Raw genomic sequence first — 72,089 nt, forward strand, 5'->3', positions numbered from 1 at the left:
GACACAGATTTAATGGTTAGTAACCAGAGGACACAGATTTAATGGTCAGTAACCAGAGGACACAGATTTAATGGTCAGTAACCAGAGGACACAGATTTAATGGTCAGTAACCAGAAGACACAGATTTAATGGTCAGTAACCAGAGGACACAGATTTAATGGTCAGTAACCAGAGGACACAGATTTAATGGTCAGTAACCAGAAGACACAGATTTAATGGTCAGTAACCAGAGGACACAGATTTAATGGTCAGCAACCAGAGGACACAGATTTAATGGTCAGTAACCAGAGGACACAGATTTGATGGTCAGTAACCAGAGGACACAGATTTAATGGTCAGTAACCAGAGGACACAGATTTAATGGTCAGTAACCAGAGGACACAGATTTAATGGTCAGTAACCAGAGGACACAGATTTAATGGTCGGTAACCAGAGGACACAGATTTGATGGTCAGTAACTAGAGGACACAGATTTAATGGTCAGCAACCAGAGGACACAGTTTTAATGGTCAGTAACCAGAGGACACAGATTTAATGGTCAGTAACCAGAGGACGCAGATTTAATGGTCAGCAACCAGAGGACACAGTTTTAATGGTTAGTAACCAGAGGACACAGATTTAATGGTCAGTAACCAGAGGACACAGATTTAATGGTCAGTAACCAAAGGACACAGATTTAATGGTCAGTAACCAGAGGACACAGATTTAATGGTTAGTAACCAGAGGACACAGATTTGATGGTCAGTAACCAGAGGACACAGATTTAATGGTCAGTAACCAGAGGACACAGATTTAATGGTCAGTAACCAGAGGACACAGATTTAATGGTCAGTAACCAGAGGACACAGATTTAATGGTCGGTAACCAGAGGACACAGATTTAATGGTCAGTAACCAGAGGACACAGATTTAATGGTCAGTAACCAGAGGACACAGATTTAATGGTCAGTAACCAGAGGATACAGATTTAATGGTCAGTAACCAGAGGACACAGATTTAATGGTCAGTAACCAGAGGATACAGATTTAATGGCCAGTAACCAGAGGACACAGATTTAATGTTCAGTAACCAGAGGACACAGATTTAATGGTCGGTAACCAGAGGGCACAGATTTAATGGTCGGTAACCAGAGGACACAGATTTAATGGTCAGTAACCAGAGGACACAGATTTGATGGTCAGTAACCAGAGGACACAGATTTAATGGTCGGTAACCAGAGGACACAGATTTGATGGTCAGTAACCAGAGGACACAGATTTAATGGTCAGTAACCAGAGGACACAGATTTGATGGTCAGTAACCAGAGGACACAGATTTAATGGTCAGTAACCAGAGGACACAGATTTAATGGTCGGTAACCAGAGGACACAGATTTAATGGTCAGTAACCAGAGGACACAGATTTGATGGTCAGTAACCAGAGGACACAGATTTAATGGTCAGTAACCAGAGGACACAGATTTAATGGTCAGTAACCAGAGGACACAGATTTAATGGTCAGTAACCAGAGGACACAGATTTAATGGTCAGTAACCAGAGGACACAGATTTAATGGTCAGTAACCAGAGGACACAGATTTAATGGTCAGTAACCAGATGACTCAGATTTAATGGTCAGTAACCAGAGGACACAGATTTAATGGTCAGTAACCAGAGGACACAGATTTAATGGTCAGTAACCAGAGGACACAGATTTAAGGTGACTGGCAAAAGACCCAGAGGCGACATGAGGAGAATTTGTTTATGCAGCGAGTTGTTGCGTTCTGGAATGCGCTGCCTGAAAGGGCGGTGGAAGCAGATTCAATAGTAACTTTCAAAAGGGAATTGGATAAATACTTGAAGGGGAAAAATTTTGCTAGAGCAATGGGGAAAGAGCAGTGGTGTGGGATTAATTTGATATTACTACCAAAGAGCCAGCTCAGGCATGATGGGCTGAATGGCCTCCTTCTGTGGTGTAACATTCTATGATTTTTATTATTTATATAACGCTTTTTACAGCCTCAGGACATCCCAAAGTGCTTTGCAGCCAAGAAAGTACTTTTGAAGTGCAGTCACTGTTGTAATGTAGGAAACGCAGGCAGCCAATTTGCGCACAGCAAGGTTCCGCAAGCAGCAATGAGTTAAATGACCAGATACCTGTTTTAGTGATGTTGGTCAGGGGGATAAATATTGGCCAGGACACTGGAGAGAACTCCTCTGCTCTTCTTCAAATAGTGACCATGGGATTGTTTAACATCCAACCAAGAGGGCAGATGGGTCCTCGGTTTAAAATCTCTTCCGAAAGACAGCACCTCCAACAGTGCAGCTCTCCCTCAGTGCTATCGTTGGAGTGTCAGCCTAGATTTTGTGCTCAAGTCTCTAGAGTGGGAATTGAAACCACAACTTCCATGAACTCAGAAGCGAGGGTGCTACCCACTGAGCCACAGCTGACACCTTGCCTTTACCGTACACCTTCACTGCCAGTGGGCACAGGTTGCAAAGTCCAGCCCCCCCAACATCATTTGTGTTGCGCCTGATGTTCTGTTGGACGATGCGCTTGGGGTCAACTCAACCCATTGTTGGAAAATTGGGGCTTATTAGCCTATAGACATGTGAAGCTTGCCTTCTTATCAGCAGTTACTGCATGTCATCTAATTCATTATTGGAAGCACTTTGAGACGTTTTGAAGCGATAAAGCGCTCCATAATGGCAAGTGTAACTTTTATCTTCAGTAAGTGACCTTAGCTGTGGGAAGGATTTTTTAATTAACCACAAGTTTACTTCAAGTAGCTGACTGTCATAGAGTCATAGAGTTATACAGCACAGAAAGAGGCCCTTCGGCCCATCGTGTCCGCGCCAGCCATCAAGCCCTAACTATTCTAATCCCATTTTCCAGCACTTGGTCCGTAGCCTTGTATGCTATGGCGTTTCAAGTGCTCATCTAAATGCTTCTTGAATGTTGTGAGGGTTCCTGCCTCTACCACCCTTTCGGGCAGTGAGTTCCAGATTCCAACCACCCGCTGGGTAAAAAAGTTTTTCCTCAAATCCCCTGTAAACCTCTTGCCCCTTACCTTGAAACTATGCCCCCTGGTTATTGGCCCCTCTACTAAGGGGCAAAGTTCCTTTCTATCTACCCTATCTATGCCCCTTTTAATTTTGTACACCTCAATCAGGTCCCCCCTCAGCCTTCTCTGCTCTAAGGAAAACAACCCCAGTCTGTCCAGTCTCTCTTCATAGCTGAAACGCTCCAGCCCAGGTAACATCCTGGTGAATCTCCTCTGCACCCTCTCTAATGCAATCACATCCTTCCTATAGTATGGCGACCAGAATTGCACACAGTATTCCAGCTGTGGCCTAACTAGCGTTTTGTACAGCTCCATCATAACCTCCCTGTTCTTATATTCTATGCCTCGGCTAATGAAGGCAAGTATCCCATATGCCGTCTTAACCACCTTATCTACCTGTCCTGCTGCCTTCAGGGATCTATGTACATGCACACCAAGGTCCCTCTGATCCTCTGTCCTTCCTAGGGTCCTATCATTCATTGTGTATTCCCTTGCCTTGTTAGTCCTCCTAAAATGCATCACCTCACACTTTTCAGGGTTAAATTCCATTTGCCACTGTTCTGCCCATCTGACCAACCCGTTTATATCGTCCTGTAGCCTGAGGCTTCCCCTCTCGCTATTTATCACTCCACCAATTTCCGTGTCCTCTGCGATCATACCTCCTACATTCATATCTAAATCATTAATGTACACAACAACCAGCAAGGGACCCAGCACCGATCCCTGTGGTACACCACTGGACACAGGCTTCCAGTCACAAAAACAACCTTCGACCATCACCCTCTGTCTCCTGCCACTAAGCCAATTTTGGATCCAATGTACCAAATTGCCCTGGATCCCATGGGCTCTTACCTTCTTGACCAGTCTTCCATGCGGGACTTTGTCAAAAGCCTTACTGAAGTCCATGTAGACTACATCAACTGCATTACCCTCATCCACACACCTAGTCAGCCCCTCGAAAAATTCAATCAAATTGGTTAGACATGATCTCCCCCTGACAAAGCCATGCTGACTATCCTTGATTAATCCTTGCCCCTCCAAGTGGAGACTAATTCTGTCACTCAGAATTTTTTCCAATAATTTCCCTATCACTGATGTTAGGCTCACTGGCCTGTAATTCCCTGGTTTATCCCTACTACCCTTCTTGAATAATGGTACTATGTTAGCTGTCCTCCAGTCCTCTGGCACCTCCCCTGTGGCCAGAGAGGTTCTGAAAATTTGTGTCAGAGCCCCTGCAATCTCCTCCCTTGCCTCACACAGCAGCCTAGGATACATCTCGTCTGGGCCTGGAGCTTTATCCACTTTTAAGCCCGTTAAAACCACTAGTACCTCCTCCCCCTCAATGCTAATTTGTTCAGGTATGTCACAATCCCCCTGCCTGATTTCTATGCCTACATCGTCTTTCTCCATAGTGAACACAGATGCAAAATATTCATTTAAAACCTCACCTACATCTTCCGGCTCTACATACAGATTGCCACTTTGGTCCCTAATGGGCCCTACTCTTTCCCTGGTTATCCTCTTGCCCTTAATATACTTATAAAACACCTTGGGACTTTCCTTTATTTTGCCTGCCAGTGTTTTTTCATGCCCCCTCTTCGCTCTCCTAATTTCTTTTTTAAGTACCCCTCTGCACTTTCTATACTCCTCTAGGGCTTCCACTGTTTTTAGTCCTTTGTATCTGCCAAAGGTCTCCCTTTTTTTCCTAACCCATTCTTGTATATCCCTTGACATCCAGGGTTCCCTGGGTTTGTTGGTCCCACCCTTGACCTTTACGGGAACATGTTGGTGCTGTACTCTCTCTATTTCCTTTCTGAATGAATCCCACTGCTCTAATGTGGATTTTCCTACAAGTAGCTGGTCCCAGTCCACTTTGGCCAGATCCTGCCTTATCATATTAAAATCGGCCTTCCCCCAATTTAGAACCTTTATTTCCAGTCCATCTTTGTCCTTTTCCATTACTATCTTAAATCTCACCGAATTTTGGTCACTGTCACCAAAATGCACTCCTATTGATACTTCTACCACTTGCCCGGCTACATTCCCTAGAATTAGGTTCAGTATCGCCCCCTCTCTTATAGGACTTTCTACATGCTGGCTCAAAGTGCTTTCCTGGATGCACTTTAAGAATTCCGCACCCTCTAAGCCTTTCACACTCTGACTATCCCAATTTATATTGGGGAAGTTGAAATCCCCTACTATTATTACCCTATTATTTCTACACTTCTCTGAGATTTGCCCACATATCTGTTCCTCTATCTTCCCCTGACTGTTTGGGGGCCTATAGTACACTCCCAGCAAAGTGCTTGCCCCCTTTTTGTTTTTAAGTTCTACCCATATGGCCTCATTAGAGGAACCTGCTAAGATATTATCCCTCCTTACAGCAGTAATTGACTCCTTGATTAATATTGCGACACCCCCGCCTCTTTTACACCCCCCTCTGTCTCGCCTGAAGATTCTATGCCTTGGAATATTGAGCTGCCAGTCTTGCCCCTCCCTCAACCATGTCTCTGTGATAACAACAATATCATACTCCCATGTGTTCATCAACACCTTCAATTTACCTGCCTTACTCGTAAGACTCCTTGCATTAAAATGAATGCCATCCAGCCTTGCCATACTCCCTTGTGCCGTTACATACTTGCTCTGCCTTCCAGACTGACTTGTTTTTTCCTCTATATTTGGCTGTGCATCACCCCCTACTATAGCTCTACTCCGTATCCCACCCCCCTGCCAAGTTAGTTTAAACCCTCCCCAACAGCACTAGCAAACCTCCCCACAAGGATGTTGGTCCCGTTCCAGTTCAGGTGCAACCCGTCCGACTTGTACAGGTCCCACCTTCCCCAGAAACTGACCCAGTGATCCAGGAAACTAAAGCCCTCCCTCCTGCACCAACTCTTTAGCAACGCATTCATCTGCTCTATCCTCCTATTCCTATACTCACTAGCACATGGCACCGGGAGTAATCCAGAGATTACAACCTTTGAGGTCCTGCTTTTTAATCTGCTACCTAGCTCCCTAAATTCTTGTTGCAAGACCTCATCCCTCTTTCTACCTATGTCGTTGGTACCAATGTGAACCACGACCTCTGACTGTTCGCCCTCCCCCTTCAGAATGCCCTGCAGCCGTTTAGTGACATCCTTGACCCTGGCACCAGGGAGGCAACATACCATCCTGAAGTCACATCTGGTGGACTACTGATGTATATAATAATAAAGCCATGTGCAGTACAGTTCTTAGCGGAAGCCACGTTGTGCTGCTGTGTATATATGCTGTATCTCAAGGTATCAGAGAATTGGCGATAAGGATGCGATTGCGGATTCCCTAACTGAAATTTTTGTTGGAGGATAATCCTGCCAACCGACGGAGGGACTGTTAGAGGCTCTTCGTTTTGCAGAAAAACTTAAAAATCCCGGGCGGTAAAATTCGAGCACACGTGGCTGAACTGCCGACGTTGCCAAGAATCCAGATGGCTGCGCCTATGGGAATAATAGGGCGCTTGGGTGAGACTTTCGGAGCGTATGTGGAATGGCTAGAAATGTTTTTCACCGCAAACAGTATTGTCGAAGTCCCCGATGATGTAAACCGTAACCGGGTGGTTTTAGAAAGGAAACGGGCTATTATTTTGACTGAAGCAGGCCCCGAGGTGTATGAAACCCTGAAAAATTTGCTTGTTCCCGCTAAGCTGAAGGACACACCACTGAAGGAGATCCTAACCAAGTTAGAACAACACTACAGACCTGAGCCCCTGGAAATCACTGAAAGTTATCATTTTGGAACACGCGATCAATTAAATGACGAGGGTATCAGTGAGTACATTGTAACTGTCATTTCGGAATCTTTCAGGACCGAACGTTGCGTGACTGCTTTGTTTGTGGGTTGAAAAATGAACGTTTCAGAAGTAAATTGTTGACAACCACTAACTTAACTTTTGACTTAGCTTGTCAGACAGCTATGTCGATGGATATGGCTGACCGATACTCCCGAGAGTTCTGTGCCATTTCCAGTCGTCAGACAACCGAGGTGAATCGGCTGCAGGCTAAAAGTAAAAGGCAGTTGGGCCCCAAGGCCTCAGCAATTGGCCAAGGTAACAGTGCATTGAAGTCGTGCTATCGGTGCCTGGGACAACACATCGCTCAAAGCTGTCCATATGTGAAGGCAGAGTGTTTCTACTGCAAGAAAACTGGGCATCTTGCGAAGGTGTGCCGACGGAAGAGTAAACTGACTGGCAATGCTAGAAGTAGAAATCGCCAGACACTACATCCCGTTGAAGAGAAGCAGCAGGATGAGGAGTTCCTGGAGATTCACGTCATCAGGAGCATGAAGGTATCCAACAGCGATTCGCGAGGTATCGTCATCCAAGTAGATGTCGCAGGAACCAGGATACCCATGGCGCATCCATGGGTGTAGTACTGGAATAACTATATCACAACAAGTTGCGTGATTATCGACTTGAGAAATTGAAGGTAAAAAGAAAGACTTGCATTTATACAATGCTTTTCACAACCACCGGACATCTCAAAGTGCTTTACAGCCGATGAAGTACTTTTGAAGTGTAGTCACTGTTGTAATGTAGGAAACGCGGCAGCCAATTGGCGCACAGCAAGCTCCCACAAACAGCAATGTGATAATGACCAGATAATCTGTTTTAGTGATGTTGATTGAGGAATAAATATTAGCCAGGACACCGAGGATAACTCCCCAGCTCTTCTTCGAAATAGTGTCATGAGATCTTTTACGTCCACCTGAGAGAGCAGACGGGGCCTCGGTTTAACATCTCAACCAAAAGACGGCACCTCCGACAGTGCAGCACTCCCTCAGCACAGCACTGGAGCATCAGCCTAGCTTTATGTGCTCAAAGTTCCTGGAGTGGGACTTGAACCCATAACCTTCTGACTCAGAGGCAAATGTGCTACCCACTGAGCCACAGCTGACACTTAGAACAGGTAGAGCTGCGAGGCTACTCAGGAGAGCAAATCCCTGGAGTAGGAAGTGTCACCGTACCAGTGAAATACAAGGATCAGTGTCAGAGCTTGCCTCTCATAGTAGTGGCAGGAGACAAGCCTGCCTTGATAGGTAGAAATTGGTTAGGATCACTGAAGCTGGATTGGAGTGAGATTTTTCGTGTGGAAGCGAAATTTGCATCAAAAGATGATGTTATCAAGCAGTATCCGAAGGTGTTCAGCGAAATGGGCAGTCTGGTCCAAGACTTCAAGGCGTGCAGAAGGACGCAAGACCAGTTTACTGCAAGCCATGTCCTGTACCATACACACTCAAGGAGAAAGTTCAAAAGTCTAGAAACTGAGAACATTATCTCTAAGGTAGATCTGAGTAATTGGGCTACACCTATTGTTGTTGTACCTAAGTCAGATGGCAAGGTAAGGTTGTGTGGTGATTATTCTTCCTCCTTCTTAGGCAGTCCCTCGGAACCGAGGATGACTTGCTTCCACTTTAAAAATGAGTTTGCAGGTGACTGATGAGTCCAATGCGGGACCTACAGTCTCTGTCACAGGTGGGGCAGACGGTGGTTGAAGGGGCGGGTGGGTGGGGTGCTTGGGTTGACATGTGCTCCTTGTGCTGCCTGCGCTTGGTTTCCGCTTGCTCCCGGCGAAGAGACTCGAGGTGTTCGGCGCCTTCCCGGATGCTTCTCCTCCACCTTGTGCGGTCTTGGGCCAGGGATTCCCAGATGTCGATGGGGATGTTACACTTTTTCAAGGCAGCTTTGATGGTGTCCTTGAAGTGTTTCCTCTGCCCACCTGGGGCTCTCTTGCCGTGCTGGAGCTCCGAGTAGAGCGCTTGTTTTGGGAGTCTTGTATCGGGCATGCGGACAATGTGACCCGTCCATCAGAGCTGATTGAGTGTGGTCAAAGCTTCAATGCTGGGGATGTTGGCCTGAACAAGAACACTGACATTGGTGCGCCTATCCTGCCAATGGATTTGCAGGATCTTGCGGAGGCAGCGTTGGTGGTACCTCTCCAGTGCTTTGAGGTGCCTGCTGTACATGGTCCATGTCTCTGAGGCATACAGCAGGGCGGGTATCTCTGCTGCTCTAGACCATGAGCTTAGTGCCAGGTTTGAGGTCCTGGTCTTCAAACACACTCTTCCTCAGGCGACCAAAGGCTGCACTGGCACACTGAAGGCGGTGTTGGACTTCATCGTCGACGTCTGCCCTTGTTGACAGTAGGCTCCCGAGGTATGGAAAGTGGTCCACGTTGTCCAAGGCCTTGTCGTGGATTTTGATAATCGGGGGGCAGTACTGTGTGGCGGGGGCAGGTTGGTAGAGGACCTTTGTCTTACGGATGTTTAGTGTAAGGCCCATGCTCTCGTACGCTTTGGTGAAGGTGTTGACGATGGTTTGGAGTTCGATCTCCGAGTGAGTGCAGACGCAAGTGTCGTCTGCTTACTGTAATTTGATGACGGAGGATGGGACGACCTTGGATCTGGACTGGAGGCGACGGAGGTTGAACAGTTTCCTGTTTGTTCTGTAAATTAGTTCCACTCCAGTGGGGAGCTTCCCGAGGGTGAGATGGAGCATTGCAGCAAGGAAGATCAAGAAGAGCGTTGGTGCGATGACACAGCCTTGTTTGACCCTGGTTCGTACGTGAATTGGGTCTGTGGTGGAACCGTTGGTCAGGATCACGGCTTGCATGTCGTCGTGAAGCAGGCATGTGGTGATTATAAAGTAACCATAAACCAGGTTCTAGAGTGTCATCTACCCAATACGTTGCCAAATGTGGAAGATTTGTTCACAACGCTGACAGGTAGCCAGATCTTTTTGAAGTTAGATCTAACAAACGCCTACCTACAACTTAAGTTAGATGAAGAGTCCAAGTCATGCTTGACTATAACTACTCACGAGGCCTATATCAGTTCAATAGGCTACCACTTGGAGTGTCTTCTGCCCCCGACATATTCCAGGCTTGAAGGGGTAGTGTGTTATTTGGATGACATACTCATTTCAGCACCAAACAGTCAAATCCATGATGAGGTGTTGAATGAAATGCTCAAACAGCTAGAGAAGCACAGAGTACGAGTGACAGCTCACAAGTGTGAGTTGTTTCAAAACTCAGTGGAGTACTTAGGGCACAGAGTAGACAAAGATGGTTTACATCCAACCAAGGGAAAGCTGGATGAAATCAGAAATGCACCCACTCCCAAGAATGTCTCTGAACTTCGATCATTTTTGGGTCTTTTGAATTATTACGGAAAGTTCCTCCCAGACTTGGCTACATTGTTACATCCACTGAATGAGCTGTTGAGAAAACAGATCCCTTGGAAGTGGTCAAAAGAATGTGACACAGCATTCAAAGAGTGTGAAAGCCAGTTATAGAGAGTACCATGTTAGTTCAGTATGGTGTATCTAAGGTGATCAAGCTAGCGTGTGATGCCTCTCCGTACGGAGTTAGGGCAGTGATCTCTCATGTACTAGACAGTGGGGAGGAGAGACCAATTGCTTTTGCGTCACGCACGCTCAGTGCCAGTGAGCGGAATTATGTGCAGATCGAAAGGGAAGCTTTGTCATTGATTTTTGGGGTCAAGAAGTTTCATAAATACTTGTTTGGTCATAAGTTTACCATAGTTACTGACCATAAGCCCCTGACAGCAATCCTCCATCCAAAGTCCTCAGTTCCAACCTTAGCTTCAGCCCGAATGCAGAGATGGGCTTTGATTTTTGTCAGCATATGCAGACGATCAGCTGATCACAGTAATGCTGATGCTATGTCCAGGTTGCCATCCCCATCACAAGTTACACCCAATAAGGAAGAAGTGTTCTATTTCTCATACATTGATGAGCTGCCAGTCACAGCTGAAGAGATTGATAGGGCAACCAAACGTGATCAAATTATGTCAAAGGTGTATGATTACATAGCAAATGGTTGGGCAAACCAGGTATCAGAGGAAGATATCCATCCATACTTCGTTCGTAGGAATGAATTGTCAGTGGCTAAAGATTGGATCATGTGGGGAGCAAGAGTGGTTATCCAAAATAGGTTCAGGTCTAAATTGTTAGGAGATCTTCATGACCAGCACCTGGAAATGTGCTTGACCAAGAGCTTTGCACACAGTTACTTATGTGGCCAGGTTTAGATAAAGAGATAGAGTACATAGTCAGTCAGTGTACAACATGTCAATCGGTGAGCAAGAAACCACCATCAGTACCATTAGAGCCATGGAAATGGCCTCCCAGAGTGTGGCAAAGGTTACATGGAGATTTTGCTGAGCTTGAAGGACAGTAATTGTTCATAGTGATAGATAGTCACTCGAAGTGGGTAGAGGTGTTTCCAATGCGGATAATAACAACAGCCAAAACACTAGACAATTTGCGAAGATTGTTTTCTTCTTACGGCCTTCCAGAAGAAATTGTGTCTGATAATGGGCTGCAATTGTGTTCAGAAGAGTTCACACAGTTCATGAGCAAAAACGGTGTGAAACATATCAAAGTTCCACCGCACCACCCTGCTTCAAATGGTGCAGCAGCGTGCACAATACAAATTGTCAAACGTGCCCTCATCGAGCAAATGTTGGATCCAAATCCAAAGAAAGTTAGTTGTCGTTGGACCACAAACTGGCAAATTTTCTGATTACCTATCGGAATACTCGGAACCAGCAGAGTTGTTTCTCAAATGAAAGCCATGAACCAGGTTCTCGTTGTTAAAGCCAAACTTGGCACAGTCTGTGTTAGATCCGAGTATCTTAATGTGGTGTCCTTCAATAATCAGACAAAGACTGCAGGGAACGATCAACAGGTATTTACTGAATGAGGTTCAAACTGCAACTGACTGTACAGAGCACTACTCAGGGTTTATATACAGGTGTGGTCACTGCCGGTACTACAGTATACAGGAGCTGTAAAAAGTAGTTCTCCCCCTTAAAGGTACATACACTACAATTCCTCCCCTTTTAGATTAACAGTACCATAACACTAATTTAACAATTAAATATCAAACTAATTACAATTAACACTTTTAACATGCAACATTAACTGGAAATAGTCTATTTATAAATTCAGTCTTTGGGGAGGCTTCCTGATTCTTTCTGGATAACGCCTTTCCCGAGTGTCTCGCTCTTGGTGCGGAGGCGATTCTAACACCCTGTCATCAGTTGATTCATCAGCTTCCAATGCTATTGTTTCTGAGGTAGATGCGACCTGTACGTCGGGTTCCTCACCAGTTACGTATGGCCGAGACATGGGGTTGACTCGTTCCTGTGACTCTAGGATCTGGTCAGCATGGCGTCTCACAATGTTCTCCCCAACATCCACTGTGTACATTAGTGGCCCCTGCCGTGTGCATATCGTTCCTGGTTGCCATTTCTCTGTTAGGTAGTCGCGGGTCAAGACGGGTTGCCCTACATTGAAGCTCCTTGTCGGCTTCTCATTGATGTGCTGGAATTGCTTATTCTCAACATCTCTTCGTACATTTGGTCTGAGCAAATCCAGACGAGATCTCAACCTTCGGTTAAAGAACATCATGGCCGGGGCCTGGTTGGTGACTGCATGTGTCGCTTTCTGTAGGCTAACAGGAAATTGTCCACCTTATGCTGCAGTGGAATGTCATCATCGCACATGGCCTTTACTGCTTTTTTAAAGGTTTGTACAAACCTCTCAGCCAATCCATTTGTGACTGGATGATACGGGGCGGATATGTAATGCCTTACCCCATTCCTTTTCATAAATCTTCGAAACTCTTCGGACACAAACTGTGGTCCGTTATCAGAGCAAATCTGCTCTGGCAAGCCGTTCCTGGCAAAAATGGTCCGTAGGACTGCCATAGTTTTCTCCGTGGTGGTGGAGGACATTTTGATCACCTCAGGCCATTTCGAGTGCGCATCCAAGGCTATTAAGAACATTGAGTCCATGAATGGACCAGCAAAATCAATATGCACCCGTTGCCATGGAGATGAGGGCCACTCCCATGGGTGTAGAGGGGCATGTGGTGGTGCATTTTGGACCTTCTGGCATCCTGAGCAGCTCTTTGTCCGGTCCTCGATTTGCTGATCGATCCCCGGCCACCACACATAAGCCCTAGCAAGGCTTTTCATTTTCACCCCTCCCAGATGACCTTCGTGAAGCTCATTGAGCACTCTCTCCCTTAACTTGGGTGGAATTACCACTTGGGATCCACACATCAAGGTCCCCTGGCATATTGACAGCTGTTCTCTTCTGGATGAGAATGCTGGCGACAGTGAATCGCCATGTGCTGGCCATCCCTTCACCGTCAAATCATATACCCGAGACAGTGTCGAGTCATTTTGGGTCTCTTTCTCTATACCAGCGTTAGTTACTGGCAAGCATTCAATTATAGTCGAATGAAATATTTTGACAGGATCCACTGCTGGTGCTTCCTCAGCAGTAGGCAGTGGCAGGCGTGATAGCCCATCAGCGTTTCCATGCTGTTTCGTGCCCTTATACTCGATATCATATTGGTGCGCCCCTAGAAAAAGGGACCATCTTTGTAGCCATTGCGCAGTCATCACCGGAACGCCCTTCTTTGGATTAAAGATGGAGACAAGTGGTTGGTGGTCAGTCAGCAAGGTGAACTTCTGCCCGTGCAGATAGTGATTGAACTTTTTCACTCCCCACACTAGGCTGAGGGCCTCCCTGTCAATCTGGGCATAGTTACGCTCGGCTGAGGTTAGTGACCGAGACGCAAAGGCTACTGGTCTCTCCGAGCCGTCCGGGAATTTGTGCGACGGCACCGCTCCAATGCCATAGGGTGATGCATCACACGCCAACCGAATTGGTAGTGCTGGGTTGAAATGAGCCAACACCTCTTTCGATGTGATCAATGCTTTGCTCTTCTGGAAAGCTCGTTTACATCCGTCACTCCACTTCCATGGTACCCCCGTTTGCAGTAGGGTGTTCAGTGGGTGTAGTACAGTAGACAAATTCGGCAAGAACTTATGGTAGTAGTTCACCAGCCCGAGGAACGACTTCAGTTGTGACACATTTTCTGGTGATGGAGCCTTGACTACTGCCTCAATCTTTTCAGGGGACTTATGTAACCCCTCTTTATCAATAACGTGGCCACAAATACGAGATCTGCTCCTGGAAAAACTCGCATTTGTGGCGATTAGCTCAGAGCCAATATTCCTTCAATCTAGGTTGGCGAGGTGATCACTGTCATTTTCGCCCGTGACCAGGATGTCGTCCAAATAACACTGGGTCCCTGGAATCCCTTGCCCTTTGCCAAATAGCCGGAGCTGATGCTACCCCGAACACCAGCCAGTTGTATTGGTAGAGACCTTTATGAATGTTGATCATGAGGTACTGTTTCGAGGCTTCTTCTACCTCCATTTGCAGGTACGCTTGGGCCAGATCAATCTTAGTGAAGCGTTTCCCTCCAGATAGCGAGGCGAAAATATCTTCAATCCGCGGAAGCGGATATTGTACAGTGTGAAGGACTGGGTTCACTGTCACCTTAAAGTCCCCACAGATGCGAACCTTCTTTGGTTCCCCAGGCGTATTACTCAACGACCTCTTCATTACAGGAATGATGGGTGTAGCCCACTCGCTCCAGTCCACTTTGGACAGTACTCCTGAACGTTCCAAACCTTCCAGCTCTGCTTCAACGGCTGGGCGGATCGCATAAGGTACCGGTCTGGCCTTAAAAAACTTTGGGCTTGCATTTTCCTCTATTTTGATCGTCGCTGTTATGCCTTTTAGTGTTCCGAGTCCCTGCTGGAACACTTCTTGTGCGTCAGTTAGCATTTTTGACAGTCGTCCAGGTGTGACGTCGTCATCCTTTTTGGCATCTACAGTCAGTGCTTGTATGGAATGCCAATCTAGCTTTATCTTCCGGATCCATTCACGTCCTAGTAGTGGTGGTCCTCCATCTGGCAATACATATAGGTCCATTTTTGGTGTTTCCTTGCCGTTATATATAACGTTCACCCTTATTTTTCCTTTAGGGTAGACTTTTTGCCCCGTGTACGTCTTCAAGACAATCTTTGTATCTCTCAAGGGTATATGTGAGAATAGCCACTTGTAGTCCCTTCGGTTTATGACTGTTAGGGCTGATCCTGTGTCCAATTCCATTTTCACTTGGACTCCTGCTATCTTGAGCATGACCCAGATAGTTTGGTGATCCTCCGTTTTGATCACATTATGTAGTTTCAGACAACCCAGCTCCTTGCTTCCGGAGTCTGTATCATTCTTCTGTTCGTCTGAACTACTCTCCGTCACCTTATGTACCTTCTTGTACTTCTCCTGTGGAGATTTCTTGCTGCTGGTTTTCTTTCCCGACCTGCAGACTCTTGCTATGTGTCCTACTTTTCCACACTGTCTGCACACTTTGTCCTTGAACCAGCAATCATTATGGTCATGTGTTGTTCTGCCGCAGCGATAGCACTTCACTGTTCCGTATGACATTTCATTTGTGCCATATTCTTGTGGTCTCTGTTGTATCTCTGCAGCGCCACGTGCGGCTGCTTCGTGTGATACTGCCATGCTGAAAGCCTTGTCCAGCGTAAGATCCTTTTCTGATAGAAGCTGTTTCTGGGTTCCTTCACTTTGAAGCCCACACACAAACTTGTCCCTTAAAGTATCTGCTAGTCCCATTCCAAACTGGCAGTGTTTCGATAGCTTGCGCAGTTCCGTTAAATACTCAGCATTACTTTCATCTTTATGCTGGTTCCTTTTGTGAAACTTAAATCTTTCTGCTATCAGCAGCGGTGTGGGGTTTAAGTGGTCCTGTAGGATTGACACTATGTTTTCAAAACCCTTTTCTACTGGCTTCTCTGGGGTTACTAGGTTTCATAATAAGCCATACGTTTTTGCACCCATTGAATTCAACAATACCAGCGCTTTCTTGTCATCTGGCACTTCATTCGCCTTGCAGTATACTTCTATGCGTTCGACATATGTCGTCCAATCTTCGACTTCATTGTCGAACGCTGTGATACTGCCACCCTTCGGCATTTTTGGGTGTGGTTAGACTGGCTTAAAATGGCGTCTCCCGCGCTTTCCTTTCTTCCCCGCTGCGGCTTAAAATGGCATCTCCCGCGCTTTCCTTTCTTCCCCGCAGCGGCTTAAAATGGTGTCTCCCGCGCTGCTGCCAATGCCGCTCTCTGCGGTCCTCGTGGCAATGGCAGCGCCTCGCGTTTTCCTGTGCGCCTCTCTCCCCCGTTGATGCTGCTCGGCCCCTGAACACCGGCTGCGCTCTGCTCTCTCTCGCCTCTCTTCCCCGTTGACGCCGCTCGGTCCCGAACACCGGCTGCGCTCTGCTCTCTCTCGTTGACGCTGCTCGGCACTTGAACACTGGCTGCGCCCCGTGCTCTCTGCCCTCTCTCTCTCTCCCGTCGACGCTGCTCGGCCCTTTCTGTGCCGCTCGGTCGGCTCTAGCCGCCGCTGTCCGGGAAGGTTCTGCGCAGTACCTGTTGCCAGCCCGTTTTGCTGGACCACCGTAGCTGGAAGGCCAAGCCTGGCTCTCGACAGCCTCTCCTGCGATGCCCGTGCTTCTGGACTCGACCTCCTTCCACTGTTCTCCAGGAGCGAATCCCTGGGAGGTGATGCAGAGTTGCAGGTAGGTTCGAATCTTCTCGTCGCCAATGTTAGATCCGGGTATCTTAATGTGGTGTCCTTCAATAATCAGACAAAGACTGCAGGGAACGATCAACAGGTGTTTACTGAATGAGGTTCAAACTGCAACTGACTGTACAGAGCACTACTCAGGGTTTATATACAGGTGTGGTCACTGCCGGTACTACAGGATACAGGAGCTGTAAAAAGTAGTTCTCCCCCTTAAAGGTACATATACTACAGTCTGTAGAAGAGAAACAATCAAGGCAGAAAGAGAGTCATGATATAGGTAGAGTTAGAGAGAGAAGTATGAAGTTGAACCAGAAGGTTAGAGTGAAGAACCATCACCATAAATGGTTAAAGTGGTTACCAGGAAGTGTAGTGAAGATATGTGGCCCTCGCACATATTTGGTCAAGATGTTTGATCATGGAAAGGTTAGGTTTGTTCACATTGATCATATCTTAGCTACAGATGTGGAAGGAGTTGAAAGCTGGGATGATTCCATTTATTCTGATGAATCAGATAGTCTTGTTACAAGTAGGGTGCCAGTAGCAAATCCTACATCAGGCGTACCAGAAACAAGTCCAAGACAAAGTCAGAATTTAAGTCTAAGCCTGAGTCAGGCAGACAAACAGTCTGAAAGTGTAGAGTGTTCAAATGTAGATCAAGGTCAGCCCTTGGAGAAAAATTCTCCGCAGACTCAGCCTAGAATGAGTCAAAGTCCTACAACAAGATCTGAAAGTTCTGTTCAAGAAAGAAGGTATCTTCTTTGAAACAGAAAACCAGTGGTTAAGTTTAATCTATAAATATGGAAAATAAGTTCATATCTTTTGTTTGTGTTACAGAATTCTATAGTAGAATTTGGAAACATAAAATGGGTTCCATTTGAGAAATGTATACCAAGATGTACAATGATTATTTGCTATGATTAACTTGTTCAATAAGGAGGGAGAAGTGTAATAGAGCCACCTGGTGGACTACTGATGTATATAATAATAAAGCCATATGCAGTACAGTTCTTACCAGAAGCCATGTTGTGTGTGTATATATATATATATATATGCTGTGTTTTTTTTAATTCTTTTTTTATGGGACGTGGGCGTCGCTGGCAAGGCCAGCATTTATTGCCCATCCCTAGTTGCCCTTGAGAAGGTGGTGGTGAACCACCTTCTTGAGCCGCTGCCATCTGTGTGGCGAAGGTACTCCCACAGTGCTGTTAGGTAGGGAGTTCCAGGATTTTGACCCAGCGACAATGAAGGGTCGGCGATATACTTCCAAGTCAGGATGGTGTGTGACTTGGAGGGGAACTTGGAAGTGGTGGTGTTCCCATGCGCCTGCTGCCCTTGTCCTTCTAGGTGGTAGAGGTCGCAGGTTTGGGAGGTGCTGCTGAAGAAGCCTTGGCGAGTTGCTGCAGTGCATCTTGTAGATGGTACATACTGCAGCCACGGTACGCCAGTGGTGGAGGGAGTGAATGCTTAAGGTGATGGATGGGATGCCAATCAAGCGGGCGCTTTATCCTGGATGATGTCGAGCTTCTTGAGTGTTGTTGGAGCTGCACTCATCCAGGCAAGTGGAGATTATTCCATCACACTACTTACTGTGTCTCAAGATATCACACCATCCACCTTTGGAAGAAAGGGTTCCTGAGCTCATCTTACTAAACCTCCTATTTTCTTTTTGGGTATCACGTTTTTTAATTGCGCCCATAAAGAGGGAATGTTAGCCCTGGGAAACAGAAGACATGCCCAGTTCAAGTGTCCAGTGCCTCCCCAGGCCAGGTACAGCATGGTTTTTGCAGATTATAGCTCTTTCTATTCAGAACTAAGCGGTTCAAGAAGGCAGCTCACCACCACCTTCTCAAGGGGCAATTAGGGATGGGCAATAAATGCTGGCCTTGCCAGCGGCGCCCACATCCCATGAATGAATTAAAAAAAAGAAAAACAGTATTGGGCTTTTCACCAAAACCGAGACGGTTAAGGAGGGGAGGGGGGAGGAGGATCCAATAGAGGTTTTGAAAATCGTGAAAGGTTTTTGAGAGGGTAAAGAGGATTGTCTCTGCTGGTTGGCAAATCAGTAACAAAGGGTCATAGACTGATAGATGATGGAAGGGGGAACATTAGAAGAAACTTTTTCAACAGACGTTATTAGGACATGGAATGCTTCACCACAAGTGGCTTTTGGGGCACAGACTGTAACATAATTTGAAAGGGATTTGGATAAGCATTTGTATTTGAAAATGAAGAGTATCAAAGGATACTGGGAAAAGACAGGGAACTGGGATTAGAGTAGATAACTCCAGTTGAAGAATCATCCCCAGCGCAGGCACAATGGCTTGAATGGTCTCCATCAATGCTGTGGTTTTCTATGATTCTCATTCCCAACCTCAGAAAAGCACCCTGACTGCATTCGTATTTAATTTTACCAATTGGCCATCCTGTGACCTCGCTGAGGTAGACTGACGATTAAAGCCAAACTAGGGGCGGTCCTGTGCTGTGGGTCCATGCCCACTTGGAACTGGATTGAAACTGCCCAAACTCAGTTCACATAGGACCCTTCAAACCAGCAGACAAAGGGTCTCCTTTGTAGCAGTGTGGTACAACTGAGTGGCTTGCTAGGCCATTTCCGAGGGCGGTTTGAGAGTTGGCGGTAGTATCTGTCATTTGTTTTTCAGTGACCTGTACTTATTGTGATTAATATCAGTGCGTCAACCACCATGGGTCTGGAGTCACATATAGGCCAGACCTAAAGGGCATCAGTGAACCAGATTTTTTTTTTTTACGATAATCCGGTAGTTTCATGGTCACCATTACTGATACTGGCTTTTTAATTCCAGCTTTATTTAATTAACTGGATTTAAATTCCCCTGCTGCCGTGGTGGGATTTGAACTCATGTCTCTGGATCATTAGTCCAGGCCTCTGGATTATTAGTCCAGTGACATAACCACGATTGGAAAGCTGATCTGGGCATTGGGCACAGCTATATCTTCAGTAGGCACTTGCATGGAGCCTTGCAGATAGCAGTGGAGGAGGAAAGCTGGCCCTTGCAATAGGCTTTTGAATGTTAGGCATCTGACTTTACTTCCAGCGAGTCCTGGGAGAAACGCGCAATGGATGGCAAGTGAGTTAGCACTTATCTGGGCAACCTCTACCCTAGTGTCCCTGCCCATACAGATGGAGAGGTGTGCGGAGAGGTGGGTAGGTGGAGAAGAACAGGGCACCCGAACCCCAAACTTGCATCTCTCTGATATTTCCTTCATCTCCTCCCCCATCCTTCCAGACAAGTACAAGAGTAGAGGTTTCTTAGGCAAGTGCTAATCCATAATGTCCATTGGGAGTCAGACTTAGAATATCTTTTTGTAAGGGAAGGAAACCTTTATTTCACCAACTAACCCTCCCACCCACCCCTGCAACCATCTCCGCCACCGTCATCTCTGTCTAGACTGGATCGAGCCCAGAGATGAAAGGACCGTGACCTCACTCACTCCCCAAACGCTGAGGTATCTAATTATCTGACAGATAATGAATTGAGCACTGAAGTATCTGCGTTACTGGAGCACGGAGGAGCTGCCCCCGAGATCTCATCTCACACTGCAGTGCCAGTGACTCTCAGTCCCTGCGGAAACGCCACACTTTCTGCGCGGGTTTCAAAGGGCGAGCTCGAAACATAAAATTCAATTTGCTGAAATGACATTTCCTAATGTTGTAGCAGGGAGCGACGGATTGTGACCGCTGATTTAAATTCTTCTTTCATGAAGAAAAAGAAATCACATTAGGGGCTGTGTCCACGTGACACTTGAACAAACGTGCTCATTTTTTAATCAATATACGAGATTGATTGCGGGTTCTGGAAACACGAAAGTGCTCGATGAGACAGAGGATAATGAATGCAGAACACACAGTCAGACAGGCCAATTAGACTAAAAGGATCAGTGAAAATGAATACAGAATACAAACAAAGCAATATAGATGTCCAGACAAATTTAATACAACTTTCCCGCATGATTCATGTGACATCTAGCTTGTAACTGAAAGGTGGGGAGCTTGCACTGAACGGACAGGCTCCTGTTAGCTTTTTATGTTTAAAGGAAGAAAGACTTGCAAGACTTGCATTTATATAGCGCCATTCATGACCTCAGGATGCCCCAAAGCACTTTACAGCCAATTAAGTACTTTTGAAATTAAGTCAACTGTTGTAATGCAGGAGATGCGGCAGCCAAATTGCACACAGCAAGCTCCCACAAGTTAAATGATCAGATAATCTGTTATTTTAGTGAAGTTGATTGAGGGATAAATACTGGCCAGGACACTGGGGTGAACTCCCCTGCTCTTCTTCGAAATAGTGCCGCGGGATCTTTTACACCCACCTGAGAGGGCAGACAAGGCCTCGGTTTAATGCGTCATCTGCAAGACGGCACCTCCGACAGTGCAGCACTCCCTGAGCACTGCACTGGGAGTGTCAGCCTAGATATTTGTGCTCAAGTCTCTGGAGTGGGAATTGAACCCACAACCTTCTGACTCAGAGGCGAGAGTGCTGCCCACTGAGCCACAGCTGGCACACAAGAAGATGGTCAGTTGCCAATGGAGAACTTATGGTAAATTCCCCTTTATAACTTCCCATTGTTTTCATATCCAGCAAGGATTCTTATTGGGATGATGGGGAGGAGGGCTGGGTGTTCTGATTGGGAAGGCGTGGGGGTGAACGAGCTGATTGCTAGCAGCCTCACGTGGTTGGGTGGTCTGATTGTTCTGGGCTGTCATAAAGCAGGGTCCAGGGAAGGTTAGTAAAGTAGAGGGGCACATGCCTCTTGTATAAATATTGAAACACAGATCCTCGCAAGAATTTGTGTTCAGTTTTCTCCATTTTCCCGAAAGTACCGACTCCCACTGGCATTTCGCCGGTTACCAGCTTCTACCTAGCACCTCACTAACCTGGCTGTTCTTAACACACGAGTCTAGAGAATGAGTGCCAAGGGCCATTTCACTCTGCTTTTCACAGAAGAGAAGTAGATGCCAAGCAGGAGAATGAGGTCAAAATCATGGTCAAAAAGATGGGTTTTAAGGACTCGCTTAAAGACAAGGAGAGATGTAGCAAGTCAGAGGGGTTTAGGGATGGAGTTCTCGAGAATAGGATCGAAGATGGCTGAGGGCTTTGCCAGTGATGGTGGAGAAGGGGAGGGGACTACACAGGAGGCCGGAGTCAGAGGACCAAAGGGAACGGGTTGGAACGTATGCCGAGAAGAAATGGTAGAAATAAAGTGGGGCAAGACCATGGAGCTGAAAACAAGGATTCTGTATCCTGTGAACAGTTCTGGTCTCCATATTATAAAGACACTAGAGAAGGTGCAAGAAAAGAGAAGACTGAGGGATGACCTGATAGAGATCTTTAAGATTATGAAAGAGTTTGATAGGATAGACATAGAGAAGATGTTTCCACTTACAGGGGAGACCAGAACTAAGGGCTATAAATTTAGATTGTCACTAATAAATTCAACTGGGAATTCCGGAGAAATTTCTTTACCTAGAGAGTGGTTAGAATGTGGAACTCGCTAACACAAGGAGTAGTTGAGGCGAATAACATAAATGCATTTAAGGGGAAGCAAGATAAGCTTCTTCTTCTTAGGCAGTCCCTCGGAACCGAGGATGACTTGCTTCCACATTAAAAATGAGTTCTCAGGTGGCTGATGAGTCCAATGCGGGACTTACAGTCTCTGTCACAGGTGGGGCAGACGGTGGTTGAAGTGGCGGGTGAGTGGGGTGCTTGGGTTGACGTGCGCTCCTTCCACTGTTTGCGCTTGGCTTCCACTTGCTCCCGGTGAAGAGACTCGAGGTGCTCGGTGCCTCTGCCCACCTGGGGCTCTCTTGCCGTGTCAGAGCTCCGAGTACAACGCTTGTTTTGGGAGCCTCGTATCGGGCATGCGGGCGATGTGGCCCGTCCATTGGAGCTGATCAAGCGTGGTCAAAGCTTCGATGCTGAGGATGTTGGCCTGAGCGAGAATACTGACGTTGGTGCGCCTATCCTGCCAATGGATTTGCAGGATCTTGTGGAGGCAGCGTTGGTGGTACCTCTCCAGTGCTTTGAGGTACCTGCTGTGCATAGTCCATGTCTCTGAAGCATACAGGAGGGCAGGTATCACTACTGCACTGTAGACCATGAACTTGGTGCTGGGTTTGAGGTCCTGGTCTTCAGACACTCTCTTCCTCAGGCGACCGAAGGCTGCACTGGCACACTGAAGGCAGTGTTGGACTTCGTCATCGATGTCTGCCCTTGTTGACAGATGGCTCCCAAGGTATGGAAAGTGGCCCACGTTGTCCAAGGCCTTGTCATGGATTTTGATAATCGGGGAGCAGTACTGTGTGGCGGGGGCAGGTTGGTAGAGGACTTTTGTCTTATGGATGTTTAGTGCAGCACAGGAGGGAGAAAGAAATGGAAGGATATGTTGATGGGGTGGGATTCAAAGGATTATTATTAGTCCTAGCCCCTTTAGGGCTACCCCAGATCAGGCGTATTCCCCAGACGTTCACTTTCAACTAAAGTTAGAGGTAGCCGAATCCTAAAGATGCTTAATTGGATCTAACGGTCTGGACTATCTCTCCCTAAAGGAAAGAAACAGCCTGAAAATGTTACCGTCCTCCAGATAGCACGTTTAATAAGTTTAGCTGGACTGTAACGTTCTGGATATTATGAGGGTCCAGAAAACTCCCCCAGAATTCTGCAACTCCTCACCAAAGAGCGTACAGAGATTGAGTTTGCAAGTTTGATACTGAAGTACTATGTGAGATAATTCTAAAAATATATAGATTTATTAAAGAACCGACATGTAATTACAGTTGGTGTTTCAATCGCAACATTAACAGTTCCAAAAACAGAAATCTTACAATTCTATTATCAGAGATTCTTATTCTCGAATCTTAACTTCTCTAGTTTTACATTTCTTAGTTTATTCCAGGATATCCACCAAAATCAAATACAATACCTTGGTCCCCGAGATACCAAGAGTTGTAGACTTACAGAGCTTGCCTCTGAAGCCAAGAATCGCTTTGCCCCTTCAAGCGAGTCTGTCTTCCCATTTGAAAGTTCAATTTTTATACCCTTTTGCAGTGGTATTTCCTTTGAAGTTTTCTGCTGATGTAAGCTAATTATCTCGTCATTTTTCTGTTGACCCCTGCTATTCTTACAGTCAGTTCACCTGGTAGCATTAAGAATCATGTCTCTACTTTTAGGTGTTCGAAGCTTATCATAAAGAATGGTGTGGAGCAGCTGTATCTATTTGATATCATTTTTACCAAGGTCTTCTATTTGTGTCTCTTTACGACGTGTAAATTAAAAACACATCAACCAGGTGCACCATTGTCTTCTTAGTTACCTCAGATGTTTGTAACACAGACTCGTGTCTCCCGTGTTTCATTTGATGTCATTTTTACGAAGGCATATGTTTCTTTAATTTTATGTGATTCTTTCCAAAGTGTAATTTAAAACACCTTAACAGGGTGTACCATTGTGTTCTTTCCAAGGCTTCAGACTATCAGGAACCTCCAACCTCCTGTTTCAATAAGGTTATTGATTCAGTGTCAACAACTTATCTTATCTCAATAGCCTGAATGCTGTTCACAGCTTCTCCATTGTTAGGTTTTTAGATTTTCAAGTCCAGCTTGTCATGTTTTAATAAAGTCAGAATTCTTTTATAGAATGGTGTATTTTTCTGAATAGGTATATTGCTTATTCCTTCACAGGATGAAGAGGGGTGGGAGGAGGTTCATGTGGAGCATAAACACCGGCATGGACCTGTTGGGCTGAATGGCCTGTTTCTGCGCTGTAAATACTATGTAACTATGTAATACTGTGTATTCAATGGATTGGGGGATGGGGTGTCTCTGGAGATTAGTTAGTTCGCATCATCTTGACTTGCATCCAGCACCTTGTGGCTTTCCACAGTTGGAAGTTTATATTTGCAAATCCACAATGGAAAGAAAAATGGGGCGGTGTGTGAATCAGGCGGCAGATTCGCTATCGCCCGTCCTCCGCCAGCGCCCGAGACCAATTTCACACCCGTTGTTATTAGGAAATGGGCCAAGATTCTTTGTAGCAGGGCTGTCCCCATTGAAATAAAATCACAGATGCTGCCTGACCTGCTGAGTTTCTCCAGCATTTTCTGTTTTTATTTCAGATTTCCAGCATCTGCAGTATTTTCTTTCTGTTTCCCCCCCCCCCCCATTGAAATAGGACAGCAGGAATTGGAATACACAAAGTTTCAGGATTACATTCAGCCACTGAGAAATGGAATGGGGGTAAAATTTGCACATTTCAAAACAAAATGGCCTTGAGTTCAGTTGAAAGATATTCGCCAAAAAAAATCAAAAAACCTTTTGCACCTCTCGGGTAACCTGCTAGCCAACAGTTTGCCATGAGCGGGCCTGGTTAAGGGTCCACGGGGCTGTCGGGGCCTGCCCTGAGATAGGTTTCCTTCTTCACGTTCCCTGGCATGACTGGTCAGTACACGGGCACCGGCAGAAGTGGCGAGAGGTTGCGATGGGCTATACTTCAGTGTGAGGATTTTTTGCAAATGGAAGTTGCTATTTACTGCCAGCGGAAATGTGGGAATTGATGTCAAAGGTCAGCAGTGCTGTTATCTTCTGAGTCATTCACCACAGACTCCAGTTCGGAGAGACCGTGTGTGGAGAGACTGTGTGCGTTCAGTCAAAACATTACCACAAACCTGATTTATATTCCTGACAAGTGGGCCCCGTTTGATGGCCTGTTAATTGCATTGCCTGAACAACTGTTATTGCAGTGAGTAATGTTTTTGCATTTCTCACACAGCCGAAGCAGCATTAACCCTTTGAGTGCCCGTCCCCGCTTTCGCTTAGATGCATATTTTTTTCCCACGGTGCCATCCCCACCAGACGCAAGAAGCCACAAGGAAAAAAAAAAGTGTGGGATGGCAACAGACCCGGGAAGAGTCGTGGTTAATCTCCGGAATTCTCTCCCTGAACCTCTCCACCTCTCTCTCCTCCTTTAAGACGCTCCTTAAAACCTACCTCTTTTACCAAAGTTTTGGTCACCTGTCCTAATATCTCCTTCTGTGGCTCCGTGTCAAATTTTGTTTGATTACGGGCCTGTGAAGCTGCTTGGGATGTTTTACTACATTAAAGGCAAGTTGTTGTTGTTGTTGTGATAGTGGACTCATAAACCAGAGGTTGTGAGATCAAATCCTAACCGTGGCAAGTTATGGAATTGAATTCAAAAAATTGGGGAATTTGTGAGCTGATTCGCAAGAGTAAAAAAACGAACATGAAAACTACTGAATGGACATAAAAACCCACCTGGTTTCTGATAATTCCTTGATTATGGGGGTCGGGGAGAAAGTTTGCAGGACTTTCCTTTAGCAGTTTAATGGGCAGGGGCTTTGAGTCCATGATAGGGTCGTTTGCACATGGGATCAGGGGGCTCGCTTGGAACAAAACCTGGCCTTTCCTCCATCTATGGTAACAGGTCTGGTGGTCCTCCCAGTGCTATCCCCTTCATGCTCTTTGGTCACCAGTGAAGTTGAATGAATGCCCACACTAAATTGCCAAGGAGCTATTGGACCTTTGGGAGCCAGACTTCCACCATCCCATTGCACCACAGACCACAATCAAAAAATACCGGACTGGTCAAACCAAATGACATCTCAGAATGGGAGAGAAGAGGTGATAAATCGAGAAGTCCTGGCTAGACGATGCCAGTCAAGGGTTCTGAAAGGAAAACTATGTGAGGTAAGGTTGGAACAGAATTCAGTTTATTTATATCACTCCATCAGTTAGATCCATGAGTATGATTTATTTTCATCTGTCAGTGTGGTGCCCTTTCCCTCAACTCTCTGCTCAACGAGTAGCCCGCCCATTTCCTCATTGAATGCTTCTGTTGACTCAGTTTCCAGAGTGCTAAAATGGCAGTCTATTGCAGAAGCTCTGTGAAGGAGGCCTATTGCTCAGGGCACCCCACTGAGGAATTACCTATAGACATATAACCAGTTGCAGTACCTTGCGATTGCAGTTCCCTGCACACAACAGACGCTGTCGGCACTTATTTATGAAGAGTGATCATATCATTAAACTCTGGCAGTCTACATTTTGGTTAATAAAGGTTTGTGTCAGGGCCACTTATACCCCTTATTCCTAATTCCCCCGGAGTTGCATGATAAGAAGATACTTTATTTCCAAGCATCAGCTCCTCCAAAAAAGATCTTTATTTTGATCGAAGCAGCTGTGTCTAACGCAGGCAACATTTCTCTAAAACTAGATGACTGTGTCTCTCCGAGGAATAAACAGTAAGAACTCTCGCTCGGCCTAGAGAAGATGGCAGGTGATCGCGCCACTACCCCGTCAGTGCAATTGAATCCATTTCCCCGATCTCGGAATCCCTCTCTCCAATTTGGTTAAGAGGATTCTCTAAATAAAGTCATCGGTCTTAGAACCTGTCCCGCTCAATGAATGTAATTAAATAGAAATGTTGTAAATGGAATTCCTACGTACGAAGAAAGGGAATGAAGATATTTTTATCCATATTTCTTCAGGAATGATAGGGGAAAGTGACGGCTATCAGTGAAGCCCCTTGACTTGATACCAGAGCCCCGATTTTAACTCAGGGTGGGAATCAAGGGTGCGGGGGACGAAGGAAGTGACAATCTGTTCCCCCCAACCACCGCCCTTTCCCGGATTGTGAGGCCCAAGATGTTTTAAACGCTGGGCCTCATTAGCATCCATCTCCCTCCATTCACTTTTCCATCCACTCCCTCACCTTCACCTCCACTCCTTCACCTTCTCCTCCACTCCCTCGCTTTCTCCTCCACTCCCTCGCCTTCCCCTCCACTCCCTCGCCTTCCCCTCCACTCCCTCACCCTCCCCTCCACTCCCTCACCCATCCCTCCCTCCCCTCCACTCCCTCACCCTCCCCTCCACTCCCTCCCCTTCCCCTCCACTCCCTCCCCTTCCCCTCCACTCCCTCACCTTCCCCTCCACTCCCTCACCTTCCCCTCCACTCCCTCGCCTTCCCCTCCACTCCCTCACCATCCCCTCCACTTCCTCCCCTTCCCCTCCACTCCCTCCCCTTCCCCTCCCTCACCTTCCCCTCCACTCCCTCGCCTTCCCCTCCACTCCCGCGCCTTCCCCTCCACTCCCTCGCCTTCCCCTCCACTCCGCCTTCCCCTCCACTCCCTCGCCTTCCCCTCCACTCCCTCGCCTTCCCCTCCACTCCCTCGCCTTCCCCTCCACTCCCGCGCCTTCCCCTCCACTCCCGCGCCTTCCCCTCCACTCCCTCGCCTTCCCCTCCACTCCCTCGCCTTCCCCTCCACTCCCTCGCCTTCCCCTCCACTCCCTCCCCTACACCTCCACTCCCTCCCCTTCCCCTCCACTCCCTCACCTTCCCCTCCACTCCCTCCCCTTCCCCTCCACTCCCTCCCCTTCCCCTCCACTCCCTCACCTTCCCCTCCACTCCCTCACCTTCCCCTCCACTCCCTCCCCTACACCTCCACTCCCTCCCCTTCCCCTCCACTCCCTCCCCTTCCCCTCCACTCCCTCACCTTCCCCTCCACTCCCTCCCCTTCCCCTCCACTCCCTCCCCTTCCCCTCCACTCCCTCACCTTCCCCTCCACTCCCTCGCCTTCCCCTCCACTCCCTCGCCTTCTCCTCCACTCCCTCGCCTTCCCCTCCACTCCCTCGCCTTCCCCTCCACTCCCTCGCCTTCCCCTCCACTCCCTCGCCTTCCCCTCCACTCCCTCGCCTTCCCCTCCACTCCCTCGCCTTCCCCTCCACTCCCGCGCCTTCCCCTCCACTCCCTCGCCTTCCCCTCCACTCCGCCTTCCCCTCCACTCCCTCGCCTTCCCCTCCACTCCCTCGCCTTCCCCTCCACTCCCTCGCCTTCCCCTCCACTCCCGCGCCTTCCCCTCCACTCCCGCGCCTTCCCCTCCACTCCCTCGCCTTCCCCTCCACTCCCTCGCCTTCCCCTCCACTCCCTCGCCTTCCCCTCCACTCCCTCCCCTACACCTCCACTCCCTCCCCTTCCCCTCCACTCCCTCCCCTTCCCCTCCACTCCCTCCCCTTCCCCTCCACTCCCTCCCCTTCCCCTCCACTCCCTCCCCTTCCCCTCCACTCTCTCACCTTCCCCTCCACTCTCTCACCTTCCCCTCCACTCTCTCACCTTCCCCTCCACTCCCTCACCTTCCCCTCCACTCCCTCACCTTCCCCTCCACTCCCTCGCCTTCCCCTCCACTCCCTCGCCTTCCCCTCCACTCCCTCAACATCCCCTCCACTCCCTCACCTTCTCCTCCACTCCCTCACCTTCCCCTCCACTCCCTCGCCTTCCCCTCCACTCCCTCACCTTCTCCTCCACTCTCTCCCCTTCCCCTCCACTCCCTCGCCTTCCCCTCCACTCCCTCACCTTCTCCTCCACTCCCTCACCTTCCCCTCCACTCCCTCACCTTCTCCTCCACTCCCTCACTTTCACCTCCACTCCCTCACCTTCCCCTCCACTCCCGCACCTTCCCCTCCACTCTTCTCGATTTTGAAAGTGTTTTGTGTCTAACTCTCTCATGCCCTTTCACCAGCTCACTTTCACTCCATTTCTTCCTTCTTTGTCTCACTGAGATGAACGGTTGTACATCATCCTCCAATTTTCACCTCTTTCCAGCTCTTCAATAGATTGTATTTGCTGGCTATTCCTCTATGACAGGCGATCCTGACTCAACTTTTACTTGTTTCCCCTCCCGCCCCACATTCCCTCCCGCTCCCCCAGTTTCATTTTATTCAGTCCTATGAATATCTTCCAGCTCTGAGAAAGGGATCTACATCTTTTCAGGTGCTGAGTATTTCCGGAAACCCCCTGGTAGCGGTCCCCTCCTCTCTCGCTTGAGCACATTCAGGAGTCTAGTCACTGACCTGACTGCTACTTTATGCATCCAGCCCAACATGCCTTTGCACCAGTGTGACAACTGCATCCTTAATAAGTAGCTGGAGGATTAGATTGTACCTATCACGGGTATAAGTTATTTGTTATTATACTCATATATTTCACAGTCACATATTTCATACATGGTCATCCCTGGTAATTGTACCAACAAGATTTATGTTATGAAATCTTTGCACTCTGCAGTGTGAAAACGAGCCATTAGTTAGGCATTCATAATGGAAAAATAATGTTGTAAATTACACTATATTCATAAATCTAATGTGTCCAATAATAACTATTTTTATTCTCGAGGAAGGTGCGGATTTTAAGCTTGGCTTTGCTGTTAGGTGTCAGTGGGTAGCACTCTCGCCTCTGAATTGTTGAAGGCTGTGGGTTCAAAGCCCCGCTCCAGGGAGACTTGAGCACATAATCCAGGCTGACACTCCCAGTGCTGGTACTGAGGGAGTGCTGCCCTGTCAGAGGTGCCGTCTTTCAGATGAGACGTTAAACCAAGGGCCTCGTCTGGCCTCTCGGATCACTTGGCGCTCTTTCGAAAAAGAGCAGGGGAGTTCTCCCCGGTGTCCTGGCCAATATTTATGCCAGAACCGACATCATTAAAACCAGATTATCTGGTCACTATCACGTTGGTGTTTATGGGACAACCCTGTGCTCAAATTGGCTGCCGCCTTTTCTACTTTACATAGGATATAACGGCACAGAAACAGGCCATTCGGCCCAACCAGTCCATGCCGGCGTTTATGCTCCACTCGAGCCTCCTCCCGTCTTTCCTCATCTAAATCTATCAGCATAACCTTCTATTCCCTTCTCCCTCATATGCTTGTCCTAAAAGGATAATTACTAGTCCTAGCCCCTTTAAGGCTACCCTGGATCAGGCGTATTCCTCAGACATTCACATTTAACTAAAGTTTGAGGTAGCCGAATCCTAAAGACGCTTAATTGGGTCTAAAGGTCTGGACTATCTCTCCCTAAAGGAAAGGAACAACCTGAAAGTGTTACCGTCCTCCAGATAGCACTTTTAATAAGTTTAGCTAGATTGTAACGTTCTGGATATTATGAGGGTCCGGAAAACTCCCCAGAATTCTGCAACTCCTCACCAAAGATTGTACAGAAATTGAGTTTGCGAGTTTGATACAGAAGTCTTATGTGAGACAATTCTAAAAATATATAGATTTATTAAAGAACCGACATGCAGTTTACAGTTGGTGAGTCAATCACAGCATTAACAGTTCCAAAAAGAGAAAGCTTACAATCCTATTATCAGAGAACCTTACTCTCAAATCTTAACTTCACTACAGTTTTACAGTTCTTAAAGTTCTATTCAGGATATCCACCAAAATCAAATACCTTTGATCCACGAGGCACAAAGAGTTGGAGACTTACAGAGCTGCCTCTGAAGCTGAGAATTGCTTTGCCCCTTTAAAGCGAGTCTACTATCCCATTTGAGAGTTCAATATTTATACCCTTTTCCAGTGGTATTTCTTTTAAGGTTTTCTGCTGATGTAAGCTAATTATCTCTCGTCATTTTTCTGCTAACCCTTCAATTCTTACAGTCACCTCAGCTGGTAGCATTACAGAATTATGTCTCTTCTCTAGGTGTTCTAAGTTTACCATAAAAAATGGTGTTACGGCAGGTGTGCTTTTTACTTGATGTCATTTTTACGAAGGCAGATGTTTCTTACTATTATGTGCTTCTTTACGAAGTGTAAATTAGAACACCTTGTCCAGGGTGAACCAATGTTTCATTCCGAAAGGTTCAGACTACTGGAGCCTTTAACCTTCTGTTTCAATAAGGTTATTGATTCAGTGTCAACAACTATCTGAATAGCCAGAATGCTATCACAGCTTTTTCATAGTTAGGTTTCTAGATTTCCAGGCCCAGTTTGTCTTGTTTTAATAAGACCAGAATTCTTTCATAGAATGGTGCATTTTTCTGAGTATGTTATATGGCTTATTCCTTCACAGTCCAGCCTCCCCTTAAATGCATCCATACTATTCACTTCAACCATTCCCTGCGGTAGCGAGTTCCACAAATTCAGTTCCAGTTACAACAGTGACGACACTTCAAAAGTACTTCATTGGCTGTAAAGCGCTTTGGGATGTCCTGAGGTTGTGAAAGGTACTATATAAATGCAAGTTCTTTCGTTTTTTCACTGAGCCTTAATGCTGCACCTGGAAGAAGGCTGTAGCCATATCAGAGAATCATGGTGTCTTTACTTTCGACTGGTCACCACTACTCTTAACAAACAGGGGGAAGCCATTCAGATGGAAAACTGTGTCACAGCTCCCAAAAGTTCCTCCTGGCTGAAATCGGATGGAAAATCCGTGGACAGCTGCTAATATTCATGAGAATTTTTTTAATGATTTCCCGTGGTCCACCTCACTACCTTGACGTGTCAGTTTTTGCTCAGTTGGTAGCGTGCTCATCTCTGAGGTGAAAGATCACGGGTTCAAACCCAAACTCGGCTGACACCCCCAGTGAGGTTCTGAGGGAGTGCTGTATTGTCAGGCTCTCGCTACCCGCTGTGGGTGAAATGTTAAACCCAGGACCTGCCGCCTCTTCCGGCGGTCCAGGTGGATGTTAAAGATCCCGTGGCTCTACTCGAGTAACAGCACGGAGTTCATAGAATGATACAGCACAGGAGGCTGCCATTCGGCCCATCGCGCCAGTTCTCCTGGCGTCTTGGCCAACATTCAGCCCTCAGCCAACAGCACCAGAGAAAAGAACCAGGTTAACTGGTCATTTGCACCGTGCTAATTGGCTGCTGAGTCTGTTGGCACGAGAGTGACTCCAGTTTACATTAGCCGTGAAACGCTTTGGGATATTGCTCTGAAATGTTGCTACGCGGCTGTATGAACTCAAACATTTCTTGTTTGTTGCCAGGCAGCTACTGAGGTTGCCCCATCTGCACACCACTCAGCATATGGGCAAGAGCCCTGACACCGGGTGTTAGCTCAAGATTTGTTTCGCTTTACTATTTATTTTTCTATTTCTCGCTATTTTCTCCCCTCCTCTCGAAGGAATTGACTTTCCGCTGGGGTTACGATTTCCCCAGACACCGAACAGGCTCCAACGCCACGCCCATTATTCACGATTGAGGCTTGACTGTCATCAGTCACCACAGGCAAACCCATCCCATCCTCACTCAACGCCCACACACTAACACTTCCAGCAGGGGGTGCTAGATAGTGATCAGGAGCGGGATCCCAGGCGGATTATCACCATCCCTACTGTAAAATCTTAATGATCTCTGAGTTCTTGGACAAGACACCAATAGGCAGCAGCCAGTATGTTTGAGCAGTAGATCAAGATTCATTAAGCATACAGCGTAATATACTTAATATTCGGCGATAGTTTTAACGAGTAGCTCGGAGCCCTTGGTCTCTGGAACCTCTCGGACACAGATGACGTCGTCTTAAGTCTGTTCCTTTGTTCTCGCAGTATGTCTGTGTAAAGTAGTTCTTTGAGTATCGAGGTTTTAACCCTTTTTTTTAAATCAAAAGTTGGTTTGGCCAGTGTCCATATATGGTCTTTAACAAAATCACCTTTTATAATTGGTTCTAATGGTCAAAATACCATTGTCACTCAGACTGAGGTAGCATCCCGCCTTTCCAGTATTTTTCCATCAACTTTGCCATGTTCAGTGTTATCTTGTTTATAGTTTTTCACCCCATTGGAATTTACTTTATCTCTTTCATTTCTAGCTTCCCTGGTACAAGGCCTTTATACCAAGGGCCCATATCATTCTGCTGTCTCACTTGTCTTGAGGTATCCAGACTATCTCACTTTAATCTACCAGATAAATACCTTATCTCCATGATCTCTCTCATTTTATGTCCTTATACGAATTATTTTTTAAAATATCATTGCAATTAGTTTTGTTAAGCGAAATCTAAGTTCTACTTAGCATCATAGTATGTTATTTAATGATTTGACATTCACTAGCAGCCTGTGACTGTTTGAAACATAGAAACATAGAAGATAGGAGCAGGAGTAGGCCATTCGACCCCTCGAGCCTGCTCCGCCATTCAATGCGATCATGGCTGATCATCCAAATTCAGTAGCCTGTCCCTGCCTTCTCCCCATACCCCTTGATCCCTTTAGCCTTAAGAAATATATCCAACTCCTTCTTGAATATATTTAATGAATTGGCCTCTACTGCCTTCTGTGGTAGAGAATTCCATAGGTTCACCACTCTCTGGGTGAAGAAATTCCTCCTAATTTCTGTCCTAAATGGCTTACCCCTTATCCTTAGACTGTGACCCCTGGTTCTGGACTCCCCAATCATCGGGAACATCCTTCCTGCATCTAGTCTGTCCACTCCTGTCAAAATTTTATAAGTTTCAATGAGATCTCCTTTCATTCTTCTAAACTCCAGCGAGTATAAGCCCAATCGACCCAATCTCTCCTCATACGTCATTCCTGCCATCCCAGGTGTTTGTTATCAAAACTTAGTCAAAACTGCTTTTGACCGTCCTTCGCAGCTGCATTTTGAACAAGCCTTAGCTTTTTAGTTACCCAGGAGTAATTATGGGTAATATTATTTGGTCAGTGGCTACACTTGAATTTATACATATATGATTCTCGTCTACAAAATATCTATAAATATCAGCCTTTCGTACACTACTCCCCAACCCTGTGAGTGTAAAAAGAGAGAAAGAATTGCATTTATATAGCGCCTTGCACAACCTCAGGATGTCCCAGAGCGCTTTACAGCCAATGAAGTACTTTTGAAGTGTAGCTAGCCAGTGTTGTAATGTGGGAAACGCGGCAGCCAATTTGCGCACAACAAGCTCCCACAAACAGCAATGTGATAATGAACCAGATACTCTTTTTTTTAAAGTGATGTTGACCAGGACACCGGGGACAACTCCCCTGCTCTTCTTTGAAATACTGCCACGGGATCTTTCGCATCCACCCAAAAGGGCAAACACAGCTGCGGTTTAACATCTCATCCAAAAGACGACACACCTCCAACATCGGCGCACCCCCTTCAGTACCGCACTGGAGTGTCAACCTAGATTTTTGTGCTCAAAGTCTCTGGACTGGGACTTGAACCCTCAACCTTCATTGACGCAGAAGGGCGAAGGTGCTACCCACTGAGCCGCGGCTGACTAAGGCCGATTGTAACCTCCCCACCAGAGCATAAGCTGAGATCGGCTAACTTCAGCATGGACCTGGATTTGGACCTGGGGCCGTCCCGTTGTGCGTCGCTCAACTTAAACTTGCTGAGGCACTGAGGAGCTGGGGAAAACATTTTAAAAGCCTTTTCGACAGAAAATACATCTTTCATGCAAATAGGTTTCGCCAAACATATTTCTTCTGTTCACCAATTACATATCATTTAACAACTTAATTGGGTCATTTATATGGGACGTCACTGAGGTTAAAAAAAATACTTTCTCCCTTCCCAAACAAAAAAAATTTGCCAAACACTTCCTTCATGAAGACAGTGACTTCTTTAAAGTGACTTAATCTCTGCAACCATTCATTTCGCTTCACTCCATCTAATCATCTGCTCAGAGATACTGCGTGTTTCACTCCGAAGTGAATGTAGCTCACAGTTACTATGAAGATCACTGAAGCATACGCTGTCTGTGTGATAGGTAGTTTGGTAGACTTTGCCAGACTCTACACAAGTCTGCCCTTGAATTGACTTCAGATTAATTAAAAATATATTTTTGAGAAGAGGGAATACAGGCTGAACTTGATTACAAGGGATTTACTCAAATATTTTATTACTTTAATTTTCTTTTCTGATTGATCTTAATAGGCTGTATTTCAAAGTACTACAAGATCAAGAGTGAGAAATTCGGTATCGCCCCATTTGGGGCGCTAACTTTTAAAAGTTGAAAAAATTAGCGCCAGGCGCTAAATCAAACGCTCCATTTCCTTCCTGGAGCGCAACAGGCAGCGGGCGGGGCGGGAGGTGAGCAGGCGGGGCGGGAGGTGAGCAGGCGGGGCGGGAGGTGAGCGGGCGGGAGGTGAGCGGGCGGGAGGTGAGCGGGCGGGAGGTGAGCGGGCGGGAGGTGAGCAGGCAGTAGGTGAGCGGGCGGGAGGTGAGCGGGCGGGAGGTGAGCGGGCGGGAGGTGAGCGGGCGAGAGGTGAGCGGGCGGGAGGTGAGCGGGCGGGAGGTGAGCGGGCAGGAGGTGAGCAGACGGGAGGTGAGCAGGCGGGAGGTGAGCAGGCGGGAGGTGAGCAGGCGGGGCGGGAGATGAGCAGCGCTGCACACTGGGCCGTGCAGCACTGCCGCGTTGGAAGGCTCCTTCCCCTCCCTTAAAGGGAAGGCCCATCGCTGCAGGCTCTGCAGGGAAAAAACTTACCTGGGCCCGGACGGCAGCCGCGATCCAGCCCGATCAGCCCGATGCACTGCGGCAGAGTGCCAGGCTGATCGAGCGCTGGTGAAGAGAACCGGAAAAAAAAACAGAAAGAGCATTTGAGAATTTTTTCCACTTACCTCGGCCACCTCGCCTTTAAGTATCGCCCCCGAAGCGCCCGGCCTCCCAATGAACGCCTGGCGACGCTGCAGGGGGCGGAACCGAAGTTCGGGTCCGGGGCGATGCGCACGGCGATGACATCACGATATCCAGGCAAAGGAGACCGGGGTGCATTGCCATGCCACCGCCGCAAACCACCCGCCGAATATAGCGGGAGTCGATCTTCTCGCCGCCCCTGGTCAGTAAGTGATTAGCGCCCCGTTATCGCCCCCGGAGGCGATAACGGGAGGCGCTAAGGTGCCCAATTTCTAGCCCCAAGACTTGGCCTCTGTGTTACCAGCTTTACAGTAAATTTTACAATGAGGATAAAGAAAGACTTGCATTTATATAGCGCCTTTCACGACCTCAGGAATTCCCAAAGCGCTTTACAGCCAACAAAGTACTTTTCTAAAGTATGATCACTGTTATAATGTAGGAAACGCGGCAGCCAATTTGCACACAGCAAGCTCCCACAAACAGCAATGAGATCATGGCCAGATAATGTGGTTTTAGCGAGGTGGGTTGAGGAATAAATATTGGCCAAGTCACGGGGAAATCTCCCCTGCTCTTCTTCGAAATAGTACCATGGGATCTTTTACATCCACCTGAGAGCAGACGGGCCCTCGGTTTCATCTGAAAGACGGCACCTCCAACAGTGCGGCACTCCCTCAGCACTGCACTGGAGCTGCATTATGTGCTCAAGTCTGTGTGTTCTTGTATATAGAAGGAAGAGGTTGATTACAATCTCACACGAAAGACGGCAACTCTCATTGGATTTAGTTTTTTCCAAGGCAGGCAACAACGAGCTTGATTGGAAGTGTTTCGCACAAGCATTAAATCTTGTTTTCAACACAAAGTTCCTCAAAGTTTTACCTCTGTGAGTGTTGTCAGCAAACATTAACGGGTTTAGTACCAGAGTTTTCATAGGATAGACAGCACAGAAACAGGCCAGTCGGCCCAACCAGTCCATGCCGGCGTTTATGCTCCACTCGAGCCTCCTCCCGTCTTTCCTCATCTAACTCTATCAGCGTAACCCTCTATTCCCTTCTCCCTCATATGCTTATCTAACTGCTCCATAAATGCATCCAAACTATTTGCCTCAACCACTCCCTGTGGTAGCGAGTTCTACATTCTCACCACTCTCTGGGTAAAGAAGTTTCTTCTGAATTCCCTATTACACAGTGTGGGAGATGTGGGCCTGGTACAATGTGGTGCAGAAGAACCGTCCTTAACACAACAAAAGATATCTATACATTTTTGTCCAACTTGACTAATTTTTTTTCTCTATTCCGTGGTGCAAGTAAAACACCTGGATTTGGCGCCATGGGATGCTATTTTATCCCCAGGGTGTGAGGCAATACGTTACAATGTGTCTGAGTGCAGTCTGCACATTGTCCAACTTTGCGCAGTGTGAAGCATAAAGCAACAGGAGATGTCCTCGGTCCAATATCCTAAGAGTGTTCACGAGATCAGCAATCTCATTGATTCAGCTGAGCATCCAACCCCATATCCACTCCATCACCAAGACCGCCTGCTTCCACCTCTGTAACATCACCCGTCTCCGCCCCTGCCTCAGCTCATCCGCTGCTGAAACCCTCATCCATGCCTCTGTTACCTTCAGACTCGACTATTCCAACGCACTCCTGGTTGGTCTCCAATTTTCCAGTCTCCATAAGCTTGAGCCCAATCCAAAACTCTGCTGCCCATATCTTAAGCTCGCACCAAGTCCCGCTCACCCATCACCCCTGTGCTCGTTGACCTACGTTGACTCCCGGTGCACCAACGCCTCAAATTTAACAGTTTCATCCTTGTTTTCAAATCCCACCAGGGTCTCGCCCCTCCCTATTTCTGTAACCTCCTCCAGCCACACAATCCTCTGAGAACTCTACGTTCCTCCAGTTCTGGCCTCTTGCACATCCCTGATTTCCTTCGTCCCACCATTGGGACCTTCTGCTGTCTAGGCCCCAAGCACCTCTCTACTTATCCTCCTTTAAGATGCTCTTTAAAACCTACCTCTTTGGCCAAGCTTAAAACTCCCTCATTACTGCACTGGAGTGTTAGCCTGAATTTTGTGCTAAAGTCTCTGGAGGAGGACTTGAACCCACAAACTCCTGATCCGAACCCACAACCTGCTGACTCAAAGGTGTGATGGCAACCCACTGAACCAAGGCTGACACATTTGCTGCCCAGGGATGTGGTTAAGGGTATACTATATATCTTTTCACACAAAGGGTTGTGGAAATGTGGAATTCTTGCCACCAAATGGCTGTGGAGGCTGTCAACTGAAATCTTCAAGACTGAGATTGACAGATTTTAAGGCTATCAAGGGAAATGGATCACGCAGGTGATGGCATAGAAAGTCATAAATCCAAATTTGCCGATGACACACAGATAGGCGACATTGTAGGCAGTGTAGATGGAAGCATAAAATTACAAAGGGATATCAACAGATTAAGTGAATGGGCAAAACTGTGGCAAATGGCTTTCAATGTAGGCAAATGTGAGGTCATCCGCTTTGGACCTAAAAAGGATAGAACAGGGTACTTTCTAAATGGTGAAAGGCTAAAAACAGTGGAGCTCAAAGAGACTTGGGGGGTCCGGGTACATCGATCATTAAAATGTCATGGACAGGTACAGAAAATAATCAAAAGGCTAATGGGATGCTGGCCTTTGTATCTCGAGGACTAGAATACAAGGGGGTAGAAGTTATGCTGCAGCTGTACAAAACCCTGGTTAGACCACACCTGGAGGACTGTGAGCAGTTCTGGGCACCACACCTTAGGAAGGATATATTGGCCTTGGAGGGAGTGCAGCGTAGGTTTACCAGAATAATACCCAGACTACAAGGGTTAGGTTAAAAGGAGAGATTACATAAACTAGGGTTGTATTCCCTAGAATTTAGAAGGTTGAGGGGTGATCTGATCGAAGTTTTCAGGATATTAAGGGGAACAGATAGGGTAGATAGAGAGAAACTATTTCTGCTGGTTGGGGATTCTAGGACTAGGGGGGCATTGTCTAAAAATTAGAGTCAGACCTTTCAGGAGTGAAATTAGGAAACACTTCTACACACAAAGGATGGTGGAAGTTTGGAACTCTCTTCCACAAACGGCAACTGATGTTAGATCAATTGTTAATTTTAAATCGGAGATTGATAGCTTTCTGTTAACCAAAGGTATTATGGATATGGGCCAAAGGCGGGTATATGGAGTTAGGTCACAGATCAACCATGATCTCATTGAATGGCGGAGCAGGCTGGAGGGCTGAATGGCCTCCTCCTGTTTTTGTGTTCCTCAACAAGTTGACTTTTTATTTTTGAGGCAACTGTACACTCACACGTGGGCAGCAGTGAGCGTTGGCGATGTTCTGACCTCGTGCCAGTGAGTCCGAATCTGAACTCTGGTTATTTTCGTCAGATTGAGGCGTATTTGGCTTGTTTGCCTCACCAAGTCCTGGTGGCAATCACCCACCCCATAAATCCCTGTCCTCGGCGTTGCCTCTGTCTCCCACTCTCATGGGCTGAAGTAAAAGTGGACAATGAGCTTGCAGGAGCATCATAGCTTCATTTTGAAAAAGAAACCTTAAGCGGTTTATCTCCTGAACATGTGGAATATATATAAATGTTGATTTAGTACAGTAACGTAGAATTTCAGGTCTGGCCCAAGACAGGCACAGCGGGATTCGCACCTGCTTCATTGGATGTGGGCTGTTCATGGTGAAGATCGCAGGGTCAGTCTCACTGCGAGAACGTAAGCGATCTCCCAGCGTGAAGAGCGCCTCTGATTGAAACCTCGCTGTTTTGGGAGGAGGAGATCCGCTCGGCACTTAAAGGGGAACTGCCCTGGGTTTTTTTTTAATTATTTAAATGGAGCCAGAAATCTCGAATGAAGCAAAACCAGAAACACGCACTGAAGTATACAGTAACATCCATGAATGTCCATCGTGACCTTGGGTGCAAGATGTTTTGTCAAAGCTAAATATGTATTTATTATTAATAAATTCAAATTGCCAAACACGGGAGGGCGAGTTTGAATTCATTAGCATTCAGACCCCTTCCTAGCTACCCATTTAGTTTAATGAGTCAAGTAGTACCTTAAGCAGCATATTAAAGGAGTGCAGCAGAATTGATTTAATATGGAATTCCAATTTGTAAAAAATGGTTTTCTTGGAGCCATGGTCAATGCAACTCCTTGTGGTAAACCACTGTTATACCTGTCTGTACGTGTATGTGTATTCCACTAGGTACAGGTCTGGACATGCCTCGGCTGACTCCTCCCACTATTCCAGGTATATAAGTGACTACCTCCCAGTCCCTTAGTATTCTGGACGGGTCGACCACTCGAGACTAGACCTTCATTCTTTAGTTAATAAAAGCCTGGTTGTTACTCGCTTAACCTCAGTCTTTTGAGTAATTGATGGCGCATCAATTTTATTAACTAAATTTTTTATAATGGAGAAGATCCTCACACCAGCATGCCTGGACCTGGACAGTCGGGAAGCGGACGCTTCCACCAAGTTTGCTCACTGGCTCATGTGCTTCGAGGCATTCCTGACTGCCTCCACTGCGGTCGCAACGGATGCGGACAAACTGTCTGTCCTGATCTCCAAGGTGAACCACCGAGTGTACTCAGTCATCCGGGACGCGACCTCGTACACAGCCGCCCTCCAGCTCCTCAAGACCCAGTACACGCGCCCTGTGAATGAAGTTTACGCCAGGCACCTCCTGGGCAGATAATGAAGCAATCCATGTCCGCATGCAACGTTCAGGCTTGGGGTGCTAAGTGGCAGGTAACATTCGCGCAACAGAAGTGCCAGGCAATGACTATCTCCAACAAGCGAGATTCTAACCATCTCCCCATGACATTCAACGGCATTACCATCGCCGAATCCCCCCACCATCAACAGCCTGGGGGTCACCATTGACCAGAAACTTAACTGGACCAGCCACATAAATACTGTGGCAACAAGAGCAGGTCAGAGGCTGGGTATTCTGCAGTGAGTGTCTCACCTCCGGACTCCCCAAAGCCTTTCCACCATCTACAAGGCACAAGTAAGGAGTGTGATGGAATACTCTCCACTTGCCTGGATGAGTGCAGCTGCAACAACACTCAAGAAGCTCAATACCATCCAGGACAAAGCAGCCCGCTTGATTGGCACCCCATCCACCACCTTAAACATTCACTCCCTCCACCACCGGCGCACCGTGGCTGCAGTGTGTACCATCTACAAGATGCACTGCAGCAACTTGCCAAGGCTTCTTCGGCAGCACCTCCCAAACACGCAACCGGACAAGGGCAGCAGGCGCATGGGAACACCACCACCTCCAAGTTCCCCTCCAAATCACACACCATCCTGACGTAGAAGTATATCGCCGATCCTTCATCGTCGCTGGGTCAAAATCTTGGAACTCCCTCCCTAACAGCACTGTGGGTGTACCTTCACCACACAGGGACTGCAGCGGTTCAAGAAGGCGGCTCACCACCACCTTCTCAAGGGCAACTAGGGATGGGCAATAAATGCTGGCCTTGCCAGCGACGCCCACATCCCATAAGCGAATAACAAAAAACTCTCAGTTTCACCATACTAGGCACGATGGGCCGAATGGCCTCCTTCTGTGCTGTATCATTCTGTGCAGCATGTCAGCTGACAATAGGGATATCCGTCCAAGTCAGTGATAGCTGATCACTTGTTCTACACCAGTGCCACCACTAATGTGGAATGAGAATTGTTAAGTCTGTGTGTTCCAGTTGTATTAAGATTAATTACTGACACAGACTACAAGAATAAAGTTCAACAGGTCTTTGCTAGTTGGAGGTCAGGACTATGCTAAATACAATATCACTACACAGTACTTATATACCGGTGGTCACCACCGGTATTAGGTATACAGCAGCCAGAGAAAGTAGTACATCTCTTAAGGTGGAACAGGCTTAAGGTCTCTTAAGGTGGAACAGGTTACATACACCACAATCCTCCCTTTTTAGCTTAACAGTCATATCCCCATTTAACATAACATCATAACATAACATATATGCATATATAACTTCAGGTATAAACAGTTCAAAGGTTCAGTCTCTCAGGAGGCCTTCTGATTCGGTTTGGATAACGCCTTTCAGTGGTCTCTGATTCTTGTTGCTGAGGTGACTCTTCTTGTTGGTTTCCTATGTATTGGACGTCATCATCAGGTACAGTCCCTGCCGAGGTAGATGTTTCAGGTTCATTAACGTCTTCCACAGTTGTCTCTGTCGCAACCATGGGTTCGACCCTTGCTCTTGATTCTACCAGTTGATCCGCATGACGCCTTATCACATTGTTACCAATATCTACTGTGTACATCAGAGGTCCTTGTCTGGCCCGAATTGTTCCGGACTGCCATTTTTTGTTTCCATAGCCCCTTGCCAACACTGGTTGTCCTACGTCGAAACTTCGAGTGGACTTGTTATTAATATGCCGGAACTGTTTGTTTTCCACTTCCCTCCGCACATTTGGTTTTAACAAGTCCAACCTGGACCGCAACCTCCTGTTATAAAACATCACGGCAGGACTTTGGTTAGTCACTGCATGAGCAGCGTTTCGATATGCCATTAGGAAATTGTCCACCTTGTGTTGTAACGGAATCTGATCATCGTTCATGGCCTTTATTGCCTTTTTGAATGTTTGGACAAATCTCTCGGCCAACCCGTTTGTCGCCGGATGATATGGGGCAGAGGTATAATGTTTCACCCCATTCTTCTTTAAGAATTTTTGGAATTCTTCCGACACGAACTGTGGTCCGTTGTCCGAACATATCTGTTCTGGCAATCCGTTCCTTGCGAATATTGTTCTTAACACCGCAATTGTCTTTTCTGAAGTAGTGGTATTCATCTTGATCACTTCTGGCCATTTGGAATGTGCGTCCACCGCAATTAGGAACATGGAGTCCATGAATGGACCAGCAAAGTCAATATGTACGCGTTGCCATGGGGCTGAAGGCCATTCCCATGGGTGTAGCGGTGCGATCGGAGGTGCCCAGCGCAGCTTTTTGTCAACTCCTCTATCTGTTGGTCAATGCCCGGCCACCATACATAAGCCCTAGCAAGACTTTTCATCTTAACTCCCCCCAGATGACCTTCATGCAGTTCCTTTAGAACTCTTTCCCAAAACTTGGGAGGAATAATCACTCTTGTCCCGTACATCAAAGTACCATGGCAGACGGACAGCTGGTCTCGCCTTGCCGAGAATGCCGGTAACAGAGGATCACCATGTGTTGGCCATCCCTTCACTGTCACCTCGTAAACTCGGGACAGTGTCGGGTCGTTCCTGGTTTCTCTTTCAATACTTGCATTGGTGACTGGTAAACACTCGATGATGGTCGAATGAAATAACTCAACAGGGTCAACTTTCATCGTCTCTTCTGCTTCAGGTAGTGGCAGGCGCGACAGCCCATCAGCATTGCCATGCTGCTTTGTACCTTTGAATTCTATTTGATATTGATGTGCCCCTAGGAAAAGGGACCATCTCTGGAGTCGCTGTGCTGTCATCACCGAAACACCCTTCTTAGGGTTAAAAATGGATACCAACGGCTGATGGTCTGTCAGAAGTGTGAATTTTTGGCCCTGCAGGTAATGATTAAACTTCTTCACTCCCCATACAAGGCTGAGAGCCTCCCTATCGATCTGCGCATAGTTGCGCTCAGCGGAGGTCAATGATCTGGATGCAAACGCGACTGGCCTTTCCGTGCCATTTGGCAACTTGTGTGAGAGTACTGCCCCAATACCATATGGAGAAGCATCACAAGCCAACCGAATAGGCAGTGTCGGGTTGAAGTGAGCCAACACTTCCTCTGAGGTGATCAATTCTTTGCTTTTGCGGAATGCCTTCTTACAGTTTTTGCTCCATTCCCATGGTACCCCCTTCTGTAAAAGAGCGTTCAGCGGGTGCAGTACCGTGGATAGATTCGGTAGAAACTTATGGTAATAGTTAATCAATCCTAGAAACGACCTCAACTGAGAGACATTATCTGGAGCGGGAGCCTTTACAACTGCCTCTATCTTGTCAGGAGACTTATGAAGCCCCTCCCGGTCAATGACATGACCACAGTACGAGATCCGCTTCTGAAAGAACTCACATTTCTGCCGATTAACTCTAAGTCCATACTCTTTCAGTCTGTTGAGCACCAGTTCCAAGTTTGCGAGGTGTTCTTCATCACCATCACCTGTAATCAGAATATCGTCCAGGTAACATTGTGTGCCTGGAATTCCCTGTAATACCTGCTCCATGGCCCTCTGCCAAATTGCCGGAGCCGATGCCACTCCAAAAACCAGCCTATTATACCGGTACAAACCTCTATGCGTGTTGATCGTGAGGTACTGGCGTGACTCTTCATCAACCTCCATCTGCAAGTACGCCTGCGCCAGGTCTATCTTGGTGAAGTGTTTCCCGCCAGACAACGAAGCAAAAATATCCTCAATCCGCGGAAGCGGATACTGCACCGTGTGAAGCACCGGATTAACGGTGATCTTGAAATCTCCACAGATGCGAACCTTCCCTGGTTCTCCTGGCTTGTTGCTCGAAGGACGTTTCATAACGGGAACAATGGGCGTAGCCCACTCACTCCAATCTACCTTAGACAGTACACCTGAACGTTCTAGCGCTTCCAGTTCCGCTTCTGCAGTAGGTCGTATTGCTTTGAAAAATTTTGGTTGTGCATGTTCATCAATCTTGATGTTTGCCGTAATTCCTTTCAGTGTTCCCAGTCCTTGCTGGAACACCTCTTTAGCATCATCCAATATTTTGGACAATCGTTTAGGTTTGACATCTGTTTCCCCGGAATCTACCGTTAGTGCTTTTAAGGAGTGCCAGTCCATATTCATTTTCCTAATCCACTCCCGTCCCAGTAGTGGTGGACCTCCTTCAGGTAGCACATATAAGTCCATTACTTGGCTTTCTTAGCCCTTGTGGACCACTTTTACCTCTATCTTTCCGATGGGGTACACTCTTTGCCCCGTGTATGTTTTCAATATAATCTCCGTATCCCGTAGGGGAATATGTTGGAATAACCTTTTGTAATCTTTCTTATTCATGACCGTCAATGCCGATCCAGTGTCCAATTCCATCTTTACTTGGACTCCTGCTATCTGAAGAGTGACCCAAATTGTCTGGAGATCTGCATCCTTACCAACGTTGTGTACTCTTAAGCTACCCAGTTCATTACTGCTAGCGTCTGAATCTGACTTCTGTTCGTTCGAACTGTTCTTTGTCACCTTGTGCACCTTTATGTATTTTCCTTGCGGTGACTTTTTGTTGCTGGTCTTCTTTCCTGACCGGCATACTTTAGCTATGTGGCCAAGCCTGCCACACGTTCTGCATTCTTGGTTTTTAAACCAACACTGGTTCTGATCGTGTGTTGTCTTTCCACAACAATAACATTTTACAGTACTCAAACCCAATTTATTTGTACTGTGTTCCGGTGACCGTAGCTGCATTACTGCCGTGCCTCTCGCTGCGGCTTCGTGTGCTGCTGCCATAGTGACCGCTTTCTCAAGCGTCAGCTCATTCTCCTCGAGCAGTCGTTTTTGTGTATCTTCTTTTAATAATCCACACACAAATTTATCTCTTAGCACGTCTGTTAGTCTCGTTCCAAACTGACAGAACTTTGCTAGCTTACGCAATTCCATTAAATATTCAGCATTGCTTTCATCCTTTAGCTGCCTTCTGCTGTAAAATTTAAATCGTTCCGCTAGCATCAGTGGCGTGGGGTTTAGATAATTTTTCAGGACAGTAACAATCTCCTCGAACGTCTTATCCGCCGGTTCATCTGGTGATAAAAGGTGTTTCAATTGCCCGTATGTCTTCGCACCCATTAAGTTCAATAACGTTAGTGCTTTCTCTGCATCTGGGATTTTATTTGCTTTACAATAATTTTGTATGCGTTCTACATACATGGCCCAATCTTCGATGTCGCCATCAAAGGTATCAATGTTCCCATGTTTAGGCATCGTTGCAATTTATTTTATCCCAAGATGGCGGCTTCCCGCTCTTGTCTTCGTCCTCCGCCTAAAAAATGGTGGTTTTTCCCGCGCTTGGCGGTCTTCACCCACTGGCTGCAATGGCGTTTGGCGTGCCGCTGCTGCTCCTTTCCCAGCGGTTAGTAACTCCCCCGACGCTGTCTCCGCTTCACCGCGGCTCCCTCGGGCATTCGCGCTTCCCCGATATCGCGCCTCGCAGCCCTTCTTGCAGCCCGGTTATTAGCACCGGCTGCGTTCGCCTTCACCGCGGCTCTCGCGCCTTCAGTCGCCCCAGACGCTGCGCCTTTTTGGCCCGAAAGCGGCCCGGCCCTTATCACCAGCCGCGATCGATGTCCCCACGCTGCGCCTTTCGGCCCGAATGCGGCCCGGCCCTTATCTCTGGTCACGATCGATCTCACTGCCCTTATTCCTCCGTCTTCCTCCCCCTGTCTGTACAGCCAACGCGGCCGACTTACTGCTCGCGTCGCTGACCGGCTTACCCACCACCGAGGTAGAAAGAAGATAGCTGACTGCCGCTGATGGAGGCGTCGAGTTCAGGATGTCTTCTGCACTCCGGGTTCTTGATGCCTGCCGCGCGACGTGTCTTCCAGCAGGGTGATGAGGGTGGATGCCTCTCTTCGACGCCCGTTCTGTGGACGAAGCCGCCGTGGATATAAACTGCCGCAGTGTAAGAATCGGACTCGTCGCCACTGTTAAGTCTGTGTGTTCCAGTTGTATTAAGATTAATTACTGACACAGACTACAAGAATAAAGTTCAACAGGTCTTTACTAGTTGGAGGTCAGGACTATACTAAATACAATATCACTACACAGTACTTATATACCGGTGGTCACCACCGGTATTACGTATACAGCAGCCAGAGAAAGTAGTACATCTCTTAAGGTGGAACAGGCTTAAGTTCTCTTAAGGTGGAACAGGTTACATACACCACAAGAATGTTACCGTTACGTCAGCTTGGCTCAGTGGCAGTTTTCTCACCTCTGACTCCGTAAGGGTTTCTGGGTTCAAGGGCCACCTTCACCTGCTGAACACATAATCTAAGGCTGATACTTCAGTGCAGTAAAGAGAGACTTGCATTTTTACAGCGCCTTTCATGACCTCAGGACGTCCCAAAGCGCTTTGCAGCCAATGAAGCACTTTTTGAAGTGTAGTCACTGTTGTAATGTAGGAAACGCGGCAGCCAACACAATTGAGTATTGAGGTGTTAGCTGAGGCGTTAAACCGAGGCCCTATCTGCCTGTTTCACGGGAACATAGGAACAGGAGGAGGCCATTCAGCCCCGCAAGTCTGCTCCGCCATTCAATGAGATCATGGCTGATCTGTATCCTAACTCCATCCACCCGCCTTGGCTCGATATCCCTTTATGCCGCTGACTGGAAAAAAAAATATCTAGCGATCTCAGATTTAGAATTATTAATTGAGCGAGCGTCCGCTGCTTTTTGCGGGAGAGAGTTCCGCATTTCTGCCACCCTTTGCGTGAAGATGTGTTTCCTAACTTCTCTCCTGAATGGCCTCATTCTGATTTTTAAGGTTATCTCCCCTTGTCCGAGACACTCCCACCAGCGGAAAAAGTTCCTCTCTATCTACCCTATTAGTTCCTTCCAAAATCCTAAAAGCCTCAATCAAACCAGCCCTTAGCCTTCTGTATTCCTGGGAATACAAGCCTGGTTTGTGTAATCTCCCCTCATAATCTAACCCTTGGAGCCCTGGTAACATTCTGGTGAATCTGCGCTGCACTCCTTCCAAGGCCAATATATCATTCCTAAGGTGTGGTGCCCAGAACTGTACACAGTGCTCCAGGTGTGGTCTAACCAGGGCTTTGTATAGCTGCAGCAAAACTTCCCCCCCTTTATATCCTAGCCCTCTATTTATAAAGACTAACGCCCTCTAGTTATAAAGACAAAGGCCTAGAAATTCAGTGGGCCTTGCGCCCACTTAGCGCCTAAAGAGGTCTTTTGCGCCGGCGGGGTGGTGGCGCTGAAATTGACTGCAGCGGTATTCGCGGCGGTAGCCGTTAGCGCTGCGCCGGGACCGATGACGTCATCAGTGTGCGCGGTGGCCCGTAACGCCCCGAAACCGCGCCGATCCCCATATTTATTTGCGCCCGCCTCCTCCGAAGCGGGCGCAAACAGCGAACAGAAAACGGGGCCGTCCTGCTGCCATAGTGGGGTGCTTTAAAGCTGAAGGTGCGGCCGGCCGCTTTTTCGGCGGCCGCCTGCCCGCACCTCCTTCCCCGGCCTCCTCCACCCCCCCCCCGCGGCATTGCCGGCTGGTTTCCGTGGAGCCCGGCACTTCTCCGTTGTGCCGGGCTCTTTTGCCGGCACTCGCGATCGGGGCTCCGGCCGTTGCAGGCACCTCCCTCTTAAGAGAAGGGGGAGGCCTGCAGTACCGCAGCCTGCCGCACCGCATCGGGTGGCGCCGCGGCAACTAGCACGCCGATATTCAGTTGCAGCGCCCCAAACGGAGGCGGGCACACCCTGGTATAGCGCCCGCTTCCGAATTGGGGCGCAGAAGACGAATATACGGCGTGCGCTAATGCCTCCCCGCCCAGCGCTAACTTTTGGGCGCGAGCGAGCTGCCCGCGCCCAAGTGAATTTCTAGGCCTAACATTCCATTAGCCTTTTTGATCATTTTTTCTCGTACCTGATCTCAGTGGCTGTAAACGATCCCATGACACGTTTCCAAAGACCAGCAGTGAGTTTTCCCAGTGTCCATCCCGACATTCATCCGTCAAAACAGCTTAGCTGGTCACTCATCTCACGTGCCGCCAGCGGGAGCTTGCTGTGCACAAATTGTCTGTCGCCTCTTCCTGCAAAAAAATAACACTGACTACGCCTCAAAAAGTAATGGATTGGCCGTGAAGGACTCTGGGTCCTGAGGAGGCGAAAGGCACGAGATTAATGCAAGTTCTTCTTTTTTTTCCCTTTCTAAAATGCCTCTTCGCTCTCTTGTCTGTACCTTACAATTGCCTGGGGAGTTAAGGTCCATTCTGTCATCTGTTCGTTCTTGTTTTTTTTGTGCTGTGCAGCAGTGAATTTGTGCAGCTTCTGGTAAAAAAAAAACCTGCCTGAGCTCACCTGGCTGCGTCTTTGCTCGGGGTAATCTCCGGTCGAAGCTGCTGATTGTGCTTCTCCTGACCACCAGGCGAAGGAGCGGCGACTTGTTCCACCTGCGGTGGCCGACGGCACAGCATTAAATGAAGCGCTCCTGTGGATTGGGGCGGGGGTGGCCGTGGCTGGAGGAGATTGCCGTCCCCCCACCCCACCACCACACCAGCTCCCCTCAGTCACGGTGCTAAAAAGCGCCTCCCTTGACCTAGTGGCAGAACGATAGACGAATGTGGACCCCCCATGGCCCCAAACTACAGACATGCTAAATGTAGAAGCACATCGCCGCAGGGTCAAAATCCTGGAATTCCCTCCCTAACGGCGCTGTGGCAGTACCTTCACCACACGGGACTGCAGCGGTTCGAGAAGGTGGCTCACCACCACCTTCTCAAGGGCAACTAGGGATGGGCAATAAATGCTGGCCTCGCCAGCGACGCCCACATCCCATAAACAAATATAAAAAAAACCTTAAACCGATGGTTACATGTGCACAATTTGAAGGCTTCACTTGAAATCCAAGTACCTTCCCGGAGCTGCTTCCCAATCGGAGTTGTCTGCATCCTTCCGTTAAAAGATTTGTCACTGATTTTTTTTAATATATGTATATGTAGGCTGTCACTGTTTTAATGCAGAATGTCAAACTTGGGTGTGATTTAGCAAAGCAAAGGATGCAGGGATTATACCCAGGCCTGAGAGACTGGTCCAAGCGGGTCATGTAGGTGAATCTAAAGCTCACAGTGCAGGGGTAATTTTGGCTTTGTCTGACAGTGTAAGACGGGCGATATCCATTCAGCCAGGAGAGATGTATAACAAGCAGCAGAATCGATATTACGCTGTCACCCAAAGTCGAAATGACCTCTCACAGTGTGCTGGACCAGTGGTGCTCAAACTGGGGTCCATAGAGACTTTCCAGGGGGCCCGCCAAAAAAAAACCCCCACTCGGTGATGGAGAGCGAGCCGATGCAGAGTGGCAGGGTGCTGCTGAACGGGGCGGTGAATGGTTACCGCGGCGGCGGCAGCAATGGTGGTGCGCTGCAGAAAGAGGAGGAGGAGGAGGAGGCAGACCAGCAGCGGCCGCAATGCCACTGCCAGCAACAGGGGTCGGAGGCGGAATAGCGCAGAGCCAGCTGTTCGGAGAGGAAACGACTGTCTGTAAACAAAGATCCCGTGCCGACTACCAGCCAGCTGCAGCAGCGCCGGGAATATGGCCAAAAACAGGTCCCGTAAGTCGGACATACATTCTTCTTCTTCTTCTTCTTCTTAGGCAGTCCCTCGGAACCGAGGATGACTTGCTAAAAATGAGTTCTCAGGTGACTGATGAGTCCAATGCGGGACCTGCAGTCTCTGTCACAGGTGGGGCAGACGGTGGTTGAAGGGGCGGGTGGGTGGGGTGCTTGGGTTGACGTGCGCTCCTTGCGCTGCCTGCGCTTGGCTTCCGCTTGCTCCCGGCGAAGAGACTCGAGGTGTTCGCCGCCTTCCCGGATGCTCCTCCTCCACTTTGTGCGGTCTTGGGCCAGGGATTCCCAGGTGTCGGTGGGGATGTTGCACCTGTCTGTCCACGGTCAAGGGCTGGCCAATGAGCACAACTGACACAATAATCTGGGCAGCACTTGAATACACTGAACAACCAATGCTTTTGTAATTTAAAAAAATCAATGCTTTAAAATCACGATCATTTTATACGTACATACTTGAGGCATTCCCATTTTGTAACTGTCACCATAGCTATATTGCAATTCATTGTCAGAAGGTTCTCGTACGGTATCAATACAATAACTTAGATGGGGATTCATGATTACTAATCCATTTAAAAAAGGGTCCTTCAACCTAAAATGTTTGAGAAACACTGCCAGACGGGCTGGGACACTGTGCTAGATGGGCTGGGACACTGTGCGAGACAGGTTGTGACATTGTGCTAGATGGGCTGGGACACTGTGCCAGACGGGCTGGGACACTGTGCCAGATGGGCTGTGACACGGTGCCAGATGGGCTGGGACACTGTGCTAGACGGGCTGGGACACTGTGCTAGACGGGCTGGGACACTGTGCGAGATGGGCTGGGACACTGTGCGAGATGGGCTGGGACACTGTGCGAGACAGGTTGTGACATTGTGCTAGATGGGCTGGGACACTGTGCTAGACGGGCTGGGACACTGTGCTAGACGGGCTGGGACACTGTGCGAGACGGGCTGTGACACTGTGCTAGACGGGCTGGGACACTGTGCCAGACGGGCTGTGACACTGTGCCAGACGGGCTGGGACACTGTGCCAGACGGGCTGGGACACTGTGCCAGACGGGCTGGGACACTGTGCTAGACGGGCTGGGACACTGTGCTAGACGGGCTGGGACACTGTGCTAGACGGGCTGGGACACTGTGCCAGACGGACTGGGACACTGTGCTAGACGGACTGTGACACTGTGCCAGACGGGCTGGGACACTGTGCTAGACGGGCTGTGACACTGTGCCAGACGGACTGGGACACTGTGCCAGACGGGCTGGGACACTGTGCCAGACGGGCTGGGACACTGTGCGAGATGGGCTGGGACACTGTGCGAGATGGGCTGGGACACTGTGCGAGATGGGCTGGGACACTGTGCGAGATGGGCTGGGACACTGTGCCAGATGGGCTGGGACACTGTGCCAGACGGGCTGGGACACTGTGCCAGACGGGCTGTGACACTGTGCCAGACGGGCTGGGACACTGTGCTAGACGGGCTGGGACACTGTACTAGACGGACTGTGACACTGTGCTAGACGGGCTGGGACACTGTGCTGGACGGGCTGGGACACTGTGCTAGACGGACTGTGACACTGTGCTAGACGGGCTGGGACACTGTGCTAGACGGGCTGGGACACTGTGCTAGACGGGCTGGGACACTGTGCTAGACGGGCTGGGACACTGTGCCAGACGGACTGGGACACTGTGCTAGACGGACTGTGACACTGTGCCAGACGGGCTGGGACACTGTGCCAGACGGGCTGGGACACTGTGCCAGACGGGCTGTGACACTGTGCCAGACAGACTGTGACACTCTGCTAGACGGGCTGCGACACTGTGCTAGACGGGCTGGGACACTGTGCTAGACGGGCTGGGACACTGTGCTTGACGGGCTGGGACACTGTGCCAGACGGACTGTGACACTGTGCTAGACGGGCTGGGACACTGTGCCAGACGGGCTGGGACACTGTGCTAGACGGGCTGTGACACTGTACTAGACGGACTGTGACACTGTACTAGACGGACTGTGACACTGTGCGAGACGGGCTGTGACACTGTGCTAGACAGGCTGTGACACTGTACTAGACGGTCTGTGACACTGTACTAGACGGACTGTGACACTGTACTAGACGGGCTGTGACACTGTGCTAGACGGGCTGGGACACTGTGCTAGACGGGCTGCGACACTGTGCTAGACGGGCTGCGACACTGTGCCAGACGGGCTGGGACACTGTGCCAGACGGGCTGTGACACTGTGCCAGACAGACTGTGACACTCTGCTAGACGGGCTGGGACACTGTGCTAGACGGGCTGGGACACTGTGCCAGACGGGCTGGGACACTGTGCCAGACGGGCTGGGACACTGTGCCAGACGGACTGTGACACTGTGCCAGACGGGCTGTGACACTGTGCTAGACGGGCTGTGACACTGTGCTAGACAGGCTGGGACTCTGTGCCAGACGGACTGTGACACTGTGCTAGACAGGCTGGGACTCTGTGCCAGACGGACTGTGACACTGTGCTAGACAGGCTGGGACTCTGTGCCAGACGGACTGTGACACTGTACTAGACGGGCTGTGACACTGTACTAGACGGGCTGGGACACTGTGCCAGACGGGCTGGGACTCTGTGCCAGACGGACTGTGACACTGTGCTAGACGGACTGTGACACTGTGCTAGACGGGCTGTGACACTGTGCTAGACAGGCTGGGACTCTGTGCCAGACGGACTGTGACACTGTGCTAGACGGGCTGTGACACTGTGCTAGACGAGCTGGGACTCTGTGCCAGACGGACTGTGACACTGTGCTAGACGGGCTGTGACACTGTGCTAGACGGGCTGTGAATGACCCTTTTTGGTTTTCCTTTTCTTATGGAATGAGAAATTTACTTGAAGTGACTTTTAGCAAGTAAACAAAAAGAAACAGCATAAAACTGCAGATGCTGCAAATCGAAAACAAAGAGACAGAGAATGCTGCAAACACTCTGCAGGCGGGGCGAGAGCAGAGGAGCTATGGCTCCAGGTGTTAACCCTTTGTCAGCAACTGTTCTATTCACCTGCTCTTATGGCCCTGACGCGACACCTGATTCCCTTGCGCCCGCTCAAACCCTCCGGCTTGGGGCACGTAGAATCCTCCGCTCGGTGAACAACAACAGCTTGCACTGACATAGCACCTTTAGCATAAATAAAAACGTCCCAAGGTGCTTCACAGAGGCGTAATCAGCCAAAACTCGACACCGAGCCAACGAAAGAGATGTCAGGAGGGGCGACTAAAAGCTTCGTCAAAAGAGATTGGGATTTAAGGAGGAGAGGGAGGTGGAGAGTCAAAGAGATTCATAAAAACATAAGAATTAGAGGCAGGAGTTGGCCATACAGTCCCTCGAGCCTGCTCCACCATTCAATGAGATCATGGCTGATAGTTTACCTCAACTCCACTTTCCTGCACTATCCCCATATTCTTTGATTCCCTTAATATCCAAAAATCTATCGATCTCTGTCTTGAATATGCTCAACGACTGAGCCTCCTCAGCCCTCTGGGGTAGAGAATTCCAAAGATTCACCACCCTCTGAGTGAAGAAATTTCTGCTCACCTCAGTCCTAAATGGCCGACCCCTTATTCTGAGACTGTGTGACCCCTGGTTCTAGACTCTCCAGCCAGGGGGAAACAGCCTCTCAGCATCTACCCTGTCAAGCCCTGTAAGAATTTTAGACTTTTCAATGAGATCACCTCTCAGGGAGGGGATTCCAGAGGGTGGGCCCCGGCAGCTGAAGGCTCACCTGCCAATGGTAGGGTGAAGGGAGGAGGGATGCACAAGAGACCAGGGTCGGAAGATCAGGAATTTCAGCATGGTTGTCGGGCTGCAAAAATGTTACAGAGGTAGGAAGGGGTGAGGTCATGACCGGATTTAAACACGAGGATGAGAATGTTAAATCTGGGGTGTTGGGGCAGCAAGGGCCAATGTAGATCAATGAGGGCAGTGGTGTTGGCTGAGTGGGTCTGGGCACTGGAGAGGACATTGGCATTTTGGGTGCACTGGAGTTTACAGATCTGGAGGCGAGAGGCCGGGCAAGAGAGCATTGGAATAGTCGAGTCTGGAGGTAACAAAGGCATGGTTGTAGGTTTCAGCAGCAGATGGGCACAGGCAGGTCGCGTTACGGAGGTGGACGTAGGCGGTCTTTGCGATGGAGAGGATATGGCTCATAACCTCAGCTCCGGATCGACTAGGACCCCGAGCTTGCGAACAGTCTGACTCACCCTGAGACGGCAGCAGGGGGAGGGAAATGGAATCGATGCCAAGGGTATGGAGTTTCTAACAGCGGCCGAAGACAATGGCTTCAATCTTCCCAATGTTTCACCGGAAGAAATCGCAGCTCATCCAAGACTGGATGTCGGACAAGCAGTCTGACAACACAGAGGCAGTGGCGGAGTCGAGAGAGATAGAAACATAGAAGATAGGAGCAGGAGTAGGCCATTCGGCCCTTCGAGCCTGCTCCGCCATTCAATGAGATCATGGCTGATCATCCAAATTCAGTACCCTGTCCCTGCCTTCTCCCCATATCCCTTGATCCCTTTAGCCTCAAGAAATATATCCAACTCTTTCTTGAATATATTTAACGAACTGGCCTCCACCGCCCTCTGTGGCAGAGAATTCCACAGGTTCACCACTCTCTGGGTGAAGAAATTCCTCCTCATTTCAGCCCTAAATGGCTTACCCCTTATCCTTAGACTATGACCCCTGGTTCTGGACTCCCCGGCCATCAGAAACATCCTTTCTGCATCTAGTCTGTCCAGACCTGACAGAATTTTATAGGTTTCAATGAGATAGTGGGGAGGTGGAGCTGGGCGTCATCAGCGTACACGCGGAAGCTGATCTTTTGTCTTTGGATGATGTCGCCAAGGGGCAGCATGTAGATCAAGAAGAGCAAGGGGGCCAAGGATAAATCTGTAGGGGGCTCCAGCGGTAACAATGCAGGGGCGGGAAGAGAAGCCATTACTGGAGACGCTCTGGTTATGTTATGTTCTCTGACTGGCGGGTAAAATCCGACAGTAAGCTGCAGCAGTATATCAGTGGCAGCCCTGCTTCTTAGAGTCAGAGAATCACACAGCACAGAGGGAGGCCATTTGGCCCATTGTGCCTGCGCCAACTCTTTGAACGAGCTCTCCAATTAGACCCACTCCCTCTGCTCTTTACCCCGTAGCCCTGCAAATTTTTCCTTTTCAAGTATTTATCCAATTTCCTTTTGAAAGTTACTATTGAATCTGCTTCCACCACCCTTTCAGGCAGTGCATTCCAGATCACAACAACTCACTAAGTAAAAAAAAAATCTCATTTCCCCGCGCACCACCCCCCCCCCCTTCCCTCTTCTTGGAGGGATTGAAACCTGCCTTCGGCTTTTACATGATATTTTTACGTTATATCTTACTGTGGAGACATCACATCCGAGAAGCCTGAAGAGACACTTAATTCCTTTTATTATTTTTTTTTAATGGACAGGCTGCGTTTTAATTTGCTTGCAATTTTTGTGGATCAGGGCTGCGTCCATCGAAGATGCAGCAATCTGCGGCTCCCTACATTTCACCAGCAGCGCCAACAATGTCCGCGAAGCAGCCGAGAAGAAGAAAGAGAGAAAGAAAGAAAGACGAGCAAAGAGCTCCCGTTTGTGCTTTTATTCCTCCAACCTGGCGCATTGTGAGGAGTCCTGGGTCTTATCAGGAGCTGCCACATGTGGGCCATGGGAGGCTGGCACTAATGAGGCGTTTATGATCTCGCAGACCATCGCTTGCGCGTGTTATCGGGGGGGCGACGACGCCAATCTCCTCGAGTGACATTCTGCCTCCGTAATTATAAACCGGCTGCACTGAAAGACAACACAAACAAAAGGTTGCGAGTCAGCTCTGCTGGGCAAGAATGCTGTTTTGAACAACAAAGATTTTTAAGACAGAGCATGACAGCTACACATCAACATTTTATATATAAGTTTGATTTAAAAAAATAACTCCCGCTATCGCTGCACGGAATCCTGCAGTGTTCTATATCATTTTCCAGCATTTGTTATACCATTTATTCTCCTGTTTAAGAAAACCACAATATGTGTAGACATAGATAAATCTAAAACTCTTCTTTCTAGCGTGCCTGTCAGCAGCGGGGTCGGGAGGACCACACTGCATCCTACGAAACCCAGGCAGAGAGGATCTGCGGGAAAGAGGGTGGAGGACAGTAGCAGTATGTTTGTGTGTGTGTGCTGGGCCGATGTAGCAGAGCCTGATCTCCAATCGTCTTGGATCCCCTTGCCATTGGACCAAGACCTTGCTCTGTCAAGCCCGTGTGGTAGCTGGTGTGCAACGGCCACCCCACGATAAAAGAATTCACGCACAGGTAACTTCCACCCTTTAAAATGAAGTTAGGGACCTGGAACGTCAGGGCCCTCATGGACAACCCCACCTGTGACAGAGACCGTAGGTCCTGTCCCGCATTGGACTCATCAAATCAAAATCAAATCAAATCAAATCAACTTTTATTGTCATTGTTAGTGCACAAGTGCAGTACAACGAAATGTAGGCTTGCAGCTCCCGAGAGTGTACATTTGGATTAAGACATTTAAACATTCAACATACATTTGGCTTGTAGTATATTAACATAAACATAACCATAATAAAGTGCATTGGCAGATGTGCAGGCTTTAGAGTTTATTTGTGGAGTTCAGTAGGATGACAGCCCTGGGAAAGAAGCTGTTCCTAAATCTGGTCGTTCGGGTGCGAATGCATCTGTAGCGTCTCCCAGATGGCAGGAGGGCGAACAGACTGTGGCTGGGGTGGGTAGGGTCTTTGATGATGGACCGTGACCTCCGTAAACAGCGTTTCTGGTATATGTGCTCTATGGTCGGTAGCCGGGTGCCGGTAATGCATTGGGCAGTTTTGACTACCCGCTGCAGGGCTTTCCGGTCATAGTAGCTACAGCTGCCATACCATACTGTGATACAGTTTGTCAGGATGCTTTCTATAGTGCAGCGGTAAAAGTTAGAGAGGATCAGGGGTGACAGGTTACATCCCTTCAGCCTCCTTAGGAAATAAAGGCGCTGCTGGGCCTTCTTCACCAGAGAGGAGGTGTTGAGGGACCAGGAGAGGTCTTCCGTGATGTGGACTCCGAGGAACTTAAAGCTGTCCACCCTTTCCACCACAGCCCCTGAGAACTCATTCTTAGTGTGGAAGCAAGTCATCCTCGGCTCCGAGGGACTGCCTAAGAAGAGAAGATCACAGCCCAGGCTATCCGCCCCTCAGACATCACATTTGACAGGTGGCACATTAGCACCTGATTTGCATAAATTTCATATTCGCCAAACAGCAGCAAATCGCAATTGAGGAGGATTGGCATGTACCAATAAGCAACTGGGAATGAAAGCAACCAATCACAAAGTTCAAAATTAATATCAATTAAACGATGATAGTCAGCAAACAGCAACCAATAGCAAGGAATAGATACGAACCAATGAAAGCACTCCCAACACTTTTCAAAAATCCTTACTGTTACTCTGCTGAGCACTGGGCTTAAACATTCACTTCCTCCACCACCGGCGTACCGTGACTGCAGTGTGTACCATCTACAGGATGCACTGCAGCAACTCGCCAAGGCTTAATTTGCACTGTACCAGATGTGGACTGCATTGTCATGTACATGAACAAAGATTTTTATGAATAAAGCATATATTTTGAAAAAAAAAAACTCGCCAAGGCTTCTTTGGCAGCACCTCCCAAACCCGCGACCTCCGCCACCTAGAAGGACATGGGAAGCAGGCGCATGGGAACACCACCACCTCCAAGTTCCCCTCCGAGTCACACACCATTCTGACTTGGAAATGCATCGCCGTTCCTTCATCATCGCTGGGTCAAAATCCTGGATCTCCCTCCCTAACAGCGCTGTGGGAGCACCTTCACCACACGGACTGCAACGGTTCAAGAAGGCGGCTCACCGCCACCTTCTCAAGGGCAACTAGGGATGGGCAATAAATACTTGGCCCTGCCAGCGACTCCCACATCCCGACAATGAATTTTTAATAAACTTGGTATAGAAAAAATCTTTTTAAAAAACTTCAAAGCTTTTAAAGCATCATTAAACTTACATGTGCAGCTGCCTTTTGCCTTTTAGATGTCTTTAACAATGTTATGTTTAAAAAGGCCTATCTTCTGAGAAGCCTGAGGCTTGAGTTATCACTGTCAGCAGATTGAAGAGGCTCTGCTAAGTAAAAAAAAACTACAATCCCCAGAGTGCACTAGTATTGCAGGAGTAGGCCATTTGGCATTTCGAGGCTGCTCCGCCATTCAATAAGGTCATGGCTGATCTTCTACCTCATCTCCACTTTCCTGCACTATCCCCATATCCATTGATTCCCATAATATTCAAAAAATCTATTAATCTCTGTCTTGAATATACTCAACGACTGAGCCTCCACAGCCCTCTGGGGTAGCGAACTCCAAAGATTCACCACCCTCTGAGTGAAGAAATTTCTCCTCATCTCAGTCCTAAATGGCCGACCCCTTATTCTGAGACTGTGACCCCTGGTTCTAGACTCCCCAGCCAGGGGAAACATCCTCCCTGCATCTACCCTGTCAAGCCCTGTAAGAATTCTGTATGTTTCAATGAGATCACCTCTCATTCTTCTAAACTCTAGAGAATATAGGCCTAGTCTACTCAATCTCTCCTCATAGGACAATCACTCCCCCCCCTCATCCCAGGAACCAGTCTGGTGAACCTTCGTTGCACTCCCTCTATGGCAAGTATATCCTTCCTTGGGCAGCACGGTGGCATAGTGGTTAGCACTGTTGCCTCACAGCGCCAGGGACCCGGGTTCGAATCTGGCCTCGGGCGACTGTCTGTGTGGAGTTTGCACATTCTCCCCGTGTTTGCGTGGGTTTTCTCCGGGTGCTCCGGTTTCCTCCCACAGTCCAAAGATGTGCGGGTTAGGTTGATTGGCTATGATAAATTGACCCTTAGTGTTAGGGGGATTAAATACGTGGGGTTACGGGGATAGGGTGGGATATGTGTTGGTGTAGGGGTTATGGGGATCGGGTGGGATATGTGTCGGTGCAGGCTCGATGGGCCGAAATGGCCTCTATCTGCACTGTGGGGTTTCTGTGTGATTTCTGTGTGTGTAAGGAGGCCAAAACTACACAATACTCCAGGTATGGTCTCACCAGGGCCCTATATAAGAACATAAGAAATAAGAGCAGGAGTAGACCATACGGCCCCTCGAACCTGCTCCGCTATTCAATAAGATCATGGCTGATCATCGACCTCAACTCCACTTTCCTGCCCGACCCCCATATCCCTTGATTCCCCTAGAGTCCAAAAATCTATCTATCTCAGCCATGAATATACTCAAAGACTCAGCATTCACAGCCCTCTGGGGTAGAGAATTCCAAAGATTCACAACCCTCTGAGTGAAGAAATTCCTCCTCACCTCAGTCTTAAATGGCCAGCCCTTTATCCTGAGACTATGCCCCCTAGTTCTAGACACTCCACCCGGGAGAAACAACCTCTCAGCATCTACCCTGTCATGCCTGTTATGTTCATTAATAACTAGACATTCTTATTATGAACAGCTAGCTTCTAGTTAGACATTTATTCAGTACACGTTCTCTAGGTACAGCCTCTGTAGAGATTCAGCATGTGTACCTGTGTGCAGGCTTCCATCATGACTACTGCCTTGTGGGTAGCCTAGTGCATCGTGGGTAGCGTAGTCTTAAACACATACAACTAAATATACAGCTCTATACAGCTCTACGGCTCCATCTAGTGTACCACTCCAGAATGACATGTTATTGATCATTACATCAGCCTTTCTTTGAGGTTAACAAAATCAATATCAATCAACTTTCCAGAAAAATGATAAAGATGATATCAGTAACACTTCTGTTAGTGCTCTATAAACATAAACATTTTCACAACAGTCAATACATTTTCAATATAGTTTTTCTTTGTACTCAAAGATTAAGTCTATCAGGCTTTTTTACTACACGTGTGGGTCTTCTCAGCACGGGTAAGTCTGATGTGTTTTCATGAGATTGTTCTGGTGGTGAATGACAAGATTCAGTTGCGGCATTGTCATCAATCTGCTTTTGGATAGTTTCTTGTGTTTTCAGGAGGGAACGGCGGTTCCTCCTGAGAATCTGTCCTTCCTCAGTTCTAACAGTGTATGACCTTGGTCGTACTTCCTCAAGAACTGTAGCTTTCCTGTTCCATGCATCTGGATCCTCAATCCTGACAACATCATCCCTTGTCAATGGTTTTAGAGTTTTGGATGACTTGTCATAGTATGATTTCTGTTTCAGCTTTAACAGTTGAAGTCTCTGTCTCAGTTCCTTACTTTGCTGTTCTTTTGCACAGCAGGGTAACGTGGTGCGCAACTTGCGACCCATTAGTAGTTCAGCAGGTGAAGAACCACAGTCTAAAGGTGAGGCTCGGTAGCTCAGCAGGGCGAGATAAGGATCAGACTTGCTTTCTGTCGCTTTCTTCAGTAGCTGCTTGAGAACTTGAACACCTTTCTCTGCCTTACCATTTGAATGAGCATACAAAGGACTGGATGTGATGTGCTGAAAGTCATACTGTGCTGCAAACTGTTGCCACTCCTTACAGTTGAAGCACGGACCATTGTCGCTAATGGCAATCCTGGGAATTCCATGTCTGGCGAAGATGGATTTCACATGCATTATGACACTGCTTGCTGTGGTGCTTGAGAGCAGCACCATCTCAGGATAGTTAGAATAGTAGTCAATCACTATTAGCTAGTCTTTACCATTAAAATGAAAGAGGTCCATACCAACCTTTTGCCATGGTGCTGTTGGTATGTCAGCTACTATCATTGGTTCCTTTGTTTGTTTGTTTTGGTGTTTCTGACATGTCTCACATTTCCCTATCATGTTCTCAATGTCCTTATTTATGCCAGGCCAATAAACAGTGTCTCTTGCTCTCCTTTTGCATTTTTCAATTCCGAGGTGTCCCTCATGAATCCTTTTGAGCATGTCTTGACGTAGAGCCTGTGGAATGACTATTCTGTTCTGTTTTAGTAATAGTCCACTTGCGACACTCAATTCTGACCTTATGTGAAAGTATTTTGGACAGGAACCTTTTGGCCAACCATGATGAATGTTCTCTATTACTGTTTGTAACACTGTATCTTTTACTGTTTCTTCTGCTATTTGCTTTGATTTTGTGTCTGACACAGGCAGCGCAGCAGTGACCATACTCACATGAACATCCACGTCTTCTTCAGTAGAGCTCACTTGACTCATTGTGGGTGCTCGGGATAGTGCATCTGCTAATACTATGTATTTGCCTGGTGTGTAGATCAGTTCAAAGTCATATCTTTGCAGCTTCATCATGAGCCGTTGAATCCTTGGAGACATCTCATTCAGATTTTTTTTTATGATGGCAACCAGTGGGCTGTGGTCTGTCTCAACTGTGAAGGTAGGAAGTCCATACATGTAGCCATGGAACTTTTCTAATCCAACTACCAAGCCGAGACATTCCTTTTCAATCTGGGCGTATCGACACTCAGTATCAGTCATAGACCTGGAGGCATAGGCAACAGGCTTCCAATCTTCACCCTCTGCTTGTAGCAAGACTGCGCCTAGGCCATCCTTTGATGCATCCGTTGACACTTTGATTCTCTTTGTTGGGTCAAAGAAAGTGAGTACAGGTGTGGTTGTCAGCACTGTTTTGAGGTTCATCCACTCTTGTTCATGTCTTTCTGTCCATGCGAACTCATTTGTTTTATGTAGCAGGTCTCGCAGACAGGTTGTCTTGGCTGACAAGTTAGGAATCAACTTTCCAATGAAGTTTATCATCCCCATGATGCGTAGCACACCTTTTTTATCAGTGGGTCGGGGCATGTTGAGTATGGCGTTTACTTTTTCCATATCTGGCTCTATTCCTTTACCAGATAGATTATCTCCTAGGAAAGTGACTTCCTGGATGCCAAACTGACACTTGGCTTTGTTGAGCTTCAGTCCATTCCGGCGTATGCTCTGTAGCACTTTAGTCAGTCTCTCAATGTGTTCTTTCAGTGTGGAGCCCCAGATGATGATGTCATCAACATAGACCCGAACTCCTTCCAGACCTTCAATTATGTGTTCCATCGCTCTATGAAAGATTTCAGATGCAGATATTATCCCGAAAGGCATTCTGAGGAAACAATACCTGCCAAATGGTGTGTTGAAGGTACAGTATTTGGTGCTCTCTTCATCCAGTTTTAGTTGCCAAAATCCTTGTGAGGCATCGAGCTTTGTAAAGTATCTGGCACCTGACATTTCACTGGTGATTTCTTCCCGCTTGGGAATCTGGTAGTGTTCACGTTTTATGTTTGCATTTAAGTCCTTTGGATCCATGCATATTCTTAGATCATTGTTCTTTTTCTTTACACACACCATGGAGTTAACCCAGTCTGTTGGCTCTTCGACTTTCCTGATGACTCCTAGTGCGGTCATTCTGTCCAGTTCTTTCTTGAGCCGGTCACGCAGGGGTGCTGGAACTCTTCGTGGAGCATGTACCACTGGCTGAGCATCCTCCTTTAGCTGGATCTTGTAAGTGAATGGTAGAACTCCAAATCCTTTGAACACATCCTGGAAATTATTTACTACAGAATCCACTGAGTCATCTGGTCTGTTTATGGCACAGTTTATACGGTATACTCTCTTGACCAGTTCTAAGTCCTCACAAGCTTTGTCACCCAGTATTGAATCAAGTCCTTCAGCCACAACAGAAAACATGAGATGATGCACTTTGTTTTTGACTGTCACTTTAAGTCTGCATACACCTAAGCTATCTATTTTCTGTCCATTATAGTCCTTCAGTAGTACTGACTTTTTCTGTATTTTGGGCTTTTCTTTCATATTTTTAATGTCACTCATACTGATTAAGTTTGCTTTTGCCCCAGTGTCTAGTTTCAATGTAACTAATGCTCCATTTACCTGCAGTGGGATCATCCATTTGTCCTCTTTTACTGCATTAATTTTATGTTCAGCATTGTCCATATCTGAGGGCTGCACATTTTCTGTATCATTTTTGACATTGTCACATGACACCATTCGTACTAAAAATGTCTCACTTAAATCAGTGTCCTCAATCACATTAACTCGGACTTGTTGCCCTTTCTTTGTTTTTACTTTTGAAAAGCATTGTTTGGCAAAGTGAGTCTTTCCATGACATTTTGTGCACATTTTTCCAAACGCTGGGCATTGTTTTAACTGGTGTTTGTAACCACAGCGTTTACAATTAAAAATTCCTTCCTCCGATTGCTTTTCATTTCTGTTCTGCCCATGTTGCTTCCCCTTGTAGAACACAGCACCGACAGCAGCACTTACTACAATCGCATCATTATTGATTTCACTGAAAGTCTTCGCGTGCTGTCGAGCTAGCTCACTGGCTTGGCATATATTCACAGCATTTTCCAATGTTAGTTCGGTTTCTCTCAACAGACGTTCCCTGACTTTTTTATCATGAATACCAAACACAATCTGGTCACGAATCATGGATGCTTTCAGCTCAGAGAAATTACATGTCTGTGCTTTCAGTTTCAGATCGGTCACAAAGCTATCAAAAGTCTCATTTTGCCGCTGTGTCCTCGAGCGGAACACGTATCTTTCATAGGTTTCATTCTTTTTGGGAGAACAATGTGTATCAAATTTCTTTAGCACATCGTCTAAATTTTCTCTGTTCTCCTCTAGATTAAATACAAATGTATTAAATACCTTTATCGCCTGTGGGCCTGCAACCATGAGCAGCAACACTATTTTTCTTGCGTCTGGCTTCGTACCGAATCCGATGGCAGCAATGTAGAGTTCGAATTGCTGTTTGAAAGTTCGCCAATTGTAGTCGACATTTCCCATGAGATTCAAAAACTCCGGTGGCCTCAAATTCCCCATGTCACTTTTCACAATTTTCAGCAGATCTTCACCAATCCTGGTACCATGTTATGTTCATTAATAACTAGACATTCTTATTATGAACAGCTAGCTTCTAGCTAGACATTTATTCAGTACACGTTCTCTAGGTACAGCATCTGTAGAGATTCAGCATGTGTACCTGTGTGCAGGCTTCCATCATGACTACTGCCTTGTGGGTAGCCTAGTGCATCGTGGGTAGTGTAGTCTTAAACACATACAACTAAATATATAGATCTATACAGCTCTACGGCTCCATCTAGTGTACCACTCCAAAATGACATGTTATTGATCATTACAATGCCCTTCAGAATCTTGTATGTTTCAATGAGATCACCTCTCATTCTTCTATACTCCAGAGAGTATAAGCTCATTCTACACAATCTCTCATCATAGAACAGCCCTCTCATCCCAGGAATCAATCTAGTGAACCTTCGTTGCACTGCCTCCAAGGCAAGTATATCCTTCCTTAGATAAGGAGACCAAAACTGTGCACAGTACTCCAGGTGTGGTCTCACCAAGGCCCTGTACAATTCTAGCAAGACTTCCTTACTCTTATACTCCAACCCCATTGCAATAAAGGCCAACATGCCATTTGCCTTCCTTATTGCTTGCTGTACCTGCATGCTAGCTTTCTGTGATTCTTGCACAAGGACACCCAAATCTCTCTGAACACCAACATCTGAAAGTTTCTCACCATTTTAAAAATATTCTGTTTTTCTATTCTTCCTACCAAAGTGAATAACCTCACATTTCCCTACATTATACTCCATCTGCCGCCCTACTGCCCACTCACATAGTCTATCTATATCCCTTTTCATACTCTTTGTGTTCTCCTCACAGCTTACTGTCCCACCTAGCTTTGTATCATCAGCAAAGTTGGATACATTACACTCGGTCACTTCATCTAGATCATTAATATAGATTGTAAATAGCTGAGGCCCCAACACTGATCCTTGCAGCACCCCACTAGTTACAGCCTGCCAACCTGAAAAAGATCTATTTATCCCTACTCTCTGTTTTCTGCCCGTTAACCAATCCTCTATCCATGCTACTATATTACCCCCAACCTCATGAGCCCTGATCTTATATAATAACCTTTTATGTGGCACCTTATCGAATGTCTTGGAAATCCAAACATGCTAAATCCACTGGTTCCCCTTTATCTACCCTGCTAGTTACATCCTCAAAAAACTCTAATAACTTTGTCAAACACGATTTCCCTTTCTTAAAACCATGTTGACTCTGCCTAATCATGTTATGTTTTTCTAAGTGACTTGATACCACTTCCTTAACAATGGATTCCAGCATTTTCCCGACGACTGATGTCAGGCTAACTGGCCTGTAGTTCCCTATTTTCTCTCTCCCTCCTTTCTTGAATAGCGGTGTTACATTTGCGACCTTCCAATCTGCTGGGACCATTCCAGAACCTAGGGAATTTTGGAAGATCAAAACCAATGCATCCACTATCTCTTCAGCCATCTCTTTTAGAACCCTAGGATGTAGGTCGTCAGGTCCAGGGGATTTGTCGGCTTTCAGTCCCATTAGTTTCTCTAGTACTTTTTCTCTACTTATATGAATTACGTTAAGTTCCTCACCCTCATTAGACCCTTGGTTCCCCACCATTTTTGGTATGCTTTTTGTGTCTTCTACTGTGAAGACAGATACAAGATATTTGTTTATCATTTCTGCCATTTCTTTATTCCCCATAATAATTTCTCCTGTCTCAGCCTCTAAGGGACCAACGTTTACTTTTGCTACTTTTTTCCTTTTTACATACTTGTAGAAACTCTTACAATCTGCTTTTATATTTCTTGCTAGTTTTCTCTCATATTCTATTTTTTCCCTTTTTATCAATTTTTTGGTCAACCTTTGCTGGTTTCTGAAACTCTCCCAATCCTCAGGCTTATTATTATTCTTTGTTACATTATGGACCAGAAATTCGGGTCTCCACGGGTGAGTACGCGCTGGGTACTCATGCGTAGGGCCAACGAAAGTGTCGGTTTCGTGCATGCACTGTGCATGCGCGGGAAACCGGAACTTCCGTTCCCTTGAAGGAAGGAGTTCGGAGGTCAAACGCATGCGCCAGAGAGGCAGCGCGTACGCCTGGAACTTCCGATTTTTTTACAGGTTTCTCCGGGAGGGTAAGTCTCCGGGAGGGTAAGTCTCCAGCAGCTGCTCATGAAAAAAGCAGTCGCAAAGCTTGCTTTTATCAAGGTAAGTGGTGAATTAAGTAAAATTAAAACATTTTTTTGACAGGTTTATTATTTTTAAATACTTTAAAGAAAGATAAGTTTATTTTTAGCCCTGTTAAAAACTATAATTAATTTTTTCAAAAATTTAAATTATTGTTTAAAATAGTTATTTTACGTAATTTATAGTTATTTTAAAAATGTGATTTAAAAAAATTGTATTTGAAGTTTTAGTTAGGGTTTGGGGCCGATCTCTATTCATAGATTTGACAGGTCTTCCTGTCAAATCTATGAATAGAGATTCCCTGCTCTCCATGGCCCACGTGATCCCAGGGGACGCTTCAAACTAACTGCGCCCCTGGGATATGCAAGCACTACGCGCCGGCAGCTGGAGAAGGCCCAGGATCGGAATCCCAAGCGGGCCCACAACACAACAGCAGGCACGCTAGGTAAGTGCAGGTCGGAGGCTTGCACCCGCAGGAAGCCTCCAACCCGAGTTTCTGGCCCATTAAGCTTTTTCTTTCAATCTAATCCTATCCTTAACTTCTTTAGTTAGCCACGTTTGGATCACTTTTCCCATGGAGTTTTTGTTTCTCAATGGAATGTATTTTTGTTGAGAATTATGAAATATTTCTTTAAATGCTAGCCACTGCTTATCTACCGCCATACCTTTTAATCTATTTTTCCAATATATTTTTCCAACTTGCCCTTTATACCTATGTAATTGGCTTTATTTAATATAAGACTCTAGTTTCGGACTTAGGCAAGTCACTCTCAAAATTAATGTGAAATTCTATCATACTCTATATCCTTTACTATGAGATTGCTAATTAACCCTGTCTCATTACACAATACAAGATCTAAAATAACCTGTTTCCTGGTTCGTTCCATGACATATTGTTCTAGGAAACTGTCCCGAATGCATTCCATGAACTCACCCTCCAGACTACCTTTGCCAATTTGATTTGTCCACTCTATATGAAGATTAAAGTCCCCCAAGATTATTGCATTACCTTTGTTGCAAGCTCCTACTATTTCTTAATTAATATTCTGTCCAATGATATAGCTACTGTTAGGGGGCCTATATACTACTCCTACCAGTGTTTTCTGCCCCTTGTTATTCCTTATCTCCACCCATACTGATTCTACTTCCTGATCTTCTGAGCTGAGATCCTTTCTCGCTGCTGTCCTTATGTCATCCTTTATTATCAAGGCTACTTCCCCCTCCTTTTCCATTCTGCCTGTCTTTTCGAAACGTCAAGTAGCCTGGAACATTTAGTTCCCAATCTTGGCCACCTTGCAACCATATAATTGCAGTAAGACAAGCACTCTGTGCACTACTACTCCCAGAATGCAGCTAGGATCGCCAACTCTGGTTGGACGTATTCCTGGAGATTTGATCACATGACCCCCCACCTCCAACCGCCCTGTCTAACAGACGTTTTTCCCCCACCGCCAATATTTTTACAACTATTCAAAGAAAATGGAAAAGAAAATACTTTTTTTTAGTGCCCCCTATGGTTTTTTTCCCAGGTTACTTTAATTCCTGGAGGCTCCAGGGCAATCCTGAAGGGTTGGCAACCCGAACACATCTTCCGGCCGTCTCGGCTATGATTGATAGGAATACTAGCCACTCAGAGAGTGCGCCAAAACTTTCCTTTTGCAAGCACCCCCTCTCTTTGCCCACGACCCCTCTCTCCCCACCCCCAACCTTCAACACCCAGCAATGAAAACATGCACTCTGTATAAAGGCAGGAAAGCATTCAATGTGAATTTTTTTTTTCGTGGAAAAAAAGAACTCACATTAAAAAAAAGCACCTTAGATAATCACATCCTCAGGATGTTCCTGAAACACTTTGGCCTAGAAATTCAGTATCGCCGCGTTTGGGGCGTTATAGTTGAGTGGGCGCTAAATTTAGCGCCCGGCGCAAATTATCGCCACCTTCAGCGAAATTGACCTGCTTTGCCCCAAGAGGTGCTTGGAGCGCTAAAGCAGGCGCTGTACGACTGTCCTAAGGCGCTATGCCGGAGAAGCGAGGCGCTACCACCGAGGGCGGGCGCAGCGCAGGTGTGGCCAGTTAGCGATTGCAGGCAGACACGCTGGCGCCGGTCAGCTCTTAAAGGGGGAGGGTCGATTTGGATTGCAGCCACGCCCTGCACATCGGAGCCCTGATTCTCGGCCTGGACAGACCTGCTGCCACATTCTAACGCCTAGGACCATGGAGAGGGCCAGGGAGCGAGCGCAGCGGTTCAGTGAGGTGGCCCTGCAGGTTCTGGTTGGCGCAGTGGAGCGCAGGCGATCTATCCTGTTTCTGGACAGTGGCAGGAGGCCGCTGCCCACCGACTACCGCAAAGCTTGGAGGGAGGTGACTCACAGAGTGACCTCCAGCAGCATGGTACCGAGGACCCCTGTGCAATGCAGGAAGAAGTTCAACGACCTCACTCGGGTTGTCAGGGTGAGTACCCTTTTCAGTATCCTCTTCATCCCTGCATGTCCACCTCACTTTATGGCCAAAGGGTCCTGAAAGCCCCAATGGCCAGCCCTCATCCAACACCTATGGGCCTTTCATGAAACTCACATGCACATGCACCACTTTACACACTGTAAGGGCTATTCGACCATGGGAGGCAGTGCAGCCAAGATCAGGGCTTCACACTGTAAGGGCTATTCCACCATGGGAGGCAGTGCAGCCAAGATCAGGGCTTCACACTTTAAGGGCTATTCCACCATGGGAGGCAGTGCAGCCAAGATCAGGGCTTTACACTGTAAGGGCTATTCCACCATGGGAGGCAGTGCAGCCAAGATCAGGGCTTCACACTGTACGCAGAGCCCGTCCTTTCTCTTGCAGGGCAAGCTGGCACACAATAGGAGGCAGCAGCAATGGACCGGGGGAGGCCGGCCTCACCTTAAAGACCTCAGCGATCTGGAGCAGCGAGTCCAGCGCATTATGGCAGGTCGGCTGATTGGCCCCGTCGCCACTGGAGATGCCGACCCCATTCTGGACAGCAATGGTAAGGTCATCACCTTTTTGACTTCTCTCCTTCCACTTGTGCCTCACACCAGCATCGTTTGCCACTATCGAACCAATACAGTGCATTGCAGCACTCATGCCTCCCTCGCTGCCGCCCTGTCCTCACGCTAAAGCAACTCTTGTACCTCCCTGCTTTCAGATGGTGAATCACCAGGTGAGGAGGCGGGCCCTCAATCTGAAGGCGAGGAGGAGGAAGAGGAAGCCGGACCATCAGTGCCACCCTCAGCTGAGGCAGCCCATGGCCATAATGGGGACACGTCTTCCCTGGAGGGGAGCAGGGGGGAAGGGTCTGAGAAGGGTGAAGCTCCAGGGCCCAGCGGGCTGCAGCAATGCGGGGGGGTTAGGGAAGCTCGGCGGCCTTCTCCCCGGAGGGAGAGTCTGGCCTCCAGTCCTGCTACAGTGAGCGCAGAAGAGGTGCGGCTCCTCGCTGAAATGGGCACCCAGGCGGAGCAGAGGCACACTGAGCTCATAGCTGCAGTGGCAAGGATGCCCGAATCCATTGAGTCACTGGCAAGGAGTGTCCAGGACTTCGGGGCAGCACTGGCAAGGAGTCTGCAGGACTTCGGTGCAGCACAGGCAAGGAGTCTGCAGGACTTCGGTGCAGCACAGGCAAGGAGTCTGCAGGACTTCGGTGCAGCACAGGCAAGGAGTCTGCAGGACTTCGGTGCAGCACAGGCAAGGAGTCTGCAGGACTTCGGTGCAGCACAGGCAAGGAGTCTGCAGGACTTCGGTGCAGCACAGGCAGCTCAGGCAGCTTCCACGCAAGTGTTTAGTGGTGCCATGCAGTCAGTGGCTCGTCTGATGTAGACGCAGATTGAGGCCACACGAGCACTCACTGCTGCCACCCTCGCCGCATCGGGCACGAATCACCAGGGCCCTCGCCGCGCCGCAGAAGGCCAGCAGTCTGTGCTTCAGCAGACTGCTCCGCATGCTGCAGTGCTGCCCCGTGGGAGTGCCAGTGTGTCGTCCGACCAGGGAGTGCCTGTGCTCTGTTAGGATGGCAGCATTCCTGCTTCCAACACTGTCACTCCTCCACTGCAGCTGCCACCACCCGTAGGACAGACTGCTGCCACCCATGCAGAGTTGGAGCAGTCAGCAGCCGGGCCCCCCAGGCCCAGAGCTGGTCCAGGCCATCCCTCAAGGGCATCTGCCGACTCAGTTTCTGACACTCAGCAGCCTTCCCCCAGCCTTGCTGCAGCCACTGGGGTCCCATTGCGGAGGAGCTGCAGGGTGGGAAGGGGCCAATCTCACAAGCGAAGCAGATCACCCTCGCAGGCCAAAAAGTAGGAGGTCTGGCAAAATGCTGTTAATTTTTTTAGTGAAGGCCGAGGATCATGGTCATTTTTGGTTAACTCTTTTGTCCATTGTCTCCAGGTTGTGAGAGCCAGTTATGTGTCTGACTTTTTTGGGGGGTTTCTCTGTATTTCTTTGTCATGCGGGAAGGGCACACAGTTTGTTAAATAAATAATTGTCTTTATTCAGATTGTGCATGTTGGTCTTTGAACTATTTGTTGCCTTGACCGGCTCAGGGTTTGCGGAACCGTTCCATTCATGTTCTTTCAATGGCACAAGCCATTCCCTCAGAGGGGGCCTAGAACCGACTTGCAATAAGCCGCTGACGGACGGCCCTTGCACTTTGTGCCTCCCTCCTGTCTTGGTGCTCCTCCTCCTCCTCCTCCTCCTCCTCTGCTGGTGCTCCAATGTCTGCTGGCAGTGGCTGAGTCCTGAGGATAGCCAGGTTATGCAGCATGCAGTACACTACAACGAAATGGGAGACTCGCTCAGGCGAGTACTGAAGGGCTCCCCCGGAAGGGTCCAGACAGCGGAACCATTGCTTTAGCACGCCGATTGTGTGCTCAATGATGTTCCTGGTCGCTTGATGGCTGTCATTGTATCGTTCTTCAGCAGGGCTGCTGGGCGCACGGAGCGGGGTCATCAGCCAGCTGTACAAAGGATAGCCCTTGTCCCCGAGATGCCAGCCTCCTGGGTGAGCCGGGGCTTCGAAAAGGTCTGCCACAGACATCTGGCGCAGGATGAAGGCGTCGTGGCTGCTGCCTGGAAAGCGGGCATTGACAGCTAGTATCAGCTGTCTGTGGTCACACACCAACGGCACGTTCAACGAATGGAACCCCTTCCGGTTGCGGTAATCCTCGGCATTCTCTTGAGGCGCCCGCAAAGCCACATGCGTGCAGTCAATGGCGCCCTGGACCATGGGGAAGGCCGCTATTCTTGCAAATCCCATTGTGCGCTCTTGCTGCTTGTCCAGGGTCATGGGGAAGGAAATGTACTGACGTCTCATAGAGTCATAGAGTCATAGAGTTATACAGCACAGAAAGAGGCCCTTCGGCCCATCGCGTCCACGCCGGCCATCAAGCCCTGTCTAATCTAATCCCATTTTCCAGCATTTGGTCCGTAGCCTTGTATGCTATGGCATTTCAAGTGCTCATCCAAATGCTTCTTGAATGTTGTGAGGGTTCCTGCCTCTACCACCCTTTCAGGCAGTGAGTTCCAGATTCCAACCACCCTCTGGGTGAAAAAGTTCTTCCTCAAATCCCCTCTAAACCTCCTGCCCCTTACCTTGAATCTATGCCCCCTTGTTATTGACCCCTCTACTAAGGG

Source organism: Somniosus microcephalus, chromosome 12 (assembly GCF_052327205.1).
Source record: "Somniosus microcephalus isolate GS21.2 chromosome 12, FLI_Smic_1.0, whole genome shotgun sequence".
Taxonomy (NCBI): domain Eukaryota; kingdom Metazoa; phylum Chordata; class Chondrichthyes; order Squaliformes; family Somniosidae; genus Somniosus; species Somniosus microcephalus.